This window comes from Myotis yumanensis, unplaced genomic scaffold, assembly GCF_028538775.1.
Source record: "Myotis yumanensis isolate MYYU_CA2020_CCGP unplaced genomic scaffold, mMyoYum1.0.hap1 SCAF_4, whole genome shotgun sequence".
In the NCBI taxonomy this organism is placed as follows: Eukaryota; Metazoa; Chordata; class Mammalia; order Chiroptera; family Vespertilionidae; genus Myotis; species Myotis yumanensis.
In genome coordinates, this window is record NW_027223755.1 from 93,579,420 (window position 1) to 93,650,341 (window position 70,922).

A 70,922-nucleotide genomic window follows, 5' to 3' on the forward strand; every position below is an offset into this window, starting at 1 on the left:
CCGAGGACTAGTCCCTGTGGTGGACGTACTGCGTTGGTGCCATCTTGGGGACAAAGACAGAAGGAAAACGAGTAACCTTGACCCAACTGGCCCGCCTGACTGCGTTCACTGGCACAGACGACAGCAAATGTCCTCCCACAGGCAGAGTCAGGTCTGGGAAGGCAGATTCGACTGTTATGGAAAAACACACAAATGTCACTTCTTGCACCTCCAAATGCGGACTGAGACACTCACATTCACGTTGTTGATTTTGTGGGTTTTGATTGGGACAATATGCCCGCCCCCCCAGGCCTGAAAGGGAGCAAGGGCCCCGGGAAAGCCCTGTCCCCTGGGCTTTATGACAACAGTGCCGAGTCATAGAGGCCCTGCCCGTCCCTGGGCGATACTGGTTCTCCTGGCTGTGGCCCTGGCTCTCCTGGGCAGAGTTTTGCCCTTGTGGGCTGATGGGAAATGATGGAGTTTTTTGGAACCAGTCAGAACGCCAGTTACTGTGGCCCCCGGAAAACCTGTAGCTTCACGGATCCTCTGGATGTGCAGGCCCCAGTGGTACAGGAATGCTACCAGCCCTACTACCTGCCCGGGTACCGCTACCTCAACACGTGGAGGCCCAGCCTCTTCCACAAGATCTCCAGCACCCAGATCTGCCCGGAGGAGGGAGCCACATGCCAGAGCGTTCAGAAGCCGCCCACCATCCTGCCCTCCCTGCGCTCAGGGCTCTTCTGTCGCTACAGCTCCCACGACTGGGACAAGTCCCACGAGATGCAGATGCGAGGGGCGGAGGCTTCTCGGCTGTGGGCCGGCCGGCTGACCGGTGACTCCATGCGGCTCATGCAGGACAAGGACCAGCTGACGAACCAGATGCAGGAGGGGACCTGCCGGAACCTGGGCCAGAGGCTGTCGGACATCGGTTTCTGGAAGTCGGAGCTGACCTACGAGCTGGAGAGGCTTCTTAATGAGAACCGAGGCTTGGACGCAGTCAGGAAGCGGCTGGAGTGTGCAGCGGAAGAGGTGAACTGCCCATTGCAGGTGAGTGTGGGGCGGGGAGAGGGGTGGTGGTCCCTGCGATGCAGCCCCATCACTGCCCTTGAGCGATCACGTGACAGGCACCTTGCAGGTTGGTTTGTGCTGCAACATCATCTGTAATCTGTATATAACATAAAAAGTATAATCTTAGCCCAGCAGGGGTGGCTGAGTGGTTGAGCGTTGACCTGTGAACCAGGAGGCCACGGTTCAATTCCCAGTCAGGGCACGACCCCCAGTGTGGGGCATGCAAGAGGCAGCCAATCAGTGATTCTCTCCCATCATTGATGTCTCTCTCTCTCTCTCTCTCTCTCTCCCTCTCCCTTCCTCTCTGAAACCAATAAAAATATATTTTTAAAATATATAATCTTCGCCAATTTAGGACAATCTCAGTCAAATCAGGGTTCCTCACACTGAATAGAATGTCATCTTCTCCTTGAGGTTATATCAAAATTAAAGAGTTTCATCAAGATATTACAAGCATATGGGGGCCTGCGTGTGTGTGATGGACACACTTAAAATAATCGCTTTGTTGTCCTCCAAAGCTCTTAACACCTTCTTACAAACTCTGTAATATTCACTCTTATTCATTTACTGTGTCTCTCCCCTAGAATATAGGTGCCGTGAGGGCAGGGAATTTTGTCTGCTTTGTCACCAGTGTGTTCAAGACATACTCAGCTGCCACGTGCCCGTGCGTCTATGCTTGACTAGACCAGTGGCTGGAATGTCTTCCCAGCCGGGCTCAGTGTTGGCACATAGTAGGCACTCAATGAGTATCTGCTGAATAAATATCTGCATGTGGGCACTCACGACGCTTCCCTGTCTCCCGTCATATCCTAGATCGGTAAGGATGGCTTTGGGCTGCGTGTGAACAAATAGGTGGTCACAGTGACCCGGCCAAAGAGGAGTTTCTTTGTCTGTCAGTGAGAATTCTAGAGGGAAACACATCAGGCATCCATCCACTTGGTGCCAGAAGGCAGCCAGGCTCTGATCTTTCTGCTCAGCCACCCTTAGCATGTGCTGCTGTCCTACCGCTTGCAAGGTTTCCTGTCTCACCTTGCAAACTCCCGCCTGCAAGGAGCGCTGTGATGCTCTCCTTCGAGGCAGGGAGGTGGGGGTAGGGCAGTGTGCCCACTGGGTCTGTCCCTTTTTATGGGGAAGAGCAGTTTTCCCAAAGGCCCCTCATGTGTGGCGCATTGGCCCCATTCATCGCTGCTGCTTCTCATGATCCAGGTCATGGTTTGTCACCTCTGAGAAGTCCTCCCTGATCACCCTGATACCCTAACTCCCCACCCACCCATCACCCTGTTTTCATCACAGCTCTTATCACTGTCAGAAATGATTGAATTTATGTGTTTTACGTGTGTGTGTTCTCTTCCTTCTGTGAGAACTCCATTAAGCGGGGGCCACCTGTTTGGCTTACTGAGGCATCCCTGGTACCATGACTGAGGGGGACACAGAGGAGGGGCCCAGGAAATTCTCGTGGAATCAATGAACCCCTCGCCTTCCCGAGTTCCCAGATGCTTTGGCATCCCCACGCCAAGATGTCGAGCTCCCCGCTGCCTGCTCCCCCGCTGCTCTTTGTGACATCACAGGCTAGGGGCCCCTCCCTGTTCTTTCTCAGTGTCATTGCAGGGGCTCCCTGAGCTGCCACTTGTCCCGTCTTCCATTCCGCTCTGCTCACGTCCCCACGACAGTTGTAGGTCCATTGCTGTGTGGCAGGCTTGCCTGGGTCTTGGCCCTGGTCACTTTGCAAAGCCTCCCCCCTTTTAGCGATCGCCACATCCAGCTGGCCACCGGGCAATGATGGGGTGAGGGGCACTGCTGCCCGCGCAGCCAAAAACTTTTCTCAAAAATGTTACTACTGATAGCACGCTGTTGACTGGAGGCCTCACTGATAACATAAACAGTCAATTAACACATAGATTGTATGTTATATGTATAATGTACTGTATTGTTACAATAAAGTAAGCTAGAGAAAAGAGATGTTACTAAGAAAATCATAAGGGCGAGAAAACACATTTACAGTATTTACTGAAAAAAAATCCTCATATAAGTGGACCCGTGTTGTTCAAGGGTCAGCTGTGTATTCACAGTCATATTCACCTGCACAGCAAACCTGTGAGATATGCACCAATATTGTACCCGCTGCAGTCATGATAGCTCACCGCTGTGGTGAGGAGGCAGAAACCCACCCAGAAGCACAATGATGAGGCTCCATGAAGCATCCAGGTTTCCCTGGGGATAAATCAGATCATGGCCAGGATAGACCGGAGTTCCTCTGCGCAGGATCTCCATACGACTGGGAGAACACCTCATTTCCTCTGCTTCCTACAGGTGGCCCTGGAGTGTCTGTACCATCGAGAGAAAAGGATCGGGATCGATTTGGTCCATGATAATGTGGAGAAAAACCTTATCCAGGTGAGGTGCCTCCTGGTGAGCCCAGCAACCCCCCTAAGGGAGGAGGGAGGGCCAGCAGGTCAGAGAGCTTTCTGAGCAGAAGCCACCTGTCAGCCCATGCAAAGTCAGGGCTCAGAGAGCCAGGGTGGGGGCCGAGGTTGCAGTGTAGAGACAGGGAGAAAGATCCTTTGACCCTCAGTCTTCTCACCTCTAAAATGGGCATCGTCATCAGTACACCAGTAAAAAATAATTTAAAAAGCTAGCGGTTATTGAGCACCTACTATATGTTATTACACACTGTACCACTTCGTATGCCTTATGTAATTTCATGATCAAACAATCTATAGTTGAGTAGTTGGCACCGAGTAGGTGCTAGGTTTCCTTTTAACCTGGAAGTATATGAGAAGAGAAGAAAGTAGGTGAGGAGCGTTGAAGCTCCACAATCAACCCTTATCTGTCTGGCCCGGAGATCACGTGGGGTGAGATAGGACCTGGGCCCCACCCTGTGTTTCAGCTTGTGGGGTCGAGGGTGGGCAATGAGAGGGGAGGGGTGGTCACTGGCCCAGGAGCCAGGCTGCTGTGTGTTTCTAAGGGGCGCGTTTTCATTAAAGGAGGTCGATTTGCTGAAATGCTGCCAAGAACAGATGAGAAAACTAGCTCAACGAATTGAAATCCAGCTGCGGTAAGGGCTGCTTTCTCTCCCTCTTGGAGCTTGTTTGGGCCCCTCAGGTTGTGGGGGGCAAGCCAGATGGACCCTGGCTCTTGGTGGTTCTTTGGGTCAGTGGTGGACTGGTTTTTAACAACCAGCTCCCTAGGAAAGAAAACAAAAATCCTGATTTGGAGCATTTGTCCATGTCCGTGTATAAAGCTGCCCCGATAGCTGATTCCATTCTACCAATAGGGTGTTACTGAGATGTGCACGTTGATGTCCATGAGTCAGCACATCGCTGGTGGTTCCTGTTTGCAATGGGGCCACAGCACAAGGAACTGCCCTCACAGTGGCCCCCTAACCTGTGGCTCCCCCCTGTGAGCCCTGAACCTGGGGCGATGACAGAGTGGGTGGCATTCGCATCAAGGCGAGGAGCCAGGACATCTCCAGAGGGGAGCTGGTGGACGCCTGAGCCACGTGTCTTCAAAAGGAATCAGCTTTTAGTTCTTGGAAGATTGTGTAACTGGTATCATGACAAGCCAGGAGGCTCCCCCATAATTAAAGGGAGGAGTGAGTTTTACGGGGCTTGGGGCCCACAGCTAAGCTCTTGGCACCCAGCTCTTCCGAACTCAGCCGTTCCTCCTGGCCCTTGACCGGGGCACCTGCCTTTAAGTCACGCAGGGCACACTGCTCTGCTAGCTTCTCCTCTCCATTTCCTCAGACCAGGGTGGCAAGGGGCAGGATGGCAACCTTTCCAGGGCACCCCTTCCTGCTGTGGGGGGCACATGGGCAGCCTGATGGGATGCTAAGGGGCCAGGCAGCTTGCAGATAGGCTCCGGGGGGTTGGTGCCCTGGCTTGCTATACCCCAGGAACAGCAGTAACCCTCCCCCCTGAACCCCCCCTTACAGCAGCCCCTCAACTCCACCATAGTTAGAACTGGGTGGCAGGGATTGGAGAGAATCACCTAGGACAAAAAGCACCCCAGGCAGTGTTGAAAAGCTACCCCCAGAACATGAGGGCATGGTCAGGGGCAGATTCAGGGAGCTGCCAGAGGAGGGGTGGTTGGAAATGAGGTGCAGACACATCAGTGGGTGAAGGGCCCGTTGAATGGCTGAGGCGGGGTTAAGATTCTGTCTTTTACACCTCGTCCTGATTTCTGGCGATTCTGCCTGCCACGTGGACCACTGGTTGCCTAATGTTGTCTATAAATTAATTCACTTTTTTTAAAACCTTAAATCCTTGGATTTAAACAGGAAAGATGGGGCAGGCAAACATCTCTATCATATTTGTACTAGAGGCCCAATGCACAAAATTTGTGCAAGGGGCTCGGCCCTCACAGCTGTGGCAGCTTGCCTCGACCCTCGCAGCCCCGGCTTTGTCCGGAAGGTCATCCAGACGGACATCTGGAAGGATGTCCGGAAAGTCATTTGGCTGTCTGGCCTAATTAGCATATTATGCTTTTATTATTGTAGATTGCTCTTATTTTGACAATTATGTATTTCTGGCAAGAGAGATGATTTTCCATTTGTTGTTGACATAAGGCTGTGACAGAACTCAGTGTTGGGGTGATGGGAGAGCTGAAGTTTGGGGAACGGGACAGTTTGAACCAGCAGAGAGAATAAAAGCCCAGAGTGGTCCCTAAAAGAGAAATTCCGAGACTAGAGGGGGGCTGCTTTGCAACCCCAGGCAATTGAAGGGTGAGGTGGGAGAATTGGGGGAACCAGAGAGACAGACCAAGACAGTACCATCCACTGGGAGACACAGAGGGGCCCTGACGTCAGAGGGAGAGAGACAGAACAAGAATGACATGAAGCGAAGGACAGAGATGTGTATGTGTGTGGGGGAGACAGTGGGACAGAGAGACACAGATGTGCCAGACAAAGAGAGAAATCAGGAGGGGCGTTAGAGACAGAGAACAGATGGAGAGGGACATAGAGAAAGAGGAAGAGAGCGAAGATGCTGGAGGGACACAGGCGAAGCAGCTGAGGCAGAGGAGGTGGGAGGGAAAGAGCAGGTGTAGGGGACATTCCCTTGGCAGGACCAGAGGTCGGGCCACCTGGATCGAGGCTATTGGACCTCGAGGAGCGGCTGTTCGTCAGAGGCTGCCTGGCATCTTGCAGGGAGGCAACCCGTGTTGCCGGGCAGCCTGATTCACCCAGAACTGGCCAGAGCTTCAATACCGTGTTTGCTGGCCGCCTGTGGGAGGCTCTGCCGCTGACCCCCTCAGGTGCCAACCTGGCACGGGCAGGCCTGGGCTGGCTGCTAACTTGTGGTTTTGTGGGTGAGGCCCGAGGCCCCCACATGGGCAGGATCGTGTCCTCGGCTCACCAGCTTTCCAACAAAGCAGAAAGCTCTTCCTGATGGGCCGGAGCCAAGTTCCGGCTTTTCCTGGTGGACCAACAGCCGGGTGAGCCTCGACATGGGCTGGGCTCTTTGTCACGGGCCCACGAAGGGAGACAGGGGCTGTCCTATCCTTCCCTGGGCATCACCAGTGGAGGCCAGGAGTCTGGACCAGCTGGCCAAGGATTCTGAGGCGCCAGGTGCCCCTCCAATACTCTGGCAGGTTCTTTTCTACATTCTGGTCTTCACATGTCAGTTCATTAGACAAGATGGGGCTCTATTTCTCCACGGCGCTGCCCATTCCGAAGGCTCCAGGGTGGTTCCTTCTGCCCAACATCGCCCATGAGTATCCTGATAGGTGGGGGCCCACTATCAGGATTTCATTTTCTGGCTCCTGGCCTGTTTGAAACCCTCACCAGCTCCCAGTGTCGGTAGCAGAAAAAGAAAGTGGCAAAAAGATAGACAGGGACAGACTGGGGAGAGGGGGTGGGAGAGGGAGAGAGGCCTTAAGACACAGAGAAAGCAAGAAAGATGAGGGAAAGAGAAGAAGATGTCAGAAAGAGATAGAGAGATAGAGAGACAGAGGAAGAGAGAAAAAGGGAGAGAATGAGAGGATGCAGAAGGGGAAAGAGAGAGACCAATGTAAGATGTGCACCCGTCACTTTAGCTGGCGTCTGGACCTCAACTTGCTTAGTCAGAGTTGGTCCCTTATTATCTTCCAGTTCTTCAAGGTGAAAGCCCCCGTCGACGCTTAGGTGTCTTTGACTGACTAATCTACTCTCTTCAATCAAGAGAGAAACAGAAAAAGGTCCAGGCCTAGTTTCTTCTAGAGACGATGGATTCTGCTGGGATTCTGTTAGTGCTTGCATCATGTTTATGTTTGAGGTGACCTATGGAAAAATGTATTGGTTTTCCTTTAAAGACTGTGATAGGGGTTTTCCTTTTACAATACATTTATTTATATTCGAAAAGTTATTTCATAAAAAGACAAGTAGCAAGTAAGTAATAGTATGTACACTTTGGGAATATGACAAGAATCATGAAAGTGGTTCTCCTATGTTCAGAGTTTGGCAAATAGTGGCCTTTATGTCTAAACTTCTTAGCCAAGATACCAGCCCTGGAGGCTCAAGTCCTAGGCCCTCCCTACTGTCCTCTCCTTACCTCTGCCCAGTCCCTGACTCTGCCCAGTCCCTGATCAGCCAGTCCCTGACCAGCCAGTCCCTGGCTCCACCCAGTCCTGGACTCTGCCCAGCCCCTGGTTCTGACAACCTTATTGAGCTGCTTCTAGGTCCCTAAACACCTGCCGGTCTCTAGCTCCTCTGCTTTTGCACATGAGGTGTCCTCGGCTTGGAATTCTCACCCTCCACCCAACTTTGTCTGGAATGTCTGCTCCTGTTATTATGAAATCCCAGCCCAGACACCTCCCTGGGAAGCCTTCCCTCGTTACCCCCGCACCCTGAGCTGATGGCGTCCTCCTGAGTGTCCTTTACAAACCTGCACTGTTGCCCTTATTATTCTGTAGTTTTACTGTATTTATTTACACAAACCTCTGAGCAACGTGAAGGTAAGCGACTGGGTCTTGTTCATGTCTTCTCCCTCTGTGCCGGGCATAGGATGAGACACATGGTTTAAAGCGATTCCGGGCTTTGTCCAAAGTATGAATTCGTATCTTCTCAATCAGGTTAGCAAACTACAGCTGTAGGGACAAATCTGGCCCACCACTTGTTTTTGTAAATAAAGTTTTATTGGAACACAGCCATACCCATAACTTACATATTATCTATGACTGCCTTCTGCATAGCTGAGTCATTGCTACAGAGACCATATGACTGACAAAGCCTAAATATTTAGTATTTGACCCTTTACAGTAAATGTTTGCTTACCCCTGTTCTAATGAGAGCAGTCTTGCTTGGACTAGGGGGAGGTTGAGGTGTTGGGGGGAAGTCCTGAGTATGTGGTGGGGACATTGAAGTGGAAAGAGGGCTGAGAAGCTGCTGGGTGGACAGAGCACCCTCCTGGGAGTCCAAAGACTTGGCTTTCAGCAGTGGCTCAGCACCGACCTCCCATGAGACCTCGGGCGAGGGACTTCAGATAAGGGATAAATCCTTGACCCCCCCTCCCCTCCCCCCCAGGGATAACCGAGACGCTCAGCATGCTGTGGAGAGGGACCTTGAGGACAAAAGCTCAGCCCAGTTTATTGACGAGAAGTGTTTTAACCTGAGGAACACATCCGACTGCATCAGCTTCTTCCATGGCATGGAGAAGGTAGATGGCACGTAAGTACTGGGCTCTGGGTCCCCATCTGGCCCTGTCCAATGGGAGAGGGGGGCTCTGAGTCTGCTTCCGCCAAGCGGCCTTAAAGGGGCATCGATCCTGCGCCAGTCAAGTGAGAGGCAGAGTGGTTCAATAGGGACCCTCAGGTGGCAACCCACAGCATCCAATTCTGGCTAAAAAACGTAAGACAAGATGAAATTTACTGGAGAGCCACAGACTCAAGGGGAAGGCTGGAGGGGAAGGCTCTGGCAGCTTGAACGAGCCAGGAAGTGAGAGCTAATCAGAGCACCACCATCCTGCCATTCTTGCCCCACTTTGCCCAAGATTCAAATTCCAGCAAGACAGAGCAAGCGATCGGCTTAGTGAGGGTCACCGGCCACTGCTGCTGGGCCAGGACATGCTGGGCACCTCGATTGGCAATGCCACCAAACGAACCCCACAGCAGCATGGCTGGAACCAGAGGGAGAGGAATTCAAGCTCAGCTGGGAGCCAATTGCTGTCCACCAGCGCTGGTAGTGGTTACAAGTGGACCCCTGCTGCCCGGCCTCAAATCCAGCCTCAACCCTGGCACGTGGGGTGAATTACTTCATCCTCTGGGCCTGTTTCCTCATGTGTAGCCCTGGAATGATAATAGGGCCCACTGCCCAGAGTTGCTATGAGTATAACACGGTGGGCGTGTGAAGTGCTGAGCACAGAGCCTCGTGTATGACAACAGCCAACATTTATTAAGTGCTTGCTGTATGACCTCATTGTCTCAGCCCCGCAGCTATGAGGTAGGTGCCTTCTGTATGCTGGGCACTGTTGTGGGCGTGTCACAGCATCCCGGAATCATGTAGAGCTAAAGCATGCTTTCCCACTCGGTAGCTTGAAGGCTGGAGAGGAAGACACACACACACACAGAGAGAGAGAGAGAGAGAGAGAGAGAGAGAGAGAGAGAGAGACTGGGTACAGGAGGCAGGGGTGGTATCCAGCTTGGACCCTTTAAAAAAATCTCTTGCCTATAGAGTTGTACTTGTCATATAGTAGGTGTGCAATGAATATTTGTTGAATGAATAAAGGAATGAAAGTGGGAAGAGAGGGAAAGAAGGATGAAAGAAAGGAGAGAGAAGGAAAGAAGGAAGAGAAGGCGTTTGTTGCAAGTCTCCTGAACCACTTTCTGTTTGTTTGTTTTTAAAAAAAAAAAAAAAAAGATATTATTTATATTTTACAGAAAGGAAGGGACAGGGATAGAGAGATAGAAACATCAATGAAAGAGAAACATTGATCAGCTGCCTCCTGCACACCCCCGACTGGGGATGTGCCCGCAACCAAGGTACATGCCCTTGACCGGAATCGAACCTGGGGCCCTTCAGTCCGCAGGCCGACACTCTATCCACTGAGCCAAACCTGTTAGGGCTCCTGAACCACTTTCTGGATCATAAAATATATGTGTTGAGAGGACTCTTTGGCGTTTCCAGCGATGGCAGTCCCTGGGGGCCTTGCTTTTCCAGACAAGGTGGACTCCCCTGTGGCACTGGCAAGGTGGGCAGGACTCAGGGGGCGTGGTGCCCTCATCCACAGCTGCCCATCAGGACAGGGAGGGGGAGGACTGCCTTTCCCACATGATGCCTCCCTAAAACCCAGGCAGCCAGGCCGCTGGGCTGGTGGAGACTCCGACTTCCGTGCCCAGGAGGGCTGCTATTTAAAGTCCCTCAGCCAGCACCTCCACTGCTGTTTGTGGGGACTCATCGCTCTCAGGTGTGCTAGCTCAGGGCTTTTATTTGAGTTTCTTTTTTAAAAAAATCTTTGTTGCTGAGAGTATTACAGATGTCCCCATTCCCCCACCCCGTTACCCCCCTCCACCTGGTTCCCCGCCCCCACCCTAGTCTTTCACCCCCTATTGTCTGTGTCCATGGGCAATGCCTATACGAAAAAGAGTTCTTTGGTTAAAAGCAGGGCCGTTTCTGGGCAGCTTAAAGGTTGTTTGGAGACTCTGAATTACAGTTGTCTCTGTTCACCTAAGTTCTCTTTGCCATGGGTTAACTGATGATGGAGGTGGTGGTGGTGGTGATGATGGTGATAGTGGGTGTCTTTTCTCTGATGTTTACTATGTCCCAGACCCCCTGCTGAGAGCTTTGTACAGTGTCCCATGAATCATAAATATCTTATCGAGTGTTTACTATAGTCAGGTGCTGTGATGGGGGCTTCACATTTAGTCACTCAACAACCACAGGGTTAGGCACTGACAATGAGGAAGCTGAGGCTCAGAGAGGTGACGCTCCCGGCCGAAGCTCACACAGTGAGGGGCCGAGCTGCGATCTGAGCCCGCATCGGGTGGACACTGACCCTGTGCTTGTTATCCCGGCGCCTTCCTGCCTCCCCAGCAAGGCCTGCCGTCTCTGTCTTTAGTCTTCAGAGGACACAGGCTACAGGAAGCACGTCCCGCCTCCCACTGAGGCTCTCCCCCTGCCAGGAGACAGGCTGCCCTGGCACATCTCCCCGGGGAGACTGCGATTAGCGGGTCATTTTCTCTGGAGCCCAGCCGCCTGCTCCAGAGGAGGGCGAGGGCGAGGGCTCCCAGGTGGCTGCTCCTGACACTGCCGGTGCCCCATGCAGCGGCGGGTGAACCTGCTACTCTTTTCTGCTGTGCTTGGTGCCGCCTCCTCCCTCATCTGATGGCGAGGAGCTGTGTGGCCTTGGAAAGGACACTGCACTTCTCTGAGCCTCAGGTCTTCGTTGGAGGACAGCCCTGCAGGCCCGGTGCCGCTCCCACCTCCAGAAGCCCGAGACCCCTGTCTATTGCTGGACGTTAACGCCTGCGAAAGCCAGGATAGAACCACCACCTATGATACATGCTTGAAATTTTCTACCCACCATGCAATCCAAGCGTGCTTTAAAATGTCTGGAACGAGACTTCTATTTCAGAAAATGCACTCTCTTTTTCCTACTGCCCGAGAATAGAAATGGACTTTATTTAAGAACTGGACAGACCTCCTGGCTAGAAAAGGCCTTGAAAAGATATCCCGTCTGGTTTACGCAGGAACTGAAGCCAGCTCGAAGGCCCCCCAGAGGACAACACTCTCACTCGTCGGTGGCTTGTTGTGGGGTTTCTGTATCTACAGGAAGGGCTTTCTGTTGCCTAGACTGAATCCCTGATGAGTCACCGCCTCTGAAAAGCCTTCCCTGCCTGCCCTTTCCAAGGCAGCCTGTGTCTCCATTCAGCCCCTACCCACCTTCATTCCGTGGCTGTAGAGGCAGCTGCCCTCTGCAGACTGGCTCTTTGCCATCTGGTTTCCGGTTGAGTTCAGCCAATAGGAGGGACAGCAGCAGGAGGCGGAGGGAGGAAGGAGGAGAAGGGTGTGGGGACTTATCTTCCCTTGCCCCCGCTCTCCCTCCCTCCCTCCCAGTGATCCTCCAAGCCTCCTCCTCTCCTGCCTGTCCCTCTCCTCTTGCCCTTCAGAGCCAAGTGGTAACAACTTTGTGCAATAGCTAATCCATGAGCCCCTCGACACCCTCTGGGCATAAATTCCATTTCTTTCTTTCTATGACCCTGACACATGATGGCCCCGCTCCATCTGTCTCTCTTCATCACCCTGCTCCCGAATGCCTTCATAGCCCAAACACCCTGTGTGAGCATCTTTATTTATCGTCTGTCTCCCTCCACTGGGAATGTACCGCCACGAGGTCACGGATGTTGCTGTTCTTGTGTCTGGCTCTATCCCGAGTGTCTAGATTCAAGGCTTGCCATGTAGTCATTGTTCAAAGAACATTCGTTGGGCAAGTAAGTCAGTGCAAGTAGCATGGCCGCATGCACTTCCCCGAATGGAAGGGACCCCGCAGCCAGCACGGTGCCCCGTCTCTGGTCTCTGTTGGTGGAGGAGGAAGTGTTATGGAAATGAGCCTTTCTGGGACTCTCTCCTCTCCCATAACTCACCCGGGAAAGCAGCTGCTCTCTCTACACTGCAGTGGCCTCACCTGTAAAATGAGGGGGTTGGATGAGCCCCGGGGTTCTCAACTGGGGACCATTGTGCAATGTCTAGAGACATTTTTTATTGGTCACACGGGAGGGGCATTGCTGGGCCTTGCTGGCATCTGGTCGGCAGAGGCCAGGGCTGCAGCTAAACATCCTACAGCACATGGGACAGTCTCCCACCACAGAGTCTGACCCCGACGGCAGGTCAAGAGCGCCGAGGCTCAGCGACCCTGGATTCGGAGGTCCCCCAGGCCTGCCACACCCCTGGTCCTCACCTGTGCTGAATTCCCTTGTGCCTCTTGCAGGATCTCCGTGCCCGAGACCTGGGCCAAGTTCAGTAATGACAACATCCGACACTCGCAGAACATGCGGGCCAACTCCATCCGGCTGCAGGAGGAGGCCAAGAACCTCTTTGACACCCTGTCGGATCAGATGTGGAAACAGTTCACCAACACCAACCTGGCTTTCAACGCCCGCATCGCCGAGGTGACCGACGTGAAGAATAAGCTGCAGATGCAGCTCGCTAAGGTCAGTAAGCCAGAGGCGCCTCAGGACCGGTGTCCACTCTGCCACCCCCTCACCTTCCTCCCGTGGTCCCCGCAGCATCTGGCCATGCTGTCCGCCCACCCCTGCCACAGACATGCTCCCACCTGTCACACAGCCTGTGAGTGTGCCCAGCCCAGAGGGGGGCAGCGGCCGGGAGCTTCCTAGGAGGATTCGAACATCCAGGGGTAAATCTCCCTTGCTCCCTGCATGTTGGAGCTGGGCTGTCCCCACAGCACCCAAAGGCTGCTGATGGCCCAGAGGGCCAAGGATGGTGAGGATATCAGCACCCCAGGAACCAGGTCTGAGCAGACCTACCCCCCTCACATCAGCATCTTTGAAAATGTGACCTTTTGACCTTCAAGGGCTTCAACAGCATCAGGACCCCGTGTGGAGGGGTGAGGTGCTTTTGGAATTTGAGGAGTAGGCAGGACTGTCAAGTTCTGTCACTATCTCCTGCCACTCCCATACTCACATGCCCTTTCGCTGCTCCCTTGTTCCAATGTGTCATGCTGTTGCACACCTCCGGGGAAGCCTTCTCCGTGTGGGATTTATCCTCCCTGCCCCCTATAAATGTAGACAGCCTGTTGGAGCCAGAGCAGCTCCCCTGGTCCCCCACTGCTTAGCATACTGTCTGGCACACAGCAGACACTCCTTAAATCTTTGTGCGACGAATGAAAGGAATTACAATGATAACTTTTGAACTGATGTTTTTAAGAGAATGATGCAAGAACAAGTGAATGCTTTTAATTTCAAGTATCTTCTTTCTGTCTTTCTCTTTTTTGTAGGGAAAATCGTTTTTATATTGTGGTCAAATATACATAAAAAATTGCTATTGTCGCCCTAGCCAGTGTTGCTTAGTGATTAGAGCATCGGCCTGCACACTGAAGGGTTGTGGGTTAGATTCCCAGTCAAGGCCATGTACCTGGGTTGCAGGTTCAATCCCTGGCCCTGGTCAGGGTGTGTGCAGGAAGTAACTGATGGGTATTTTCTCTCTCTCTCTCTCTCTCTCTCTGTCTCTCTCCCTCTCTCTTTCTCTCCCTCTTCTTCCCCCTCTTTCTTTCTCTCTTAAAAATCATTAAGAAACATATCCTCAGGTGAGGTTTAAAAAAACAGGAAGAATTCCTACTTGGCATTATATTAATGAATGGATCTCTGTGGAGCTTGTAGAACAGAACTTGGCACATGGTAAACACTCAATAAAAAGGTAACAAGTATAAATACTATTATCCATGGAAAGAAAAAGGATCTCTGGGTGGAGGTGGGGAGCAAAACCTTTTCCCTTTCCAAATTTCTCCGGGGAAGTTTTGAATGATTACTAACAGCCTCATCACTGACGATCAGAGAGTTTTTGCAACCACATGGATTTTTATTAATAGGCATTATATAACCACCAGCTGCTTTGCAAATAAGCCAGCACCCATTTGAGATCTACCAAACCCCAACACGACACTACTGACAACACTGCCTGACCAAGAACTTGTCTTTGGCTTTGTAAAGATGGTAAAAGAAGGAGTTGATGTAATGAAGATAAAGTTATAGCAACCATTTCACCTTTCCCCAGCTTGTTTCAGCCGGAGGGTTTGAAATGCTCCCTTTAAAACTTTAACTATTAATTGTTGAGCTTGGTCTGATCCCCTTGGCAAGAGGCATTTCTGGAAATTCTAGGCCCTCATCCTCACCTGTGCTGGAAAGCAATTAAATCAGCCCAAGTGGTCATGGGAACCACTTGAAAGGCCAGGTCTATGCAGCTTCCCATGTGGACATTGGACCACCCCCTCCCCCCAGTGGTTTGGGGATGTGTACCCAGCCTGAGCTGTTCATCATGATCCTGGGCTTCCAGACCCCAGGCCACCCCCCAAACCTTACAACTTGTCCTGGCCCCTCGTCCTTGTACTTTGTCCTTGCACTTGGGGGTATGTGTTGGTCATGTTGCCCACGGCTAGGAAAGGGGCTGGTGGCTTCTCTGGGCTGAAGCAGTGGATGACCACAAGGCAGGAAACTGCCCTTGAGAACTGATCTGTCCTGAGAGCCAGGGTCCTGGGGGGTCTCCAGATAAACATAAGTCCCCACTTGCATCCACTTACCCTAAAAGGTTGAAAGTGCCTTTTAGGGGGAGGATTCTAGATGAGGGGAAATGATGCAAGGACTTATGGGGAGGAGGTATGGGGCAGGGACACTGCCATAGAACAGCGCTCATTCTAAAGGTCTAGGAGCTCGACCTGATGGGAAATGACAGCAGGTGTGTGACATGGACATAGTGTTAATATCATTGAATCACACAGTGAGAGAGCTGTTCCTTCTTCAATCCTTTTACATCCTTGTGATGATCTCAATGTTACCAGACAGGGACAGGCCCGGAGCGGGGCTGCCTCAGGCCAGCCTGTAGTGTGTGGGTTCTTGACTTGGTGTTGGAAAGATTTCACGACCTGAGTCCAGGTGGGTTTGAGAGTCTATTTATTAATGCCTGGGACAGTGAAACAAAGGAAGAAATTAGGGTGGAAGAAACAGCAGGGGTGGGTCTAGGCCCGAGGTCGGCAAACTGCTGCTCGAGAGCCACATGCGGCTCTTTGGCCCCTTGAGTGTGGCTCTTCCACAAAATACCACTTGCGGGCGCGCACGTACAGTGCGATTGAAACTTCGTGGCCCATGCGCAGAAGTCGGTATTTTGTGGAAGAGCCACACTCAAGGGGCCAAAGAGCTGCATGTGGCTTGCGAGCCACGGTTTGCCGACCGCCGGTCTAGGCAGTGCTCTGCGTTGACTCCCTAGAAATGTTGTAGGAAAGAAGTGAGCCAAGGCAAGTGAAGGTCACGGTGATAGAAGTGAGCAAGGCGGGGCTGCTTTAGCTCACTGGGAAGTTAGAGAAATGGGGGTCCTTGGAGACAGAATCAGGGGGTGAGCCTTGGTCAACTTGCTGCTGCCCACCACTCCCCTAGTTGCAAGTCTTGTGGGGACTGTTAGAGTTTAGGAAGAGATAAAAAGTTCATGTCTGGGGCGGGTCCTGGGCGTGCGAGACAAGCCTGTACTGAGTCTTGGTCCTGAGGGCTTTCTATCCCCTTTTTTCCTGCAGGTGAGAATCTTAGGGGAGGGTTTCAGTGGAACATTCATCAGCTTTCCGGGTGCATTTTTAATAGGCTGACGCATCAAAATGAGCGTGTAGGGGAATTTGAGATTATTCTTTGGTCTGTTTTATTTTTTATCTTGGGTCTGTCTGGCTTTAATGTTGTTGTTTGTTTGTTATTTATTCCCCAACTTCATCTGTCCTTGGGCTTAACTGGCACACATGGCACTGAGTGGGTCTTTGTTCGCTATTTTCCCAGGCCAGGGTGATTTAAGCTATGTATTCTCTGGTTAGGGCGGGGAGGTAGTAACCATTTGCTCCCAAGTGTCCTTGGTTGGGGAAGATAAGGTCTTGCAGTTCGCCAGCTGGCTGTAAAAGGCTCAAATTGCTTGGCCTTGTTTCATTTTCTTGCTGTAGTTTCCCCATTCCACTTGCCCAGAGATTTTCCTAGCTTCTCACTGTCTTGCCTCATCAAGAGGAAGGTCTCAGTTGGATGCTGCAATGCCTCCCTCATCCCTTTAACATGGGCTGATTTCCCTTTTACACAGAGTGAGGACCTCAGGCTAAGAAGGCTGGGCAGGCAGCAGTAGCCGGCCAGAGCGGAAACAGCCTTGTTTTACGTTCATCTTGTTTCATGCATTTTTATGGTGATTTTCACTTATGACAAATGATGCTGATTTTCCGCTGAGGATAGTGATATAAAATGTCACTTTTTAAAATATATTTTTATTGATTTCAGAGAGGAAGGGAGAGGGAGAGAAAGATAGAAACATCAGTGATGAGAGAGAATCATTGCTTGGCTGCTTCCTGCATGCCCCCTATTGGGGATCGAGCCAGGGCATGTGCCCTGACCACGAATCAAACCCATGACCTCCTGGTTCATAGGTCAACGCTCAACCACTGAGCCACCTTGGCCAGGCTAAAGTGTTATTTTTAAATAAGCATATTTAAGGCTTTTTGAAAAATGAATTGACTTGAAGATTGTTAATCGTGTTGTGAGGGGATATGGCAAACATGGTAAAGATGGTTGGTGGATGCCTGACATTTAGAAAACAGCAGTGTAGGCCTGTGTATCTCAAACATTACTGCGTGCGTAGTAATCACCAGTGTCACCTGGGGACTGAGTCACAATGCAGGCTCTGATTGAGCAGGGCTGGGGTCGGGCCTGAGAACCTGCATTTGAACGGGGTGGTAGGAAATAGCGGGAGTGTGGGTTGTAGAGTGCTTTGTCTTTGACAAACATCTGGGTAAGCAGCTGTCTCCTTCCCTTCTCTCCCTCCCTCTCCCTCCTCCTCCCTCTTTCTTCCTCCCTTCCAGGCTCAGAATACTCAGAGAACCAAATCCTTCTGAAAGGCAATCCTGGGTCCTTTAATTCTCATCAGATTTTCTCTCATTGCATTTTGCTTCTGAGCTTCTGAGCCAAGTCCCATCACTCCTCCTGCACGGGGCCAGCCCCGCTTGCCCCATCACACAGACGGGGCCCAATGTGTGCAGATGCAAACGCCCCTCTGTGGTTCCTGCCACCCTCTGCAATGTGTGCCCTTGAGTCACATTGCATTTTCCCACCTTGGTGGTTATTGTGGTTGTTAATGTTAATAGTCTCAAATTCCCCTACACGCTCATTTTGATGCATCAGCCTATTAAAAACGCACCTGGAAAAATGAGGTTATGAGCTGGAGGATCAGGACAAGCCAGGAGCACCGCCTGGATGAGGTTGTCAGCATATCAGATAAGCTGAATTTCTCTGCCTCCTCTCCACAGCTCATCCCCCACCCCCTTGCAGGCTCTCTCAGAGGCAGCCGACAGGAGGAGCCCGCTCTCACCCTCAGACTTTCACCCTCCCGCCTGCCCGCTCTACTTGGAGCCCTCTCATCTCAGTTGGTGGCTCCGACTTCCAGATGCTTCTAGGCCCTTCCAGGGCTTTGACTTCCAGGTGCTCCATCCCAAACCTTGGTCCACTTAGATGCCTGTGTCCCACCCCACATCCACTCCATCAGCAAATGCGATTGGTTCTACGTTCCCGTGTCATCCCTCCTCACTCCCTCCCCTGCTCCCCGCTGGCCTGGGTCTCCACCACCTCTTGCCTGGATTGTTGCTACGGTCTCCTAACTGCTCTGTTTGCTTTTGATGTTGCCAGTGATTAGCTGGCAGCCAGTTCCCAGGGCATTCGGTCCTCGAATAGGCCAACTAGATTCACAGAGGAAGAAAATTCAAATCTTTAGATTCTTCAAAAAACCTCGAGAGTTTAGCCGCAGAGTGAGGGCAGCAGGCTCTCTCTGGGCCATGCCTGCCCGTGTCTGTGGGTCTCTGTCTTCACTGCGGCCAGGCCTGCTTGCACCACTGCTGCCATGAGAACTTCAGCACCGCCCACCTTTGCAACCGCAGTGCCTCATGCAATGCATGGAGCACAGTGAATTCCAAGGAAATGGTGCTGGAGCAGTTTTAATCAGAGGATCAACACCAGTAGTCCACATATTATTTGGCTCCTCACATTTTTCTCTTAACAGCTTTATTTTTCCTTGACCCATAATTAGATGCATGTCTTTCAAGTGTACAATTTGAGTTTTGACATTTTTGTCATGAGGTCATCACCTCAATCAAGGTAATGAACAAATGAAAGATTTCCTTGTGCCCCTTTGTCATCTCTCCCTCCTGTCCTGCCCATTCCCCCCCCCCCCCCCCCCCCCGCCCACATTCCCACACAGCCCCTAATCTACTGTCACTATAGGTTGGTATTTTCTAGAATTTTCTACAAAGGGAAAAATATTCTATGCACTCTTTTATTTTTTAACTGGGGGCCCAGTGCACGAATTTGTGCACCTTGAAAGGAACTGTGGGCTGTAAGGCTGCAGTGGATACAGAGGCGGGTCTCAGCTCATCCTCCATGCCCCTGCCCAGTCCCTCCCACCACGGCCCCCAGTCCTCTGTCTGCCAGCAGCCCCACTCCCACTGCCGCCGCTCCCACGCACTGATGGCGCCAGCCCCTCTCACACCCGCTGACGGCACGGAGCGATTGGAGCAGGTGCCAGCAGCGGGTGCGAGAGGTGGCTGCTGGCCCCAATCGCCACTCAGGAGCAGGGTGAGGTGGAGAAGCCCTGAGGGGCGATTGGGGCCAGCAGCTGACGGCGCTGAGTGATCGGGGCCAGCACTGGGCGCAGGCAGCAGGTGCGAGCAAGGCCAACACCAGCAGCAGGTATGAGCACGAGGGGACGGGGGGGGGGGGGGGGGGGGGGGGAGGACTGCTTCGTGCAGAAGCAAAGAATTTTCAGTAACCACCAGAGGCTCACCCCAGTGATAGTGACTGGTGCCCCACCTTGGTCTGGCACCCCTGCTCACCTGCTCCACCATCCCGCCGCCGCAGCCGACACCTGCCATGTCCGCGCTCTGCCACCTGCTGCTGATGCCCACCATGTTCCGCGTGTGCCCCCTGGTGGTCAGTGCACATCATAGCGACCGGTTGTACGGTTTGGTTGTTCCGCCATTCGATCTATTTGCATATTAGCCTTTTATTATATAGGATTTGGCATCTTTCACTCAGCATAATTGAGATTCCTAGTTTATTCCTTCTTATTACTGAGGAGTATTATATGGATATTGTATTGTACGGATACACCCTAGTATGTATGGTGCCCATATGCCATCATTTGTTTATCCATTCACCTGCTGATGGACAGTAGAGTTGTTGTGAGTTTGGGGCTGCTATGAACATTTGTGTACAGATTTCCAGAATCTCTACAAAAATTATTAGCTAATTGGTGGAAAGCAGGTGGTAGCTCTAGTAAATTGTTTTAAAAATTTATTTTAGTGTATAGGATGATGCTCCAACCAGCGGAGCCACACCAGCCAGGGCTCTAGCAACTCCAAGCCTCCTGTTCTGTAGGCAGGAGGTGAGTGGCCACTGAGTCTCTTTGGCACTGTCTGCTCTGTGCATCAGAGGAAATGCAAGAAAGCAGGTGTATAACAGCGGCCATGAAAAGAATTTAACAGAACACAGAGGGGCTGTGAGTTTTCACCTTGCAAGGCTTTGCTCTTAACGCTAAAGTTGTTTTAGGGTTTTGACTTCTAATGGTTATTAACACCAGCAGAACCACCCCTTCCCTGGGAGGCCAATGCCAGGGCAGGAAGGCATGGTGTTGAGGGGTGAGGGCCAGCGATCAGAGGGCTCCAGTGCCCGCACCAGCCTCTCTTTTTGTCGCGGGAGGTCTGGAACCCATTGTGGAGTGGGAAATGCTTTTGTGCTTTGCAAGCAGCCGGATCCCTTCCAGTGCCGGTGCCGCAGCCAAGCTACTGACTGGCTCGCTTCTAAAACTGGCTCAGCCCAGGGGAAGCGGGGCCCCTGTGCCCCGTGGGCAGTCTGGTGAGGAAGGGCAAGGGCCAGGCCTTAAACACCATTGTGTCTTGGTGAGAAAATTCTCTTCAGAAGTTTTCCTTCTGAGAATGTCCAGGAGCAAAACGGGTTGATCCAATTTGTCGGTTACCTCTCTCTTTCATGTGTGATCTCCCTTTCTAACAGCAAGGCATCCCGCCTCAGGCAGGCACTGAAACTTTGAAAGACAACAGAACCTAGTTAGAAGTTACTTCTTTTTTTTTCATTTTCTCTATTGTTACGGGACTCTGTTAATGGCAAGGGATACTAGCTTCCCTCTTGCATATAAACATTCCATTTCTAATACACATGTCAAAGGCTGAAACAGGAGATGATTTGAAGAAGAATATTAACTAAGTGTATGGATTGTATGTGGGTTGGCAAGCTAACTCTCAGGAAGAGCCGCGGGGCCCCGTGTGGTAGGTCTCTCAGCCTGGTGCTCACCTGAGTGCCAAGAGGAATCAAAGGCCCTGCGGTGTCACATGGGCTCAGGTCTCATCACTGTACCCGGGTGGCATGTGCGTGGGGGGACACTCAGCATGAGAGGGCCCACGAGAGCCGAGGGGGGTGAACCACCAGTGTTTGCCCACAAAGACACTGTGCCCAGTGGGAGGGGAGCTGCTGGACTCAGGGAAACAGAGCCAAGGTCCAGAGCTGGGGAGGTAGCCAACAAATGCAGGAAGTTGCAGGGACCAGGCAGGACGGGGAGGAGCAAGGGTCAGCATGGCACAGGTCGGGTGGTGGGGGAATACAAATGAGGCTGCATTGAGCGCATTTTGGGGTACATACACCACTGATACTCAAGGGAGCCATGCCTTCCCTCTTTCCACTGCGCTCTGCAGTTGCTATTAGCCCATCATATGCTTTGACTGGACGCCTTGGGCCGGGCAGTCATTGGGATTGGTTACTGCTGTGACAAGAATATACGTTGCAGCATGGACGAGGCAGAGGGTTACATGGGCATCTCTTGGGTATAGGTATGTCCCCACACTCTCCTAGCTTCTTGCAAGTTGTGACTTGTCCACCTTTGGAGCCGCAGCTGCTTGCCTGCTCGGGACCTGCAGCCCACCCTTGCCCACACTCCTAGCTTCCGCATGTGCTTGCCCCATGCTGGTCCAGATTCCCCTTCCATCTCGACATTCTTCCTGCCCCGTGCATGAGCCCCACGGTGCAGTGCAGACAGCTGGGTTCAATTCTGGCTCTAGTACTTCCTGGGTCAGTGACCAAGGTCGGGTTGCCCCACCTCCGTGCCTCAGTTTCCCCCTCTTTCAAATGGGAGTAATAATGATAGGCAAGTATTTGTTGTCAGAATAAGGACAGCAGCCGTGGTCCCTTTGTAAGTGCTCAATGAATATTAGCTCTAAAGAGAGGGGCGGGGGGAAGCCAGGACTGATTTTTGACCTGCTGAATGGGAGGGACAAGCGAAGTGACTGAAAGGACACGGTACCTGGAATCAAAGGACCAGGGTTGAATTTTGGTACAGCTAAGGGGCCTTGGGAAAGATCTGAGTCTCAGTTTCTTAATTCCTGAGAATGGAATGCTCCTACGGGCTGTGAGGGTTGCACGAGGAGGTAAATCAGTGCAGTCTTCGCCACTAGAACATAAGGCAGAGGGCCGAGCTGGGCTGCACACTGGCGTACCCAGATGCCGGGTCCCATCTCTAGGGATTCTGATTTCATTGGTCGGGGTGTGGTCTGGGCATCCAGCCTTTGAACTCTTCCAAGCCAAGAGTGAGAGCCAGAGGTTCAGGGTTCAGACCAGTGGTTCTCAAGCTGTGTGGTCCTGGGACCAGCAGCTGCTGCCTAGTCATCTGGGAACTTGTTAGAAATGCAAATTCTTGGGCCCCGCCCCAGACCTGCTGAATCAGAATCTCTGGGGCCCAGCCATCTGAGTTGTAAGCCACCCTCCAGGTGTGTCTCCCAGCTGTGGGCATGCAGCAGACGCTGGCTAATTTCCCCCCTCCCTCCCTGAAGCAGATATTCACTTAGTACATCCTGAGTTAGTTGCTGGGGATACGTCACGAATAGGACCAGAGTCTCTGCCCTCAAGGGGCTTATGTTCTAGTGACAAAGACTGGTTTTAAAAAATAAGTAGACGCCCAATTAAACATTGTGATGTGTTACGGAGACCCTCCAAGGCCCAATAGTGAATTACAGGCGTTATCTCCTATCCAGCACGGAGCCCCCACCCGCTTCCACCCCCTCCAGGACTTTCAGGACACCTGATCCCAGACGGCCTCTAAGCAGCTGAGATTTTTATTGACGGGCAGCTGGCCACCTCTGGACAGAAACAGCTGCCAGCAGGGCTTACACATCTGCCCTCCAGAGTAGTGCTCCTCCAGCTGCATTTACTCCTCAGTGGCATCTGCCAGTGTCTGAGACATGTTGGTTGTCACACCTCCGCAGTGGGGCGGGGGGAGGGATGTGCTTCAGGGAGTAGGCACAGGCCAGGGATGCCGGGCACAAGGCACAGGACAGCCCCCAAAGAAGGTGTGGCCCAAAAAGTCAAGAGTGGGCCCGGCCGGCTGGCGTGGCTCAGTGGTTGAACGATGACCTATGAACCAGGAGGTCAAGATTTGACTCCAGGTCAGGGCACATGCCCAGGTTGCGGGCTCCATCCCCAGTGGGGAGTGTGCAGGAGGCAGCCAATCGATGATTCTCTCATCGTTGATATTTTTATCTCTCTCTCCCTCTCCCTTTTCTGAAATTAAAAAAAAAGAAAAAAAAAGAAAGTGTGCCAAGTTTGGGACACCCTGCTCCGGAGCCTCCCAGGTGAGGTCCCTCCGGAGCACCCCTCTCCTCCTTGCCGTCCTTGCCCCCGGGCTTGGTGGCACTCAAAAACCTCCCACCATTTGACCAGAAAAAGGATTCCAAGCTACCTTCTCACTTCCTGAGCTGGGGAAGCTGCGCGGAGCCAGGCATCTCCTTGGAAACTCCTTGGCTTCGTGCGATTTGGAAAACAATAAATTTGCAAGGTTGCACAAAGCATCCAGAAACTGAAAAGCCGGCTGGAACTGCTAAGTCCATTTTTCCCCTCCACATCCAAAATCATTTCCTGGCCTTGGATTTTCACCGCTGTCACAAGACGAGACGCAGGCAGCTCGTTTTACATGGCAAACAACCCAGCCAAACACACCTCCCCTTTCAAAGGCGCTTTTGGGTGAATTTCCATTCCAGCCAGGAATATCCGTGCACTTTTCTGCTGAGCCGAGCTTGGTTTCATCCTAGGCGGACCCGGCAATTGCCAGGCGTGGCCAGAGACCATTTCCAGAGCAGACCTCAGCCTTTCCCGACACTGGGGACTGGGGTTTGCCCTCAGCTGGTCCCCAACAAGGGCTGAGGGAGGATGGTCACGGTCTAGTTTGCCAACCTCTACAAGTGGAAAGAGAGAAAAAGCGAAAAATTACCCATAACCACAGAATACATATTAACCTTCTTATGTGCAGCCAGAGTTCCAAGTGCTTTTCTTGGTTAACTCATCTTTGCCTCCTGCAACCCTAGGAAGAGAGGGCCTTTATTAGCCCCATTTTACAGACGAGGAAACCAAGGACAAGGGATGTGCCTCATGCATCCCCTCACCTGGGCCCAGCTAGTAAGTGGCAAAGCCAGGATTGGAATCTAGGTGTCTTGCTTCAGAGTTCATGCTGTCAGTTAATGTGAACATCTCCCCCACTCCCACCAGCACAGTCTAGTGACAATAGATAGGTAACATCCAGATGGGTGGTTCCGGAATGGGACAGTTTTGCACCCCAGGGGACATTTGACAATGTCTAAATACGCTATCGCTGGGGTATTACTAGCATCTATTGCACAGAGTCGGGGAGGCTGCTAAACATCCTACAGTGTACAGGACGGCCCCACCACAGAGAATTATCAGTCCAAAATGTCAGTAGTCCCCAAACTGAGAAGCCCTGGTCTCCTGGCATTCAGGTTTGATTTAAACAAGGAAAGAAAGGAGAAAAGGCAAAAAACAGAAAGATAGATGGACATGAGGATAGGTGGATGGATGGATGAATGGAGAGCAAGTGCTGAGGCTGAGGAACCCAGATCTGTGTGTGCTGGCCATATAGCACGAGTACCTGAACCACTCCTCACCGTCACCCTCTGAGGTAGAGACTGCTATTGCCCCCATTACACAGATGGGGAAACTGAGGTTCGAAGAGGTCTGGAGCTTCCAAGCCTCTCTTCGAGGAGGGCCCTCCTGATTCAGGGGCTGGGCCGGCTGAAGTCTGTGAAGTCTGACCTCTCCTGACTGGGCACACTCCCTGGGTGACATGCGCACCGCTTTGCCTGCTGTGTACACTGTGACCTTGCTCCTCTGCTTGGAGAGGGTCCTTCCATCTCTCAGCTCTCACTGGCCTCCTGCTCCCGACTGCCCCTCTGTTCAATCTCCACGTGATAGCCAGAGGGATCGGCCTCCAACTACAAATCCAACCATGTTTCTCTGCCTTAAAACTTTAATGTGCACATGACCCGCGTTTTAAATCTTTTAAAATGCAGATTTCCTTGGTAGATCCGAGGGGGATAGGGCCCGAGAGTCTGCCTTTCCAACAAGGGCTCAGAGTCCCATGAGGTTGGTCCCTGGGCCACACTTTGCATAGTAAGGTGCAGCCTTGAGGGAGATGGGCTGCTTGAAGGGAATCCTACTTCCTCTGTGCTGGGCTACAGCTGGGGTCTCAAACTACTGACCCCAGGGCTAAATGGCCGCCTACCTGTGTTTATAAATAAAGTTTATTGGGACACAGACCATCCCCTCCCCCATATATTTATGTATTGTCTGTGGCTGCGTTTGTACTATAATGGCCAGGTTGAGTAGCGTGAGACCCTATGGCTCATAAAGCCGAAAATATTCTACCACCCAGGCCTTTACAGAAAATTGTGTACATTGTGTAGCACATCTTCACGATGCTCTGCAAGGCTGTGTATTGGGATCGCAGCCACCTGAAGGGAGTTCACACACACACACACACACACACCCCACAGTCGTACCTGCAGCTGATGGGTCTCGGGCTGGTCTCTGAGGATGAGGCTCGGGGGCGCGCGCGTGGGAGATTGGTGATGGCCTGGAGCAGGTATAGGGCATTTAATCACACCCAGGAGCACTTGCCACACCCACCAGAGAGGAAGCACAGGCCCTGAGCCCCCGTTTTCTGGAGAAGGAAATAGGGGCTCGGCAGCCCAGGACTCTGAGGGGGCCTGTGAGTGCCTCAGCTGGTTTGTGTTAGCGCTTGGATGGGAACCCTGGTCTCCTGACTTCCTGCCCAGGCTTCCACCTCCAAACACCCTGTGAGGAGGCCCCTTCGGCGGGGAAGCTGCCTGGTTAACAAAAAGAACTTCGGTTGGGGCAGAGGGTGGCCCACCAAAAGGAGAATCTTCCTCCATTGCACAGACGACCCCTACATCCAAGTAAGTTGATGGATTTTAAGCCCAAGCCCTGGACGGGAGGGCCGAGGGAGTTGAAGTTGCCTGTAGAGATAAATTCCGTCAAATGAACCTGAGTTTCCTATTGTCTTCCATAAATATAACAAACAAAAAAAAGAGACCAATGATCCCAAAGGAAAAATCGAACAGACTAAACATTACAGGGCGGGGTTGGGTTAGGATGCAGGACAGTCCCATGGCACGTGCCAGGCACTAGACCAAGCACTTTACACACCTTATCTTATTTAATCCTCACAGCAGCCCAGTGGGTGAGCTGTTATTATGATGATGCAGGTTTTACAGACAAGAGAATAAGTGCCCCACTTATTCTCAGCAGAAGGGGCTGCTGCTCGAGGGGGCTCAGTAGATGCTGAGTTCATGATGGCATGAGGCACAGAGAAGCTACGAGACCTGTTCGAGGTCACTCAGCAGAGAAGAGCAGGAGCCGGAATTTGAACCTAGAGCTGGGTGACTATAGAGGGGCTCAGTCAGCAGAAGTGACCGGCTCCTCCCCACTCCCCTCTGCAGGGCAGGCGGGAGGCTTAGAACCCACCCACCCCACCCCACCCCCACCTCCTCCCGTCTGGCAGCCTGGACTGGCAGGCAGCCTGCAGCAGGCAGAGCAGGGAGCGGAGGCCTGGGGAGAGACTTGAGGTGGGAACTCCACTCCCAACTGAGTTCCTGCTCGCTGAGGCTGCGGAGACTCCTCCCATGGGGTGACCCCCTGGGCCAATCTCCCAGCGGCCCTGCCCAGCTGCTGGGTGAGCCAGGCTGAGCCCTGCCCCAAGCAGCCTTTCCCTCTGGCTCTTTGGCTTTGTGCGAACAGAAAGTAGATCAAGGAGAGGGGGGCCTCTAGGGCTCAGGACAGCCATTCAGAACTCAGGGATTGGGCGGATGGGGGGGGGGGCGCGGGGGGACAGGAGGAGAGAGGGAGGAAGGATGGGAGGATTACTCTAACTGGTCAAGGAAAGGCAGGGAAAGGCATATGACTTTCTTGTGGCACTTTCCAGGGTGTGTTTGTGCACACACAGCATATACACACTTGCTTTCTGGAGAGCAGACTCCGCACCGCTGCTCTGTGTGTGGCCACAGGAGGGCCTGCCTCTCTCCGGCCATGTCCCGGCAGCAAAGGGGGTTATACACTCACTAAGGTGTCTTAGAGCGCCTTCTCTCAGGCCGGGCGCTGATCGCCTAATTCCCACTCTATGGATGGGAATGATGACTATGATCCCTACTTATTGTTTTGCCGGAAAGGCTCAGAGAGCTTCAGACACTTGCCGAAGGTCACCCAGCTTGGAGGTGATAGGACTGATAGTCTGATGCCAACATCTGTACTCTTGTTTTAACCAAACAGCCAGGGAGCAAGTCATCATTGAACACCTACTGACTAGTCAATAAAAATTGCCGTCCCCAGTGGCCCTGGTGAAGATACCCTCCAGTGTGTACCCAGGAGTGGATGTGCTGGGATATGGGATACCCTTTAGAATAGGGGCTCGTCTCCCAGGGAACATCATGGAATTTGAGGCCCAGGCTGACCCTGGAATTCAGAGTTCGGTGGGCCCGGCTGGCATGTGGAGCCTGTGTTGGCACCAAGCAAATCCTTTGCTTCCTCCTGAGCATGAAGGTCAAGGCTGCTCTGTCTCAGCCCCTGCCCCTGGTCAGCCACCTCTGTCTCTGCCTCCTGGCCCTTGGGGGTTGCATTCCTCAAATTCTAGAGGTGAGTCCCCACACCTGGGGCTTCTGGAGGTACACCCTGTCAGGACTGGGAGGTACACCCTGGCAGGACTGGGAGGTATACCCTGGCAGGACTGGGAGGTACACCCTGTCAGGACTGGGAGGTATACCCTGGCAGGACTGGGAGGTATACCCTGGCAGGACTGGGAGGTACACCCTGGCAGGACTGGGAGGTATATTCTGGCAGGACTGGGAGGTACACCCTGGCAGGACTGGGAGGTACACCCTGGCAGGACTGGGAGGTACACCCTGGCAGGACTGGGAGGTACACCCTGGCAGGACTGGGTCGGGTGGCAGGGGCTGCCCCTAGGACAGAGTGTATGTGGCCTTTTTCTCCCCTCTATGAAGAGGACCCTAGCTGTGAGTGACAGAGGATGGACAAGAGGTTATAGGGACATTTCTGGCAGAGTACACACCCACCAGGTCACTGATTGGTTCTAGAGCAGCCAATTCTGGAAAACCACAGGCAGACCTGCTCAAGGAATGCCAGCAGATGCCAGGGGGTGGTGGCATGGAGAAACACGCAACAATCGGTTCTAGTCTCCCCTCCCCAACCCCCGTCCCCAGACACACACACACACACACACACACATGCACACACACATGCACACACACATGCACACGCACACATGCACACCACCAGATGCTGCCCTAGAGGGACTTCACAGTGGTCCCCCCTCAATTCTCTCACCTGCTGCACCTAAGTACCGGAAGTACCTGGGAGACACTGTAATATGGGGTTTCCCAAAGTCAGTCATTCCTGGGCCACATTCCCAATTTTGCCATATCCATGTGCCACCTGGGCTGTTATTTACTTTATTTCTGTTTAAATTGAGTCACTTAAAAATGCATTCATTCAAAATGTGTTTATAAAGATACACTTAAAACATTAAAATTAAAATAAAAACATACACGAAAAAACCAAAATGTGTTTATATTACTTCTATCGATGGAAAACCAGCAGCACTTGCCCTAAGTAGAAAGATACATACAAGGAAAGCAGAGTAAATGTGTGGGAATGCAGCTGGAACCTGCTGTCTGCAGAAGCCTCTTTTAAAAAAATTTTTTTTTAAATTTCATTTCAGAGAGGAAGAGAGAGGGAGAGAGAGAGAAACATCCATGATGAGAATCATTGATCGGCTGCCTCCTGCATTCTCCCTACTGGAGACCGAGCCCCGAATCTGGGCATGTGCCTCAATTGGGAATCAGCTATGACCTCTTGGTTCATGGGTCGACACTTAACCACTGAGCAACACCGGCCAGGCAAGAAGCCTCTTGAATCCATAGCTCCCCTTTGTTAATCAAGAGACACGAGCATGTATTGGAGAGGCCATGCCCAGTACTGGCACCATGCTGGAGTTCCATGTGGGAGTGTGCAGCAGGTTTACAATGATAGATAAATTCAGATCTCCGGGAGCTCCCATTCATTGTGCTGCTGGGTCCCTGTTCCTCCGCTGTCCTCAAGTGGGAGCTCCTGGAGAACTGAAAATGAACATGTGTTGGATGCCTTGTATGTGGCCACATCCCCCTACAATGTCCTGCACACTAAAGGCGTCTGTAATGCTACAGAAAGCACCGTCAACATTGTGGTAAGGGCTTGATGGTGAATAACAGACATGTGTTGCATAAAGGTGCAAGTGAATGCATTTACACTAGAACGTAAACTCCACGTGCACAGGGTTTTCTGTCTGTTCTGTTCCCTGCTGTGTCCACTGCCTACAGTGCTTGGCACTTACTAGGTGCTCAGTAAGCATTTGTTGAGTCAATGAGAGAATCAATGAATCCATAAAGTAATGAATGAGTGGATGAAGACATGACTGAGCACATGAATGACTGTCAATCCCCCCGCCCCCCTGCCACTCCAGAGACAGGCCTTTTGTAAAGTTACAGACCCCGGTGAGGCTGGCCAAGCCTCGAGCTGGGAACCAGGGGGTGGAGGAGCAAACAAAAGAAACCAAGATAAGGGCAGCCTCGCTGGCTGTGGCATCTGAAGGTGCCCCTAGAAGCAGCCCTTACTGGCAGCTGCCTTCCATGGGCTGGGGCTGGGGCAGGGCTGACAGTATGACCAGCAGCTAAATTCCCAGTAATGCCCTCCTCCCACCACCTCAGCAACAGCCTCCTAGGGTCATCTAGATGGGAGAGTGAGGGACTGTTTTCCACACTGGCAATGTGGTACCAAGAAGCATTTTTCATCTATAAAAGTGTTAACATAAAAACCAAACAAAAAACATTCAAACCTGTAAAGAATTTCTGTGAGTTTATTTGAGCCAAACTGTTGACAAGTGCCAGGAAGCAGAATCTCAACGTATTGGGATAATGCTCCAGAGAGAGATGGGTGTTTTTTTTTACCTTGTTTTATACATTACAATCAAAAGAGGAGATGTACCAAGGATCTTTTCATATTTGCTTTTTTTTTTTTTTTTTACTGAAAAATTGGTCCTTAAAAAAAAGAGGAGATGTAAATGGGTTACATGAACTCCATTGGTGATAGATCAGGGAGGCGGGAGTAAGCAAAGTGGGGAAACGCCTGGGATTGGACACAACGTAAAATGATAGACACATGCTTCTTTTACTTAGGTGGGAGCAGGATAGTTAACAGTCAACAATTAACTCAATCACAAAGGGGATGTGTGGTCTCCGCAGAGCAGTGCCTGTGCTTTGAAAGGGTCTGGAAAAAGAAAAATTACTTTGACATTCCAACTATATGTTATCGTAGATGCAAAAAGACAATAGGGTCAGTTAAGGTAAAGATTGACTTTCGTCAGGAAAGATACTGGCCTAGGATGTGACAACCCACCATAATTGCTTTTAGTTAAAGGTTTAATTTCAGACCATCCTTTGCGGTTACTTTTGGTCTTGGAGTTTGCAAGACCACCATGCAGGCCTCCCCTGAGCTTGTCGGGTTAGCATGCGGCCCCCTTTTCGTCCACAGAAGGCTTGGTTTTCTTCTCCACCAGGCTGGGGCTTTCTGAGCTTTGCATACCTCCCACACGCTCCCCCTCCAAAGGGCGGGTTTCTGAAGAAATTCTCCAGGGCTTCTGGAGAGGTGCTCCCACTGGAGTGTTTACACGCCAGCTCATGTGCTGGACCAGAACATTTCTGTGGGGTAATGTTTAACCGGCGAGTAGTAGCATCGCGCTGGTCTGTGCAGCTCACTGAGGCCGGTGAGGGGCCAGCCCTCCTCCCCTGTGGTCTCTGAAGGAGGCACAGCCGGCCCCCTGCCTCCCATTGCTCTGCAGCCCGTGTCTCACCCAACAGGAGAGGGGCATCCGTTTGTCCTCCTGAAGCCGCGAAATGCTCTCTTCCTAGGCTTTTGTCCTAAGCTAATAGGAAAGTCTGGACTTGAATTCTTTGGAAAAAATTCTTTTAAGAAATTTCTTGGTGCCCATCGAATATGAGCCCAACCCAGCTAAAATAGCCATCCTGGTACCCATTGTGATTTGTGAATATTTCATCACTCACAAAAAAGGGGAAAACAACATGATTGTAAAGTCCTTGCAGGCGGAGACTGGGTCTGACACTTGTAGGCCCCATCCCATCAGGAGCTCTGATGCTTTCATGTGGAAGCAGTTTTCCCTGATGTCGAAATCTGAGATAGACAGGACCGTGTAAACTTCAGGCCGCACAGTTCCCAAACCTTAGCGTGCAGAGGGACCATTGGGAAGCTAGCTAAAAAAAATCGAGACTTCCAGATCCCACTGGGATCACTCATTCATTCATTCACTCAGTACCATCGAGCTCCTACTATGAATAGAGTTGCCAGATTTAGCAAGTTAAAATGCAGGACGCTCAGTTAAACTTGAATTTCAGATCATGCAGTAGTTGAGACATATACTAAGAAATGCTTCCTTGTCGATCTGAAATCCACATGTAACTGGGCATCTTGTCTTTTACCTCGCAGCCCTCACTCTGCACCAAGCACCGTTCCTGGTGCTCAGGACACAGCGTGGCTGACACAAAGCCCCTGCCTTCTTGGCGCTTACATGCCAGTGAGAGTGCCAGGCAAGCAAACAGCTGAGGGAAGGACGTTGGGGGCGCCGTGGCAGGAACCACTTCTAGGCTTGCCAGGAACAGAGCACATGTCACCTCGCTATAGGGTCTGGCCACGTCTCGGAGGGGGGTGTTGGCACCCCCTAAAAGAGTTCTCCCAGCAGAGGGGCATGAATTAAAACTGCTCACAGACCAGGGCTGCCGGTGATGGTGGGAGGAGAAGGGATGTTTCAGTCACAGCAGGTGACGTCTGTTTGGTACCCTCGGTTCTGGATGTGGTTCATGTTGGCCAAGTGCAAGGTCAGGTTCCTCCGGTAAGGGTCTGTGCTTCCTTCCTCATTCATCCTCTCAAGCTTTTATCTTTCATTATGGACTATTTTAAACACACAGAATACAGAGACATATAACAGAGCCCCATATACCCAACATGAATATTACCATTTTGCCAGTCTTTTCCTGTGATTGACCTTCTTCTGATTTTAGTTTTATTTTCTATTGAGGTATAACAGTCTTATAATAAAGTGTAAAAAAAGCTTGATGAATTTCAATGCTGCTTCCCCGTGCCCCCATGTTTACACTTGTGAAACCTCCACCTAGACCACTGGTTCTCAACCTTCCTAATGCCGCGACCCTTTAATACAGTTCCTCATGTTGTGGTGACCCCCAACCATAAAGTTATTTTCCTTGCTACTTCATAACTGTAATTCTGCTACTGTTAGGAATCGTAATGTAAATATCTGATATGCAGGATGTATTTTCATTGTTACAAATTGAACATCATTAAAGCATAGTGATTAATCACAAAACAATATGTAATTATATATGTGTTTTCCGATGGTCTTAGGTGACCCTGTGAAAGGGTCGTTCGACCCCCAAAGGGGTCGCAACCCACAGGTTGAGAACCGCTGACCTAGAGCAAGATATAGACCATTTCTGTCCCCAGCTGGCGCCCTCCTGGGCCTTCCTGGCATCTGTACTTTGGTCAATTGTAGTGCACATCGGTTATTACATTGAGGGAAACATTTCTATAGATAAATAGAAAACTTCGAGTCTTTCTCTCCCCCTTCTCCCTTTCCCTTTTCCTTTCTTTCTTTTTCTTTCCCTAGTTTATTTACTGACCTAGTTATTAGGAAGGTAAACTCTGGATTATAAAAAGATATAGAACAACCAAGATTAATTCAGATTAAAGTGGATTTAGAAATTAGCTACTATTTGGGGGTTATATGTTGTTGATCTTAAAAACCTCCCCCGCTCCAATTACTTTGCCTCCCTCCCACTGACCATTAATGGGCTGGCTCCAGTGGATATATATTTCTTGAAATATATTTTTATTGACTTCAGAGAGGAAGGGAGAAGGAGAGAGAGAAAGAGAGAGAGAGAAACATCAATGATGAGAGAGAATCATTGATCGGCTGCCTCTTGCACACCCCACACTGGGGATCAAGCCTACAACCTGGGCATGTGCCCTGACCAGGAATTGAACTGTGACCTCCTGGTTCCTAGGTCGATGCTCAAACACTGAGCCATACTGGCCAGACAACTCCAGTGGATATTGGAGATAGAAAACAAACCTGACCTTGGCCCCTGCCCCTCCCCAGCATTCACAGTGGCCTGGGTGGTGAGAGATGCTGAAGCTATTTCCCAAGACTGTGTTAGGAGGAGCGAGGTCCCCGCCCCTGCGGTTGGGGAAGGGGCCATTGAAACAGCTGAGTGGGTGCTGAGCTGGTTGGCCCCACACTCCCTCTGTGACATTACATGTTCCCCACAGACGCTGCAGGAGATCTTTCAGGCGGAGAGCACCATCACGCTGCTGGAGAGGTCCATCATGGCCAAGGAGTGCCCCCTGAAGGTGGCACAGACGCGGCTGGAGTGCAGGACCCGGCGCCCCAACGTGGAGCTGTGCAGGGACATCCCACAGTTCAAGTGAGCAGGGGAGGCTGAAAGGGGTGGGGGAGCTCCCAGGAAACCTGGGTCTGAGAAGGGCCCTCCACCAATCAGGACATCTAGTCTCACAAATCAACAGGGCCCTGGGTGGGGGGTGGTGTCTGAAATTCTGGGGGTCCCCTTGAAAACCGCCCACCCTGGGGAAGGCCAGACCCTCTGCGCTGCACTGAAGCTTCCCAACTGCCTAAGCCAGGGAGCCGGGTGGGGAATGTCTGGCCCGAGGGCCGTTTAAAGCCTGCGAAACCATGTGGCCTGGCCCTGCCAAGGCATCAGGGGGGAGTTCATTAAATGTTTGACCAAATATAACAGGCTAGTTTTAAAGTTGATAATCTTGTATGGCCCACGAAGGATGTTATAAATATTCAAATGGCCCTTAGCAGGAAAAAGGTCTCTCCTCCTCGCCTCCCCCCGCCCCCAGGCCTAAACCAAGGATGGGAAAAACCAAGCCTGGCTTCATATCCCACTGTGGCCTGGGAAGCCCCCACTTCCCTGAAAGCTAAGGAGAGGTACCCTCCCAGCAGAGATGTGGCCTTTGGCCCGTGGTTTCTCCACCCAGGCTCCCATACAAGAGGCCCCAGCTCACACCTCCCTCCTTCTCCCTTGCTATCTGTGTACCGTTCTCACCTGTGAACCATTGAACAGCTTCCTGCTCAGGGATGGAAGGGTTGCTTCTGTTGAGAAAGGGCCTCCTCACAGCAGGGGGTGAAAAGCGCTTCTGGGGCTGAAAACCCAGAGGCAGGGTTTGTGAGCTGGAGGAGGAGCTTGGGAGGTGATGCTGGCCAGGCGAGGGAGGACCATCACACACAGGCTTGTTTTCCCATGACGTGCTGTGGAGCTGGCGCAGGCCAGCTGGCTGCCCCGTTCCCCCATGCCGAGGCACTGTCTCAGTCTCTGTTGCTGTGTAACAAATTTTCCCACAATTCGAGGCTTGTCCTCCTCCGGGGCTGGAGGTGGAAAAGAGAGCTGAACGAGAGAGAGGGAGGGAACTACTGAGAGAAGACGCTGGCGGTCCCATGTGGTGATGCTTGCACGGCCCCAGCCACTGCCTGAGACACTCGGGAAACAGAAGCTGGGCATGTGTGTTGTGGGGGTGGGCGGCTTTGAACGTGACAGCCTGGCCAGCTGCTCCTCAGCCTGCTGCTGGCCTGGAAAGTTCCCACCCCTTGAAGTGGGTGCAGTGTGGCTTGGGTCCCACCCTGCTGGGCAGCAAGGGGCCCGGGTCCCAGGGGAGGGCTGGGGGAGTCTCTCCTGATCCTTCCTCCACGCGGTTCAAGCCTCTTAGTCCCTCAGGTTGGGCTCCTGCCCGTCCTGGGGCTCTGATAACCCATGTGTCCACCCAGGGGCTTACACAGAGCAGGCCTTTAGGGAGTGATGAGATGTCCCGGAGGACCTACTGCTCCTGGGCAACCTCCCTGCCCCTCATCCACCAGCTGGGCCACCGAGAGGCATAGAGAGGGAGCATGAATGGGAGCCCCAGGCAGTGTGTGTGTGTGTGTGTCTGTGTGTATCTGTATTTATGTGTGTAGTATGTATATGTATGTGTGTGCATGCGATGTACATGTGTGCGTGTATATGTGGTGTGTGTATGAATGTGTGTGCACAGTGTGTTGGGAGCTGAGCAGATGATGGGACTCGAGCTGTCTGCCTTCTCCAGCAGCTGAAGTGCCCAATCTGTGCATTGTCTTCCTTACCCACATTCCCTCTCGACACTGCTGGGCCTTCTTCCTCGGTTTCCTACAGGGGGCCCCTCCTCTCCTCAGCCTCTCTAATCACCCAGGCCCCTTCGGAGCGCAGTTCCCAGAATGAATGCCCATTTAAATTTAACCCTTTGCGGTCGTTTGTCTACTCTCAGCCACCAAAGCTTTTTTACCGTTCCGGTTGTATGTCTGCTCTCAGCCACCACAGCAAGGAACCGTACGAATCTTAACTCTATTCATTCATGTATCAGTTCATAATTTCTCTGAAAGCTCTTAAGTGTCTAAGCGACCTTGTCACGAACCAAAATACTGCCCCGACAAATCGGAGATATCGAAACTCCCTATAAACAAACGCGGTCGTTCCATACTCGCCATGCAAAACACCGTGGCGAGTCAGTCGCCTTTTGAGAGTGAAGAAATCGACAAGCTTCGGAGATACTTCGCAGAATTTCAAATAAAGCTTTACAAATTACGTTTAACTGTAATTAGGCATTCTCGCTTGTTAAGATATTTCAAAATAATACTCCAAAATGGCAAAAAGAAAGTTACCGAAAGAAGTGTACTGCGAATCTGAAAGTAACGGTGAAGAGTTTTATTTGGGCACCTTGAATACTGACTCTGACGTAGAAAGTGATAACGTTTGTAGTGATTCTGCTAGTAGTGACGTAGTTCCAAAAAAGAATTAATAAATCTTGTTTATCCTTCATAATCTTGCATGTTACGTATCACTGCTCTTTCAATGGAAATTAATTCCGACCAGTACGACACCCATGTCCAAATTTAATACGACCGCAAAGGGTTAAATGTAAATGAATTAAAATGAAGTAAAACTTAAAATCCAGTTCCTCATTCAAGCGAAGCACATTTCAAGTGGTCAGTGGTCAGTGGCTTCAGGCTGCTGTATCGGGTAGCACAGAACAGGACATTCCGTCTCCCGCCACCTCTTTAATTCTGGTCACAGAGCAGCTCTCGCCCTGGTACCTGCTCAAGGCCTCCCAGCGCGTCCTCCAGGCCACAGCACAGCTGCATTGCCCTTCCCCCTGCAGGTGGGCCTTTCGCAGTCACTCCCTATGCGCTTCCCTCCCGCCCTTGGTCACCACTAATTTCCCTTCTGTCTCTATGGATTTGCCTATTCTGGACATTTCATATAAGTGGAGTCATACAACATATAAGCTTTTCTGACTGGTTTCTTTCACTGAGCACAATGTCTTCAAGGTCCCTCCGTGTCATCACATGTATCCTGCTTCATTCCTTTTTTAAAAAATATATTTTATTGATTTTTTACAGAGAGGAAGGGAGAGGGATAGAGAGTTAGAAACATCGATGAGAGAGAAACATCAATCAGCTGCCTCCTGCACACTCCCTACTGGGGATGTGCCAGCAACCAAGGTACATGCCCTTGACCGGAATCGAACCTGGGACTCTTCAGTCCACAGGCCGAAGCTTTAGCCACTGAGCCAAACTGGTCAGGGCAGCTTCATTCCTTTTTTTATGGCTGAATAAGACTGTATGGACAGACCACTTTGGTTTATCCACTCAGCTGTTGATGGATATCTGGGCTGTTTCCACCTTTTGACTCCCGTGATTGGTGCTGCTATGAGCATTCATGTACAAGTATTTGTTTGAGCATCTGTTTTCAGTTCTCATGGGGAGATACTCAGGAGCAGAATTGCTGGGTCATGATAAGTCTACATTTAACTTCCTGAACAGCAACCAGATTGCTTTCCTAAACATCCTGACGGTTTCTCCCTCTCCGCTTATCACCCTGGGAGCTCTGTCCTGCCTTTACTTCCCTGCCTCTTCCACCCCTGTCTTCCCTGAGCCTCCCCAGTCTGGCTTTCCACAGTCTCCCAGGACCTGGCACAGTTCCTGGCACATAGTAGGTGCACCCGTGTTGAACAACTGAGTTGAACGGTGCCTTCTCTGCTCTCGCCTCAGGCTCGTGAACGAGGTGTTCACCATCGACGACACGCTGCAGACCCTCAAGCTGAGGCTGCGGGAGACGCAGGACACGCTGCAGCTGCTGGTGCTGACCAAGTGCCGGCTGGAGCACGAGCTGGCCATCAAGGCCAACACCCTCTGCATCGACAAGGAGAAGTGCATGTGCATGCGCAGGACTTTCCCCAGCACCCCGCGCCTGGTGGGCTACACGTGAGCTGGCGCCGCCCGCGGTGCCTGCTCCGTGTCGGTTCCTTACGCAACATAAACTTCGAAAAGGCAGACAAATGAAATAAAGGAAAGTGCTGTTTTCTCCCTTTCCTCCTATCATAGAAAAAAAAATATATATATATCCCCCAAATAAACGTGCCCAAACCAAGGATCCTGGCGCTCCTTCCTTGCTGCAGAACAGGCCTCGGGGCCGATCCAGAGAGGAGACGGGTTGTGACTCTCAGACAGAGCTGTGTGAGGCTGTCAGCCTCCCCAGGAACAGAGGAGGCCTTGTTTTATAAAACTGGATTGTCCAATTAGGAGCACCGTGTAGACAGGCTGGCGTGCCCAGAGATTGGACACGAGCGGAGAGTCTGCAGTCAAAGCCGTGGGCCTTGACCAAGCTTCCAACCTGAGCATCCTGGTCCATCCAGTGAGGTCAGTTCCTGGAGGAGGTGACTCAGCTGGGTGAGGCGGTGCCAAGAAGTGGGATTTGGGTCAGAAGTCCTAGGGCTGAAACTCAGCTTTGCCAGGTGGGGTGTTTTAGAGATTGAGATGGGAGATGGAGGAGGCAGGTAAGGGTTCAAAGAAAGCTCTCTGAAGAAGTGACATCACTTCAAAGGGTTAAATGTAGAATTACCATATGACCCGGAAATTCTACTCCTGGGTATATAAGCAACAGCACTGAAAACAAGCAAGAATGAGCACATGAATGTTCATAGCAGCACTAGTCATAATAGTCAAAAGGTGGAATCAACCCAAATGCTCATGAATGGGTAAGTGGGGAAAGAAGATGTGTGGTCTAGCCTCACAATGGAATACTATTCAGCCTTAATAAAGGAATGAATGACAGGAATATACACTTGAAACCCATATAATCTTATTAACCAATGTCACCCCCCCCCAAAAAAAATAAGAAAAAGAAAACCACACACACACACACACACACACACACGAAGAAAAAAAAGAATGAAGCTCTGATCCAGTACAACACAGATGAGCCTTGAAGACATGGTGTTAAGTGGAAGAAGCAAAGGTCACACATTGTATGGTCCCAGTTACAGTGTATGAAACGTCCGCAATAGGCAAATCCATACAAACAGCGGATCGATGGTTGCCAGGAGAGCGGCATGGGAAGTAACAGCCTAGTGCAGTGATGGCGAACCTTTTGAGCTCGGCGTGTCAGCATTTTGAAAAACCCTAACTTAACTCTGGTGCCATGTCACATATAGAAATTCTTTGATATTTGCAACCATAGTAAAACAAAGACATATTTTTTATATTTATTTTATATATTTAAATGCCATTGAACAAAGAAAAATCAACCAAAAAAATGAGTTCGCGTGTCACCTCTGACACGCGTGTCATAGGTTCGCCATCACTGGCCTAGTGGGTACAGGCTTTGTTTTGGAGTGGTGAAAAGGAGGAGAAAGTTGAAGGAAGATAGAGGTGGTGGTACAACATTGTGAACGTGCTGAATGCCATCGAATTGTTCACTTTAAGTTGTTTATTTTATAGTATGTGAAATTCGCCTCAATTCAACAAGAGAAGAAAAGTCCTGTTGCAGCTGAGTCTTGAGTGATGAGGAGGAGGTGGCAGAAGAGGGTGGGATTTCTGGAGCGAGGAGTAGCCTGGATAGAGGCCGGCAGCTGGATGGAGGAGCTTTCGGAGAGGCCCGTGAACCATCTAGAAGGTTCATGAGGCCAGATCATGAGTGACAAATCATTTTTACTTTTTCCTGAGGTCAGTGTTGGCCAGACTTTGTGATTCACATCAGTGCTTTCCAGTGTTAACATGCATGTGACAATCACCTGGAGACCTTGCTAACATGCAGATTCTGAGTCCTGTGGTCTGAGGTGGCGCCCGAGACTGAATCGAGCTCCAGATGATGCTGACAGCCCAGGGGCCACACTCTGAGCAGCAAATAACACCTCCTCGATTTTTGCCATAACCGAGAACTGCCTTTACTATTACTCACTCGATCTTTTAGATCGGTGTGCTTTAACAAGTCCGTTTATTTTAAAGGCAACTTTATAATGTGGCTGTGACAGGAAACCTGCCCTGCCCAATGCCGAACAAAACAAAATATTGTTAACGGTGTCTGGTTAGGAAATATTGTCTGTCCAAGGTAACACTGTCTGAAATCTTTGCTTTTGTTCAGCCAGCAAGTCTTAAAGTTAAAGGCCACTTAGCATTCCGTGGAGCCTCTCCTTGAAGCAAGTTTGCTTGAAAGAGGAGAGAAAAGCCAGTTTTTCTACAACTGAGTAGAGATCCCTAAAGTGGGGATGTGAAATGACCAGATTGGTGTTTTAGAAATAATCGCCTCACGAGGAGGAGAAGGAAGCTGGAGGGAGGTGGGGAGACCAAGCTGTTAGCATTTCAGGCACAAGCTGCAGGGGCCTGCATTAGGACAGGTGCGCAGGAATATCCATGAGGTGGGAGCCAGAATCCTTTTGAGTGTGGTGGTCAGGGGCAAGTGGGAGACCAGGTCGGGCAAAGAAGCCAGGCTTGGGCAGCGGTGCTTGGGGTGCTGCACCCCAGAGGAGGGGAGTGAGTGGGTGGCAGAAGCAGAGAGAAGTTGGTTAACTTCTCTTTCCCACGTGGACTTTGAATCACTGCCCTGAGGAATGTGCTGGTGTAAGTGGCTGAAAGGCAAGTGGAAATGGGGTCTTAGAGCTCAGTGCCTGGGGACGTGGGAGAGATCTAAAGCCTCGGGAACAGAGGGGCTGATGCGGGGAAATCCTCAAGAGTGAAAGAGAGATTCCCAGTGGAATGTGATGCTGGGGCGGGCGGGTCTAAGGAGGGAACAGGGAGAGCACAGTGAGAGGCGAACAGCCCAGAAGAAGCAATGGCAAGGGGATCGGAGGAAGAGTTGCAAAAATGGGGATGTTCAGATGGAGAATAATGAAAGCCTTTTGGGCCCTAACTGGTTTGGCTCAGTGGAAAGAGTGTCATCCTGTGGACTGAAGGGTCCTGGGTTCGATTCCGGTCAAGGATATGTACCTTGGTTGCAGGCTCGATCCCAGGCCCTGTGGGAAGGCAACGAATCAATGCGTGTCTCTCACATCGATGTTTCTCCATCTCTACCTCTCACATTCACTCTCGCTAAAAATCAATAGCAAAATAGCCTCAGGTGAGAAGAGAGGGAGAGAGAGAGGGAGAGGGAGAGGGAGAGAGAGAGAGAGAGAGAGAAAGCCTTTTGGAAGCGGTCATTCTAAATAGACCAACGACCCAGATACCCATGGGTGTATACATCTTTGAAAAGCAAATTGGCAATATGCATCAAGAGCCTTAAAAGTCTCCACATTCTTCAGCTTATGAATGTCTTAAGACTGGTCATTAGAAAACTGTCCCAAATGCAGCCCCAGATGCACGCGGTGAAGATTTATCACAGGCAACCTTTGAAAGTTATTCAACACCAGGGAGCAGCTAAGGAAAATCTAGCACAACCGAGTCACGGAGTTTCAAGTAGCTGCAGAGATGATGCACGCCACATGCTCAATGCTGAAGGAACGGGCCTGTCTGTGAGGCTGAAAGTGCGCAGGAAGAAAGATTGTACTGGAATGTTAACAGTGTCCATGTGAGCAACCGCTGGGCTCTGGTTGTTGATACTGTGAGTTATCTACGGTAAACATGTGTCCCTTTATGAATCAGGAGGAAATGCTTTTTTAAATAGACATTTTATTTGGCATTGGCTTTCGATTGATGGTGAAGTTGCAAAGATGACACAGTTCCCACTTACCCTTCACCCACCTTCCATGTTTGCTGTGGTGCCTATGTCCAAGCTAAGAAATGAACATGAGTGCCTTTCAAACTCCAGGATTTGTTTTTCTGTTCCAAGATCTGATGCAGGGTACCATGTTGCATTGAGTTATTAGTCTCCTCTGTCGGTGACTGGTTCTCCACTTTTTCTTGTTTTTCATGACCTTGACAGTTTTGAAGAGTCCTTGTATTGGTAGGAATTAACCAGAGGCCCCTGAATTTGGGTTTGTCTGATGTTTTTCTCATGAGCAGTCTGGGTTTACAGGTTTTTTTTGGAAGACCATAGATGTGGTGTCCTTGTCACCCCTCATACCAGGGCATTCATAATACCCCCTTGGTGTCCTGGTGATGTGACCTGGATCACCGGGTTAAGGTGTCTGCCAGGTGTCTCTACTGTGAAGGTACTGCCCTTCCTTCCCATTCTCTATCCTTTGGAAATGAGTCGTTAAGCTCAGCCCACACTCAAAGGCAGAGGGGATTAAGCTTCCCCTCTTGGAGGGGGAGTATTTACATATATTATTTGTCATTCTTCTCTAATAAAAGTATGTCCCTTAACCTTGACTTATTCTGTCATTTATGTGTATCTATATGCACGCATGGACATTTGGTTTACACTTTGGGTTATAATCTACTAGTAAAACTGATTCAGAAAGGGTGGGGCAAAAGTAGGTTTACAGTTGTGAGTGGGTGGAACACAGAGTTTATTCTTGTATTATTATTTATTTATTTATTAATTATTGTATTATTTTCCATACAAACAACGGTAAACCTACTTTTGCCCCACCCTGTATATACTATTTATTCCGTTGTTCAAATTGTTCCAGTGCTGGCCATTGGGAATCTTTCAGGCTGGTTCCTGTGTCCCTTGGACACCGCCCCCCCCCCCGCCCCCTCCCCCCCCCCCCCCCCCGCCCTGATCCTTCTGTGTGTGTTGTTGAGCACTTCCTTACTTTCTGGTACTATAAGGTGCTCCAGGCTCATCTGGAATTTTTTTTTTCTGCTCCAGCCTAGAGTCAGCCATTTCTCCAAAGGGCCCTGGTTTCTTTTATTGGAGCACAGTATTTAGAAATCAAGGTCTGGGTGCTAGGTGTGCTCATTGTTAAGAATTTTTTTTTTTCAATTTTTCTTATTGTGGTAAAATCCACATCACATAAACCTTACCATCTTAACCATGTTTAAGTATGGAGTTCAGTGGTATTAAATGCATCCATAACGTGCAGCCGTCACCACCATCCATCTTCATGACTCTTCATCTTGTGGAACTGAAAGTCTATACCCTTAAACCAATAACTCCCCAATCTCTCTTCCCTCCAACCCCTGACAACCACCATCTACTTTCTGTATTTAAGAGTTTGACTACTCTAAGTACCTCACATTCACAGAATCACACAGTGTTTGCCTTTTTGTGACTGGCTTATTTCACTTAGTACAATGTCCTCAAGGTTCATCTATGTTGTAGCATATGTCAGAATCTCCTTCTTTTTAAAGGCGGAATAATATTTCACTGTATGGATAGACCACATTTTGCTTATCCATTCATCTGTCGATGGACACTCTGGTTGCTGCCACGTCATTTTAGCTCTTGTGAATAATGCCGCTCTGAACGTGGATGTACAAATATCTCGTTGAGACCCTGCTTTCAGTTCTTTGAAGGAATATGCCCAGAAGAGGATTGCTGGATCACATGGTAATTCTATTTTAATTTTTTTGAGGAGCCACCATGCTATTCCCACTAACAAGGGTTCCAATTTCTTCACATCCTGGCCAACACTTGTCATTTTCTGTGTGTGTTTTTTATTTGTTTTGTCTTTGATAGTAGCCATTTTAATGGGTCTGCGGTGGTACCCCACTGTAGTTTTGAGTTGCATTCTTCTATGATTGGTGATGTTAGGTGTGCTCATTGTTAAAGTTTTTTTTTAATAAAAGAAGAAAGGCCACTGGGTTTGGTGCCCAGGAGGCTTTGTATGCGCTGTAAGAAGTGGTTTTGGCTGAGTGATGGGGCAGAAGACGAAGTGGAGAAAGTGGGCATGCCCTGAGATTTCAGTCACCTCTGTACCCTCAGTCCTGGCACACAGTGGGTGTCCCATCAGTACTTTATTAAGCGCATAGTAAATGGCTAAACAAATATATATGATGCATGTATATCTATCTTGGACCAGTGGATTATGTCTGAGTTTTAGGAGAAAAGGGGTGTGGTTGCCTTCGGATGTGGGAAGGTAAGCCTCTAACCCAGCTGCTGTTTACAAGTTAGGAACCAGTGAGGTGGGGTCCCATCATGGCTCCCAGGAGCTGGCACGCTGACCACAGCCTCCCACAGTGTCTCCCCCTCTGCAGCCAGGCAGGAAATCCGAGAGACAACCTGGCTCCCTGCCAGGCCTTAGAACAAATTGGGAGAACTTGGAGGACCTCCCAGTTGACTTGCTTTCCCTGTTGGTTCAGGAAGGATGCTGTCCAGCTGGCTTCAGGGAACACAGCCTTCCCTAAGCAGGGGTGTGTGTCTGTGTGTGTGTGTGTGTGTGTGTGTGTGTGTGTGTGTACATACATATGTACACACACATGTGCTCATGCGCTCATGCTTCTAGCCTTTTTTACCTCCTTGGCCTAACCCAGCATTTTAGCAGTTTTCAGAAAACCAAATTTGGCTAGAAAGCCAGCAGGCTTTGGAAACAAAATGAGAAACCATAGAAAGGAGATGGAGTTAAAGATGCAGGGACTGACAAGGCTGATGGGCATAGACCTGACTCTCAATTTGTAAGAAGTCTTTAAAAATGTATTGAATTCATTGCCAACATTTATTATTAAATTCTGTGTCAAATATTTTTTTGGATTCTCTTAAACATGGGATTATCTGGTTACCCTGCACCCACAATCCCCTGTGTAGCTGATATACTGAGCTTGCAACATCACAATCCCCTGTGTAGCTGATATACTGAGCTTGCAGCATTCATTTTGCTATAGTCCCCACCTCTCCCTATTGCCACACACTCGCATATGTTACCTGCTGACCCTTAAGGCAGCTGATTTTGTCCCTCTGCCTTGTTGAGGCTTCCTGTAAATCCCTTGGGTTTAGCCTAGAAAACTGAGGCCCAGGGAGTAGAAAAGAGAAGGGACTTCAAGTGGGGTCACACAACTACATAGGAGGCAGATTTGGAGTAGGCATCAAGCCACTGGGACCCTGTTCCGTTGATTTCCTGTGATACCATGCTTCTGCCTATGTGAATTGCTCAGAATTTATTATGGTGCCAGGCACCAAAAGTGACTCTCTGCAGTCCACTTCCTAACTGGGGTGCATTAAAAGAAGGGGCATGGGCCGGATTGCGGCCTCGATCCCCAGTAGGGAGCGTGCAGGAGGCAGCCAATCAATGATTCTCATCATTGATGTTTCAATCTCTCTCTCTCTTTTCCTCGCTCTGAAATCAATAAATATATAGATATAGATATAGATATAGATATAGATATAGATATAGAAGAAGAAGGGGCATGGGGGCTAAGACATAAAGGCTGGAACTGTTAGAGGCCAGGATGCTTATTAATTAGAACACTATTGTATCCTCTTTCCCAATTCCATTTCACTAATCCAGCAAAACCCAGTCTAGGAAAAGTACAGGAAAACCGCAGCAGCAATGCTCTAGGAATGCAAAAGTCCTGGTGATATTTCATTTTCTGGTTAACAAAGGTGAAGCTTTTTCTGGTTTTAACCTTTAGAATCACAGGATGTGTCTTAAGGGCATGGATGGATGAATCGATGGAGCCAGTGAGGGCCTCAGGAGGTGACACTCTCTACCCCTCACCTTTCAGAAGAGAAAGCCCCATCCAGAGAGGCACAATGACTTGCTCACAGTCACACAGGAAGTCCGAGGTGGAGCCAGTACTCCGTCCTCTTCGGAACTCCCAGGCCTGCTGCGGTATACCCTGCTGAAGGGTTTCTCCCGGGTAGGGGAGCTGAGGAGTCAGGGGGAGTCTGTCTTTGCTGAGGATGACCTTGAAGACCTGGAAGTTGTATTATCTGGTCTGAGAATAAAGGTGGCTGTGAATTAGGACACACAGGAGGACTGTTTTTGGAAGCTGCCTTACTCAAAATGAAGTTGTTTTCATTCATTCATTCATTCATTCATTCACATCTTCATTCGAGATAATCACCAAGCACCTGCACATGCCGACACCTGTGCTGTGCACTGACTGCAGCCCCAGCAGGGAATGCACGAGGTCAAGTTCTGCCTTCATGGAACTCCCAGCCAAGGTTGTCTGTGAGACATTCCAGGGGAAAACAATTCTGTTTCACTGTGGAGTCAAATGAGATTTTTAAAAATGGGCTTCAAATGTATGCACTCATCTCTTGACAAAGGGAACTTGCAGGGCCTTCTTTGACTCGTCACCTGGGTTAGAAGAGGCACCTGGGTCTGCAATTCCCTGAAGCTGACCGTAGCCTGTTCCAGGGGGACCCATTTCCCTTTTGTTGTTCCTAAGCAGCATCTCTGGGGCCTGCTGGCACTCAGGCCTCAGCCCCAGGTCTGCTCATTGAACCCACACCACGTCCCTCAGCACCGAAACCCCCAGAGACTTCCCACTGCAGTCTTCCAGCCTTGGTGAAGAGTTAGTGACATATTGCAAACCACACATACTTAAAAGGAGAACAGTATGTCCACCCAAGAAACCATAGCCACAGTCAAGATAGTGAATGAATCCATCACCCCCAAAAGTGTCTTCGCTCCCCCTTTGTCATTCCTCCCCCCAGGCTATCACTGATTTGCTTTATGTCGCTATAGGCTTCTTTGTGGTTTCTAGAATTTTATATACACGGAATCATCCACCATCTTCTGTTTTTGTTGCACTTTTTGCAGTCGGCGTAATTGTTCTGAGATTCGTCCACGTTGTTGCATGGGACAATAGTTGAGGTGTTTCTTTTTATTGTTAATTTGTCCACTGTCTTTTCCATTGTGATTTGAGTAAAACTCGGGCCTCTGACTGCGTTCCATAAGCCTCCGTGATCTGCTCCCTGCCACCCTTCCCAACCTCAGCTCCTACTCATCTCCCTGCTCACTAGGTGCCAGCCATACTCGCTTTTCTTCCACTCCTCAACAATCCTAGCTTATGTCCAGGGCCTCTGCACTTGCTGTCCCCACTTTCTAGAATACTCTTCCTGTATGTGGCTCTACCATGTCATTCAGATCTCCGCTCAAATATCACCTCCTCAGTAAAGCCTGACCTGCCCACTCTACCTCACCTCCCACCTCCATGACTCTCTCACTATCTTGTCTTACATACTTCATAGAACCTGGAATCCACAGAGGCAGGAGAAATGAATGAGTGAGTGAAACCATAAACAACCCAGAGCAATTCAGTTCTGTCATGATGCTTAGGTGTAGACTACAAAAGCTGGTAGAAATTCAATGTGACAAAGAGAGAATTATCCATCAACTACAGAGCTTGAAGAAACCTCTGTACATCTAATAAGATGGTCAGCCTTGAGCCAAGTGGTACATTTTATTTATTTTTTAAAATATATTTTATTGATTTTTTTACAGAGAGGAAGGAAGAGGGATAGAGAGTTAGAAACATCGATAAGAGAGAAACATCAATTCAGCTGCCTCCTGCACACTCCCTACTGGGGATGTGCCTGCAACCAAGGTACATGCCCTTGACCGGAATCGAACCTGGGACCCTTGAGTCCTCAGGCCGACGCTCTATCCACTGAGCCAAACCGGTTAGGGCCAAGTGGTGCATTTTAAATTCTACTTTGAGAAGCAGTCACTAAAAACTAGAACCATCCGAGACTTGAACCCAGTCCCAGAGCTCTCTCTACTCCCCCTGGTTGCCGTCTTATATTCAAAAGGCCTGGCCATATTTCATGGAAAAGGTTCCAGAAATGAGCCCCTTGAGCCCCCAGCAGTCCTGTCCCTGCACCCTTGCCCCCACCTCCACCTCTGCACTCTCCCCTCAGTTGTAGGGTTGATGGTGCCCACCGCATGGCCCACACAGGTCTCCATCAGCATGAAAAGACTCACTTCCCACACTGGGAGCTGGAGCCAACCACTTGGGAACAGGGACCCCAGAATTGAGTCTATTCAGATGCTTCCCAGGCTCTAACAGCAGGTGTGGGGCGGCGGTCTCCTCTCTCCTAGGAACCTCTTCTGAGGGTGTCTCACCCAATCCCCTCCTTTAATCCCATGCATCCTCTACTGACCCCCAGATCTCTGTCTCCTAACCTCAGACTCCTGTATCCCCTGCCTAACAACATCGCCAGGTTCACCTGCCCAGAACCAGTGCTTCCCTAAGGAAACACCCCCACCAACTCGTTCCAACCTTGCAGTCATCTCTGATCTCTCTCCTCTCACCCCCGACATTGAATCCATCAGCAAGTGCTGGTGGCTCTACCTGCATAATCTCTTCTGAACTTGACTGCTGCTCACCTTCTCCATTACCACCCAAGGCAAGTCCCATCATCTCTCACCTGGACGACAGGTACGGTTGGGAATGAAGATGACTGTAGCCCCGAGGGCGTTTACAGGTGCCACAAAGAGAGAAAGGACCCAAACACTGGACACAACTAACATTCAGTGAGGCAGATGGAGGTTGGCGATCTTTCAGAAAAGAAGATCAGCTCTGAGGTCACACAGACCTGAATTGGGAGGTTTCTGCACTTCGGTGAGCCTCAGTCCCTCATCTGTACCATGGTCTCCCTTCATGAGGGTCCCTAGGGAAGCTCAGCACTGTCAGAAGAGGGTCCTTGAGCCCATGTGAGCAACAAGACACAAGTAGAAAAATGCAGAATACAACCCAAACAATATTTAAACTATTATTTAAATTTTTATATGCCTGGCGGGTGTCGCTCAGTGGTTGAGCATCGACCCATGAACCAATAGGTCCCCAGTTGGATTCCTAGGTCTAGGCATATGACCAGGTTTTGGGCTTGATCCCCAGCAGGGGGTGTGCAGGAGGCAGCCAATCCATGTTTCTCTCTCATTGATGTTTCTCTCTCTCCCACTCCCTCTCTCTTTAAAATCTATAAAAACATATTTTTAAAAAATATTTATAGACATGTTCAACCAATACATTACTGAATTGATACTGGCCTTCTTACAGATTTTTCTTGACAAATTCTGAAAACAGGACTCTTTTGCATGGGGAAGAGGGCCTCTTAGTCGGTGTTTTAAGAGGGTGATGATATAAGCAGAGCTTTCAAATTCGACCTGGGTTCTACATTTCTACTCCTACCAGCTGTGTTGGTCACAGGAGAGCCACCAACCCATTCTGAGCCTCAGTTTTCTTTACAGGGCGATTGTTAAGACTTGCATGACCCTTCGCATAAAAGGTATCCAGCAGTATTTTTAAAATAACACCTCACATTTATTGAATAGTTGCTGTGTGCCAGGCAGTTTTCAAAAAGCACCATCTCCTTTAATGATCACTCAGGCCTGGTCCACGGGTTCTATTTATCATGCCACTTATTGAAGCGGCAGTGGAGGCCCAGAGAGGTTAAATAACTTGCCTGTTGTCACAGAGTCAATACATGGCTGAGGCAGGACTGAAGCCCAGCCATGTGACCTCAGGCTCTGAACGCTGGCCACAGCCTCCCAAATAAAGGACAAGGTATTGTTTAAGGTGCATCTAGAGTCCAAAGAGGAGTCTGGCCAGGCCACTGGCCAAGGCCAGCCCCGCAGGGTGGTCTAGAGAAACAGAGGAGCCCACATCCTGACTCTCAAGCAGCTGACCTGGGGAACAGGCTCTCCCTTCTCTGCTCACAAACAGCTTTAATAATCATGATAACTGGACTTAACACCTTGAGCGCTGTGAGGCGCCAAGTGCTTCAGCCTCTATCCTGGATGCTTTGGAGTAGCTGCTGCACCCGTCCCCACTTGACAGATGAGGAAACGAGGGCACAGACAGGCTAGGCCACTTGCCCACAGCGGCGCAGCTATGATGAGCTGGCACTGGCCCCCAGGTGGCTCCCCACTGGTGCTGCCACCCCCCGACACCCACACACACCAGCCAGCGTCAGACCGCAAGGCGCTTGGAGGGAGGCGGCTGCATTTTTTGCCTTGCCCAGAAATGTCAGTGCGTCACCATCACACAAAGTCCCGGCTGTTTGCTCCGATGGTTCCTGGGGTGCTCTTGACAAGTGTCCCCTCACGCAGGCTGAGGGGGAGGGGCAGGAATGGGAAGCAGGTTCAAAGCACACAATTAAAATTCCTAAAGAACTATGTGGAGTCCTTCTCTTCCTCCCCTAAAAACACACAGAACATTCTTGGTCTGTATATCAGGCTGGGGGCTGGGCTTTAAGCCTCTCGCTGCACCTTCTTTGGTCCCATGTGACCGCAGAAGGGCTCCCAGCTGGAATTCTCTGTGTCCCTGAAGCAGCCGGTCCTTCCCTCCTCCCCACCCAACTATGCTGCTTGGGATTCCTGGCGCTCCTCTGGGGGCAGGCACGGGTGTGGGCACCCATGGGCAGCGGAGCCCAGGGTACCCTGAGTGGGGGCCTGCCAGGGGCTGCTGGCCTGGCCCCTCCCCTGCTACATGCCTGTGGGTTTGGGCCCAGCAGTATATGCGTGTGTGTGTGTGTGTGTGTGTGTGCTGGGAGGAGGGATCCACAGCTGCCCACAGGGCAGCCCCAGGCGGTTGGTGGTCTCAGAAGATCAGGGAGACCCATGAGCTGAGGGTGTGAGTCAGAGAACTGGCTTTCCCAAGGGATGTGTGGCCTCCTGTCTTGATAAAGGGTCCTCCTGATGGGAAGCTGAGAAGCAGGCGCGTGGACCCTCTCTTCCTAGCAGGGAAGAACTATAAGGAGCTGCTCCTTCTCAGGTTCCCCTCACTTTTCAGGGTCTGGGGCAGTAAGGGATGGGGTATGACTGCTTACCAGGCTCGAGGAAAAGGTTTTGGGACTGAGTAAAGGTGATGGTTACACAACATGATGAATGTACTAAACACCACTGACTTGTACCGTTTCAATGATTAATTAGAAAATGTCACATGTGAATTCACTTCACTTTTTAAAAAAAGGAGAAAGAGAATCAGCTGTGGCTGGTGCCGCCCAATCCATTCCCTCCTTCCTCCGGCCTGTTCTCCTACCCAAGTAAACATCGGTGTGGCTCCGACACATTGCCACTAGATATTAGAGAACATACTGACCACAACATTAGAAAATATCTTGAAAATTTATGTAATATATTGAAACACACACACACACACACACACACACACGCGTAAGGAGGCCCTTGGGCTTAGCGACCTGTGAGTACAGGCCACACAATCGCAGGGGCCACACAGCAGGAGCCTGGGGGCCTCATTCCTTTTTGCTTCTCACGTGCCTTAACTAGTCCCAGTTCTGCTTCCAGTCACCTGCTCAGGTGCTCCGGGGCTTCTGTCTCCTGTCACCTTCCCCTTCAGGTGAGAGGGATGACTTTAGCCCTCTTTGTGGGTCAGCATGAGGGTTAAAAGCACCCACTGCGAGGGGTCAGAAGCTCCTTGTGCTCCCAGGAGTTTGGCCAGTTATTTGGGATAATGTCCATGAAGGACAGACTGCAGAGACCAGCGACAGCAGCCGTGTGATTGCCCAGTATCTGTTATCGACCCCCACCACGAAGCACAGAGCTCCAGCAGCGGGTGAGGGTGCGGGGTTTGACCCTTCAGAGGCCTTGGCAACTCAGGACTCGCTGATCCACACAGAATTAGCAAAAAGGCAGAGTGAACTTGGTGATGGAGGTCCTCACTGCTGCCCCCGAACAAGAAGAGGGGAGAGAGTCTGAGGTCCCCAGGAGGGAACTGAAGGGAGCGAACCACCTTGAAACAGAAGGATGCAGAAAAAGCTGGTGGGATATGGCCCTCTCCCCCACCCCCTCCTCATCCTCGTTCCTCATAAACCCAGTGGACTTGGCTTTTCCAGAAATGGTTCCAGGAGTAGTTTTCTTCAGTTCATGTCCCTGGACTCCAGGAACTGGGCGGGAGCTTTACATTTATTCAAAAAAGAGCTAAAATGTTGGGGGTGGGAGGGTCGGGAGGTGGGGGAGGCTGAAGGCACCCCTGGGTTATGGGGGCGGTGGTCCTGACTACTGTGAAGGTGGGGAGATCACAGATCAAGAATGATGCGGTGGCCCCGCCCCTCTTGCCCCGCCCCCACGGTTGTATGCAAATGAGGTGCCATCTGTAGCTTCACCCCCATGAGCCACACCCTGCCCCCCTCCCCACGGCCTGAGTGCTGTGGGGCACCTGGCTAGCTCAGTGCCAACCCACCTTCCCCTACTGACTCATCCTACCCACCAGCCTCTGCGGGACTGCGGAGGGGCTGAGGACCCACCTGCTCTCCATCTGTCAGCCAGACTGCTGTGCAGCCGGCTGGTGGTGGTGGGAGCGCGGGCTCAGTCAGTAGAGAGATGAGGAGAGCCCCCCAAGGGGCTGAATGTCTGCTTCTCTGCATTCCCCTTGCCCTGTCTGTTAGCATCTTGGCAGGTGACTCCAGAGGGCAGAGGAGGTGGGTGGAATGTGTGTTTGTGTGTGGGGAGGGGGCGGGGTTCTGGCACTGTTGTCTGAGTAGCAAGGGAAACAGGGGTGGGTTTTGGCAATGGGACTAGAAAACAAGATTCTCTCTGGAGCTGCCCACCTGCAGCTGAGCCTGAGGGGATGCAGAGGTGGGCACAGCCAGTGGGAGCAGACACCAAGTCCAGAGCCTCCTGTCTGCCGGGGTGGGCCTCCAGGCTACCTGGGCTCCTGCTCCTGCCCTGCCAAGGCCTCACAGAAGGAGGCAGTTGGGAAAGAAGCCTGATTCTGCCACAATCTGGCCGGGGGCCTGGTAGGCTCAGTGTGTGTTTCTTCGAATGAAAAATCTTTTCAAAGCACCAATCATGTCAACCCCTCTCACATATAAACCCTTCCAGGGCTCCCCAGGGCTCTTAGGGTACCCCCAGCCCCAACTTTAACTCTGACCCACCTCTCCAGCTCTCCCTTCCTCCTGAGCTCCAGCCACACTGGGCTTCCACCTTCCCACCCCAGGGCCTTTGCATGTGCTGATCCCCCTCCAGGAACATGAGCTCCTCCCTCTTCACCCAGTTAACAGCCTTGTGCTTTAGCTCCCAGCTCTCAGTTTCCCAGGAGAGCCTTACGGATCTCTCTGGCTGGTCCTCTCAGCTTCCTTTCCTTCCCAGTAAGTAGCTCTTTTTATACATTCCTGTTCCTTGGGGATATGTTTCCAAACTCTCTTTATCATAAGAAAGATGAGCCCTGGCCTGTGTGGCTCAGTTGGTCGGAGCACCATCCTGTTATCGAAAAGGTCTCAGGTTCGATTCCCAGCCAGGGCACATCCCCAGGTTGTGGGTTTGATCCCCAGTCGGGTGCTTGCAGGAGGCAACCGATCAATGTTTCTCTCTCACATCAATGTTTCTCTCTCTTTCTCTCCCTTCTTCTCTCTCTAACAACAACAACAAAGGAATTATGTGAAGCACTTTTTCAAATTGCAGATTCCTGAGCTCTTTTCCAACCCTGGAATCAGGAACTCCCTGAGAGAAGGCTGGGCACTGTTTCAGGAGCCCCTCGGGTGTCTCTCCATCTCTGCAGTGGCGGCTGATACATGACTGTACTCAGCCCCCCAATTCCTCTGAGTGCCAGGAGGCGGGCCCATCTTTTTCTGTTCCCTTCAAACCTACCACCAGCGTAGTGTTTGGCACATAATGGGGTTTAAGAAATATTTGTTGAACAAATAGATGACTATAGAATAAACAGGATTAGTTCCAGTGACTAACTTTAATTCTGCTCTGAGTGTATTTATCACCCTGACTACACAAGGCCAGCAGAATCCAAGATGATTGACGTGTCCCCGGAAACTACCCGAGAGTGAACAGGATATTAATAAACCCAAGCTGGGATCTGACAGAGAAGTGAGTTGGAGACGAGGACCCTGCCTGTGCTGTGAGCCCAGAGCAGAGGACCGGAGAGTCCTGGAGACCATCCTGAGGTCGCTAAGACCACCCCCTTCTCTGGAAGGCACCTGCCCCCTTCCCTCCCTCTCTCCCCCAGCCCCCAGGTGGAGCAAGGAACTGTTTACACCTGTGGGGAACCGAGGACCCAGCGAGAGTGCAAGGCAGCAACAACAGGAATAATAACAATAGTAATTAAGAAAGTCGCTTTTGGCATTCCGATAATGCTAGCCCCATTCTGAGATTGCACAAGTTAGCTCATGCAACCTACCAGCTCTGTGGGCAGAGAGAGTACCTTGATTTCCTGCCCTGCACCCCCTTCCTCTCCCTCCTCTCCCCCTCAACTCCCGCCAAGTGTTGAGCAATGAATTGGCACAGCTCTAGCCCTCCTTCCAGCCCGCTGTGTCCTGGATTTCAAACAGCCCCATCTTCCCGCCAATCTTTCCAGAGGAGGCCTCTCTGTCTGATGCAAGAGTGTAGAGGTGAGGGGAGGAGGGAATGGGGCGCCGCCCCACCCCAGCTCTCCTCCCTGCTGGCTTCCCACCCTGCTGCCGGCACCCACAAGGCCGCAGCTTGCACTTCAGGATTTTTAACTTGGCCTGATGCCTCTTGGTTCATTTCTGAGGCGGCAGAGAATGGAAAGAGAGGGTAGGAGGAGCCAGAGGCTTTCCCCATGCCCTGCCCAAGCTGGGATGGACAGTATCTTTGAGATCAAAACCCAGCTGGCCCACACCCAGGCCTGGGGGGTGTCCCTCCCCTTTGATGAGGGAGGGGAGGGATGAAGATGCAAAATAGGGGTGGGAGAGCGGTAGCCGGAGTTGGGGGTGGGTTGCCCTGCATCACTGACCCCAGAGGTTACTATCAGGCCCCGCCCCCCAGGAGACAGATGGGACGTGTTCCAGGGCTGGGTGGGCTGCGCTGACACTAAAGGCTTGTTTGCCTGCTGCCCACTCTCACTAGGAATCGCCTGTGTGGCTGGGCACCGCAGGGCTGCCACTCACGCCAGAGCCTCTGCCAGTTGGCTTCCCGCTTCCCCCCTTCCCTGCCTGCATCCCAGTGTCCCCGGGGCAGCTCTGAGAGCGCCCCACAGGGCAAGGGCTTCCGGGTGAGCAGGAGCCCCTGGCTTTGCCAGGCCAAAGAAGCACAGAGCTCTGAAGTCTCTCCAGACTTTGGGAGGCCAACAGGGTGACGCAAGGGTGGGGAGTGCGTGGACAGGCTGGGACTCGCTCCTGCCTGGGGCGCCCTGGAGCAGGCTCCCCTGAAACCAGCAACTCTGAGCCTGCTCTTCGAGGCTCCCAGAAAGTCTTAGCTCTACCCTTCCCCCTTCCAAACCACGCCCCCAGCTCCAGCAGATCCAGAAAGGAAGCCCCCTGGAAATTCTGGATCCAGGATTTCAAAAGGAAGTAGGCAGCACAGCATTTCTTTGGTGAGGCGTGCATCTGTGCTGGGGTTCCATGGGTCCAGAGAGGTGAGGTGTGTTCACACCCGCGTCGGGGTGTTCTGACCCAGGTGGCGTAGAGCGGGCTGGGCGGGGGAGGGGAGCGTGGGCTGGCATCCTGGTTCTGAGTTTGCCCTCGTGGTCTTAGATCTTAAGCAGAGCTGGCTTTGTGGGCATGTGGCCTGTGCAGTCACCGCGGGACCCCAGCTCAGAATGGCCTTGCATTTGATTTAATGGTCGGCCAGCGCCATCTTGAAATTCTTAACGTTGAACAAGGGGCCCTTGATAATTATGTAGATTATGTAGCTGATCCTGGCCTTAAAACTCAAGGGAAAAGTGGTGGCTCTCAAGTTTCTATTTGGGGGACGCTTCAAAGTAAAAAGCTGGTTGGAAGTGAGAGCTGCACAACTTGTCCTGAAGCTACACTTGAATAATAATAATAATAAACAATAATTAATAATAACAAAACAGCATAATCTTAGGGCATTTACTATGTGCTGGTCACTATTCTTTATGTGAATTAGCTCACTTAAATCCTCACAATCCCTCTGTATGTTCAGAACTATTATATCCCCATTTTCACAGACGAGAACACTGAGGCTCAATGCGGTTATACAAGTGACCAGATTGTTCCTGGGCAGTTTGGCCCCACAGCCCTTCAAGACCTTTTGCTAGAGCTCCCCTTCATTAACATTTAAAACAGGTTTCTTGTAGGCAACATAGTTAGGTCTTTTTGTTTTTTGTTGTTATTGTTTATCCACTCTTGATAGTCTCTGTTTTCTAATTGATGGATTAACACCATTCACATTCAATATAATTATATAATTGAATTAATATCTACCCTGTTTGTGACTGTTTTGTAGTCAGTACACTTGTTCTTCCTTTTTACAGATCGTCCCCTCTCTGCCTTCTCTGTTTTTAATCGTTGTATATGATTCTATTTTTATTCTCTCTTAGCCTATCAATGATACTTCTAAAAATTTTTTAGTGGTTGACCTATAGGTTTTGAAATGTACACTTACAGCTAATTAAAATCCACTTTCAAATGGCTTCACAGAACCCTCCCTTCCAATATGGCTGCAATTCACTTCTCGTGAACACCTTATTGCTGTCCTCTGTCATTATTGCGTTATTCATTTCCTGAATCCTCACAAAGACCTTACGAGGTGGGGCTGTCCTCACCTCATTTTACAGGGGCGTCTATAAAGGCACAGCTGTTTAACAAGCTGCCTAGGTCGCAGCCAGCAAGCGGCAGAGCTGAGCTTTGAACCTAGACAGCCTCACAGCATGGCAGGCAGCCTGCTTCTGTTTAGTTGATCTATTCCATGTCATCCAATGGAGCAAAGTTTCAAAAAAAAAAGACTTTTATTCTTATTTTATAGGGTGTTTTCATTTACTGTTGTTCTGGTCAATGTATTATTATGGGGGGGTGTTTGGGAGGGCCAATGGAGATGGGAGTCGGCAAAAGAATTTGGGTTCTAGTCTCATCTGTGGACTCCTCCTCAAATCACGCCCTGCCCCCCCCCCCCCCGCCCCCCGACAGACTTAGAGTGAGAGGGAGCAGCTGGCAGTGCCTGCCCTGTGGCCTGAAGAACTCAGGGCTGGGCATCCTCTGTCATAAAACAGGCGTCTGCTCCCAAGGTCAACACCTGGCCTCTGTTGCAAAACCTCTCTGCAGAAGAACCTGAGCTCTGGCATCTCAGGCTGTTCCCTGGTGGCCCCGGGGTAGCCCCTTGGTCCTTTGAGGGAGGACAGGAGAGGCATTCTGGGGACTTTCCCTGCAGGAGCCCGACTTCCTGAGCCAGCGGGGCAGCACCATTCTCTGGGGTGGACAGGAAGGAGCCACTTTCTGTTTGTAAACAGTGACCACGCCCTGCTGGCATCCTTCCTGCCTCCCGCCCTCCCTGAGCTCTGCCCTGCTGGCAGGGAGAGGAAACCTGGCCAAGGGTCCTGGGGCAGGAGTGGGCAGGACAGTTCTCTCCAAGCTTGCTGGGCCGATTTTCCAGGCCAGAGGGGATCCTCAGGAAAGAGCATCTGGAGTCAGATCTGAATTTCTGGGGTAGACACAACACTGGCGGATCTTTGAGGGGGAAGCCAGGCTAAAACAGAGGAAACCTGAGGACCCCCCCCATCCCCAAAATGCCTGTGCAGCTGGGGCTGTGGGGCACCCAGTGACAAGCCGGGAGGTACGCACTAGGGTAAGCACCTTTTTGTCTGACCAGCACATGTTCTTCCTTCTGTCTCCAGCATCTCAATTTCCCTTTGAGGAGCCACCCTTCCCCCTTTTCCTTTTTCAAGTGACCTCTCCCCTCTGGTAGATCAAGCCTGGCCAGTCCCCGTGGCCATGTTGGTTCACGGTGTCCACTAAGTCAGCGCTGGGGCTTTTGCTGGGACCGCTGAAGAGAAGACCTTACATCTGCTGAGCTTGTTGAGCTGGTCAGATGTAAGCTGAGAGCTGCTGGGGGCCGACTTGCCTACCAACAGAAGGAAAACTGAGCCTAAAGACGATTTTTTAAATTGCATTTCAAATTAGCGGGGAAAGAATGAATTATTTATTAAGTGGGACAATTGGCTACACAAGTAGGGGAAAATTAAGTCAGATCCCCTCCTCCTATCGCAAACAGAAATAGATTCCAGTTGGATGAAAGAAAAAGAAGATTTAAAAAGTGAATGTGGTGGAAGGAAATGCAGGATAATACTTTTTCATAAGTTTGGGAGTGGGCAAAATAAAATCTTCCTTGTCATGACACAAAATCCAGAAGCCACAAAGGAATCTATTCACAGATTGACCGCATGCAACAGAAACGTGGATAGCCAAAGACACTGCAGGAAAAGTTGAAAGGCCGATTATTGCAACTGACAGAGGTAAATACCCCTAATTACAAAGAGGTCGGACAATCAATAGGACAAAAGGGAAACCACTTAAACCCTAATTGGGCAAAAGACATGAACAAGCAAATGAGGGAAGAGTCAGCCGGACCATTGTTCACTCCCAGGAGCACCCATCAAAAGCAGCGCTTGAGGGGAGGATTAGAAATGAGGTCATGTATGAACTGTTGAAGGAATGGAGAATATTTAGCCCAGAAGGAAATAGATCAGAGCAGCAACTGTCCAATAAAATACAATGCCAGCCACACATGCAACTTTAACGTTTGTAATAGCCGCTTAGAGAAAAAGCAAAAAGAAACCGGTGAGATGAATTTTAATGACATCTTTTATCTAGCTAAAATAGTGTTGTTTCAACATGTAATCAACCTGAAAATTATTTCTTGGTTTGGGTCCTAGCTCTTGGAAATCTGGTGTGGAGCTTAGATGGAAGGCGCATCTCAGTTTAGCCCAGCCACGTCTCAGGGGCTGGAGAGTCAGACAATTGTTCGTGGCTATTTTGAGCAGCCTGACTGTGAAAGGCTAAGAGAATGGATTCCAAGCTGGGGCCAGGTCCGGGCTTTCCCGTTTCTCAATCGCTAAAGGGCTTTCCTATTTGCTAGCTGTGTGACCTTTTTAATGCTCCATGTCTGCACTTGAAAACTGGCACCAAAGGGCTGTGTAGGTTTTCCATGGAATCCACACATGCATCCAGCTCACTGGCTGGCACAGAGTTAAGAGCATTACAGTTGTTTATTTGTAGTTATAATAAGTACCAAATAGCCGATCAGCCTGTAAGCCAGCGGTTCTCAACCTTCTGGCCTTTTAAATACAGTTCCTCATGTTGTGACCCAACCATAAAATTATTTTCGTTGCTACTTCATAACTGTAATGTTGCTACTGTTATGAATAGTAATGTAAATATCTGATATGCAGGATGGTCTTAGGCGACCCCTGTGAAAGGGTCGTTCGACCCCCAAAGGGGTCGCGACCCACAGGTTGAGAACCGCTGCCAGCGGACCACAGAGACCAACATGTAAACACGGCAGGACATTAGATTTCATTCAGCATAAGAAACACAACTCCCCAACTGAGAGCTACTACAGCGGCCGCCAGCCCCGTGTGGCCACGGAGCACCAGAGTAGCTGGTCTGATTGAGAAATGCCGAGGTGAGAAGGCAGACTTGCAAGACTTAGCGCAGAAAACACGGAACGTAAAACATCTCGCTAAAATTTTTAATGTTGATGACATGCTGAAATGATCACATTTCAGATGGACTGGGTTAAAGAAAATATGAAAATCAATTTCGCTTGTTTCATTTTAAAGAACATGGATTCATCCGCATTATAGTTCTGTTGGGTGGCACTGACTGAGAACTCGGCAACAGTGGGATAGCATGCTTTGCTGAGTAGTGAGTTCCCCGTCCTGAGATGTTTCAAGCTGAGGATGGATGATCACAAAGCAGGGATGGCACATGATGACTGGGTTGGGGATGCGTGGGTTTCTTCAGTTTGGGTTTTCTTGCCATGCAGAGGCCTCTGGCTTTGCAGTGAAGTGTGTGGCTGGAAGGCAACTGACTGTAGGCAGCCTGGAGGTAGCCTAGAAAGCAGTGCTCACTCCCAGGCAGCAGGACTCAGCGCTTCTAAACAGGATTCTAGCATGATACACTATTGGCCAGCAAGGATGGGGGACGGGGCGGGGGGAAGGGGGTGACTGGCCAGAGGGCAGACCCGGCCCTGCATGCCTTCTGTGTCCTTGTCTCTTATTGTCTATGGGCAGCTTCATGAGTTCTCCATTCTCTCCTGCTCCCAGACAGTGTCTATCCCAGTGGTCGGCAAACTCATTAGTCAACAGAGCCAAATATCAACAGTACAACGATTGAAATTTCTTTTGAGAGCCAAATTTTTTAAACTTAAACTATATAGGTAGGTACATTGTTATTAATTAGGGTACTCCTAAGGCTTAGGAAGAGCCACACTCAAGGGGCCAAAGAGCCGCATGTGGCTCACGAGCCACAGTTTGCCAACCATGGGAGAGAAAGGCGTGCCCCCCCCGCCCTCCCCCCCCCCCCCCCCCCCATTGCTCTCTGCTCAGCCCAGACCGTGGGCAAAGCTTCCACAAGGGAAGTTCTTGTCTGCCTGGATGTGCGGAGAATCCCTTAGAGCAAGTAGTTTAGCAGATGTGAAGCCGGGGCAGCTGTTTCTTCCACCCAGACAGCTTCCTCCCCACAGCCTGTGTCTCATTGAGGAAGCAATCCCCTGTAACCGTGTGTGGGCTCGCCTGATGCAAGCCAGGCAACCAGGACCCGGCGTGAATTTTGCTTAATAATTGAAACCCATAGCCAGCAGGATGCCGTGGCTGAGGCTCCAAGTCTGTGTTCCAGCCTGGTCTTCTCCGTTACCATGAGACCTCAGGCAAGTCTCTTCCTCTCTCTGGGCCTCAGTTTCCTCATTCATCAAACAAGAGAGGGGGACGTCAAATGGTCTCTCCAGTTCTTAAATTCAGGGATCATTTGATTGATCAATGTCAGGTCCTCATAGCTCCTGTCTGTGGCATCCACATATACATATATTTTTGAGAGAGGAAGGGGGAGAGAGAGAGAAATACCAATGATGAGAGAGAATCATTGATTGGCTGCCTCTCGCACACCCCACATTGGGGATAGAGCCGGGAGCCCGGGCATGTGCCCTGACTGGGAATCGAACCGTGACCTTCTAGTTCATGGGTCGACGCTCAATCCCTGAGCCGCCGGCCAGACTCCTCTTATTTTTCATTGCTTTGTCCCAACTCGATGACGATGATGATGGTAATAGTAATATTCTGCAGAAGCATTTGTTGGTTTCTGTTTTACTTGCATTAAACTTATTCATTCAATCCTCCCAACCACCTTAGGCAACAGGAACCAGTATCGTGTCCGTTTTACAAAGGCAGAAACCCAGGAACTGTGAGGCCCTTGTGTCAGTCTGCTCAGGCTGCCATAATAACGTGCCACAGACGGGTCACTTCACGGAAATGGATTTCCCACAGGTCTGTAGGCTACAAGTCCAATAGCAAGGTGCCGGCAGTGTTGGCTCCTTCTGAGGCCTCTCGTTGGCTTGCAGATGGCTGTCTCCTCCCTGTGTCTTCCTTCGCATGGTTACCCCCTGCGTGTGACTGTCCTAATCTCTCCTCCCCTTCCTAGAGCCCTAGTCATATTGGATTAGGATCCACCCTAATGATCTCGTTTTCACTTAATTATCTCCTTAAGGACCCTGTCTCCAAATACAGTCACATTCTGAAGTACTGGGGGTAAGGACTTCAGCATAGGGATTTGGGGGGACACGATTCAGTTCATAACACTCCTCAAAGGCAGGGAGGGACTCCTCCCCTGTACCCCTCACAGACCTGGCCCACAACAGAGGTCCTCAGATGATCTTTGTTGAAAATCAAGACTGGGGACATGGGGAAGGGGGAAAAATAAGGGAATATGAGGGTGAGAAGTATTCCCGCAGGGTTCTCTAGATCCACCCTAACAGTACCCTGTGTGTGGGGGGTGGGGGGTGAGGGGAGCTCGGCCTTCTCTTTGCCCCCGTGTGTGGCTGATACCCTAGATCAGGGGTCCTCAAACTACTGCCGGCAGGCCACATGCAAATACAAATATTGTATTTGTTCCCGTTTTGTTGTTTTACTTCAAAATAAGATATGTGCAGTGTACATAGGAATTTGTTCATAGTGTTTTTTTTTTAATTATAGTCCGGCCCTCCAACGGTCTGAGGGACAGTAAACTGGCCCCCTGTTTAAAAAGTTTGAGGACCCCTGCCCTAGATGAGGGAAATGGCCCAGGGAACAGAAATTGCCTTTTCATCACAGAAGCGTGCTGACCCCATTGGGGAGGGTCAGGAGGAGGCACCGGAAAGAGGATGAGTCCTGGTCAGGTAAGAGGGGAAGGAAGAGCTTTCTGAGCAGAGGGAACAGCAGTGCAAGCCGGGAGAGAGAGTGTGTCCTGTGAAGGGGGCTCCAGCAGCATCAAGGTCAAAGCTGGGGACAAGGAGACAAGAGGGGCAGCCCAGGAAGGACTTGGTGCTGAGGAAGGTGGACCGAACCAGAGCTCCAGGGGTTCCTGAATGACGTCCGGAGGAAAGTGCAGGGATGATTTCCCCACGTTCACACAGTGGCTCCTTCCCACACCCCTCTCTCTAGTTCCCCAGTCCCTGCCATGCCTCCAACTCACTCACAGCCCTTTCTTCCCCTTCCCCTGGGGAGCCAGGGACCCCTCTCATCTGTGGTCCAGCTAGGACCCTGAACCATTCTGCCTCCCAACATTAGTCTCGAACAATCACTTTGCAAACTCAGCTTCTGGGCACAGTTTGGGAAAGTTGTCCTGGCCACGCTGAGAGCAGGATGCGATCTTCATCTTTACAAGGACTGCATGTGCCTCGCTGAGCTCCCACCCACTGGCTCAGGAGGCAGTGTCTCCGGCTGAGCCTCCGGAGGGAGGGGAGAACGCAGGGACCCAGAGTGGGCTAAATTGGGCACATCCTGTGACACAGCACCCTCCCCCCCAGGCTGCTTTGGCTAGTAACAATAATAACAATAATAAAAACAGAGCAAATATTTAGCAGGCCCTGACTCCATGCACACTTTACAAAATTAATTGTTAATCTTCACGGCTGCCCTATGAGGTAGAAATGATTTTTGTCTATTTTACAGATGAGGAAACTGAGGCACAAAGTGGCTAAGTCACCTGCCCAAGTTCATTGGTTCAACTGCTCAAATAAAGAAAGGGAGCTTTTTGCTGAGTCTAGACGAGGAAGGCTACCTATGGCTTGGAGATAGTTACGCTGTCCGTTTTGGGCCAAATGCTTCACAAAAATTAGAGGACGCAAGCTGGCTTCTCCAGGTTTTCCACACAAAGCTGAAACAGTTAGCAATGAGACGCCATATTTAAATGGAGAGATGTAGTATAGAAAAGTCTGGCTCCTGCTCCCTGTTGGAAAATTTGAGGTGTTGGCGCCCTGGGCCCACATTCCCAGCAGTTGTCCGGGGCAGATCTGCTGGCAGGGCACATCTCTCCTCCTGGCCACACTCCTGGGTCCTGCACTCGTGGTGGCTGCCTGCCCTGGGGGTGGAGGCACTGAGTTTGTCTCCTGCTGGATGATTGTAGCCATAGAAAGTAGTGTTAGAAAGTCCTTTAGAAATTGACTGTGAGCCCGGCTGGCATGGCTCAGTGGTTTAGTGTCGACCTATGAACCAGAAGGTCAGGGTTCGATTCCTGGTCAGGGCACCTGCCTGGATTTCGGGCTCAATCCCCAGTGTGGGGTGCGCAGGAGGCAGCCGATCAATGATTCTCTGTCATCATTGATGTTTCTATCTCTCTCTCCCTCTCCCTTCCTCTCTGAAATCAATAAAAATATATTTAAAAAAACAAACGAACAAAGAAGTTGACTTTGACACCTTTCCTTTACATACATGGAAACTGAATCCCAGAAAGGCAACTGCAGATTACACAAAATCTATGCATTTTCGTAGGTGAAATGTCATTGGGGGAAGTTGTTAAAGTACAGATTCCCTGGCCCTGGCCCCACATGTTCTGGTTCAGTAAGTCTTCCCTGAGGTCCAGAAACTATGTTAGAAGGGGCATGCTCCCTCCTGTCCCCAGGGAGTTCCCTCACTGGTGATCCTTGGATTATACATAGAGAAACGTCGCTTTAGACCCTGGGCACTCGGTACCTGGGCGGCACACTCAAAACAGCCTTAGACCAGAGTCCGAAGGCCCAGGTGTTATCCATGATTCTGAATGGCTACGCTAAATCCATATTCAGCTTACTCAGGGTTAGTGCCTTCCAACACCAAGATCGTACATGAGGCTTTCCTTCCCAGAGCATCCAGTCAAGGCTCACACAGCTGCGTGTTGGGGCCTTGAAGCTTGAAGGACTCATCAGTCCCCGCCCATCCTCACCCTCTCTACCTGCCCCACCTCCCACCTAGAGCCGAAGGTGCCAGGTCTGGGTGGAACCTGTTTCCCTGCTCGTTGTACAGGTTTGGATGAAACAGACTTTGAGGTGGATTGGGTTTTAGAGAAAGGAACCTGGGTCCTGCCTACTCCAACCCCTTACGACACAGAAGGCTGGTTGATGATCTCGTATAAAGGCTTTCACATAAGTGATCAGACTTACAGCCTGCTCCACTGGCAGCTGTGACCGTGTAGACAAGCATGGAAAGGGAATGGTCCCATTCATACTGCGTTTACAACGAGGAATCACACTGCAAGCTCTCTGAGAGGTGGGGCAGGACTCTCGGACCCGCCGTGCCCCTGAAGGTCCCAATCAGCCCTCGACATCAACATTCCCACACGTGGTCACCACTGTCGCCAGCAGAAAGCCTCTGTTGCTGAGGACTGCTCGCCTCGGGGCAGGACTTGGCCACAGCTGGGGAGTTACCATAGGCCACCTCTCTCTAACCCTTTTCTTGTTCTGGCTGTTCTCTACGCTCAGGCAAATCCCACTACAAACAAGTTACATTTCGTTCTGCTCTTCAGGGCTCCCCTACCCAACCTACCCAAGTCACGACTAATCCTAATCCTCACAAAAGCATCCTGAGAGCGGTACCACAAGCCCCATCTCATAGATGAGGAAACGGAGGCTCGGAGCTCAGGGCAGGCCTTGCCGAGGGTTCTCAGTGAGGTGTGTGTGTGTGTGTGTGTGTGTTTTAAGACTCATGCTCCTCCTCTGATTCCTAGCCTTGGTTAAACCACCCTCTGTGTCCCAGCCAGCCCTGCATAAGGTTCCCACGTCCATGGTCAAGGCATGGGGCCTGGGGGCACGTCTTAGACACCACTGCCTTGTCGTCCCAGCCTAATGTCTGCATTTAGTCTCCCAAGTTTCCATTCATGGGGAGCTACCCCAACACAGCTGGGCACTCCAGGATTGGTCAGTGAGAGAACTGGCATGAGCCCATGTTTGGGGCTGTGCCCATGATGCTGCTTCTCCCTATTTGCCTATTTTATTCACCAAAATAAGGCACCTCCACCCCTCCCCCACCCCCGCTCCCACCAACACTCCACTTTAAAGATGAGAAAACAGAGGTACAGAGAGGCTGAGTGACTTGTCCAAGGAAACACAGCTAGAAGTGGTGGCGGTTAGATTTAAATCCAGGCTGTCGAGCTATAGAGCTGAGACATATAGACAAGGAGGGTTTGGGAGGCAGGGATGGGAGTGGGGAGAGGTCATGGCAGGTGGAGAGACCTATGATCAAAGGCCCAGAAGGAGGGGTGGCTCCTGGGAGGAGGACCCATTGTTCCTCATAGCCTATTACAGCAGAGGGCAGGGAGAGAGGGCTGGGAGCCTGGGCAGAGGCTCAAGGGCCCATGGAACTCGCTGCATGACACCTACCTGGTTACTCAGTTCCAGTGCCCAGTATGCCGTGTGCCTGGGTTGGGGTACCCAACATAGCGGATCGTGAAGGAGGTTGGGGGCTCCATGGGTGGCCTGCTCCCATCGCTCAGCCCTGTGTCCCCTGGCAGACCCCAGCAGGCCTCTGGGAGCTGGAGGTTCTCTGGTCAGGTTGACATTGACGGGAAACAGGGACATTCCAAACCTGCAGGAATTGGAACAATGTGGCCACCGCGGGCTGAGGGCTGGGAGGTGATGGCGGGCAGGGTTCCAGCCAGGCCCAGCTGCAGACCAGGCCTGGCCTCAGCAAATACTCCAGGTGCCTACTGTGTGCAAGACGTGGAGGGAGAGGCATTCCTGAGCTCCCTGCCCAGAAACTGTGGCAGCCAGCCCATGGGGTGCGGGGTCAGCACCCTCTGGAAGGAGTGGGAGAGTTTCGATCTCACCTCTATTCTGCATCTCGGGCTCTTTGAGAGCTCAGGGCGGGGCAGGGTGGGGCCATCTGAGCTGCCATCTCCGTGAACACTGGGCAGGGACAGTATCAGCAGGGCTGCCACCCAGAGAACCATCCCCAGCCTGGGCCCGGAGCTGCGAGGTCCTGCAGCTCTGCTTTCATATCATTAGTACAAAAATTCCTCTTGTGCTGGAATCTGAGCCAGAAGATATGACAAACATTTTGAGAGAAGGAACTCCAAGCCAGAGGGGCGTGGGTGGTGACAAGCACAGAGTAGGGCAAAACCGCTCCCTCCCATGAAGAATGTTCCTCTGGATGGTGGGAGGCTCCAGGAGACGGATTCTGGGCTAGGGGAGTCCACCCCCACCCCCGCCCCACCGGCCTGGCTCTTGCTGTTTTCTCCCTATTCCCACCCCTGGCTCTGGTCTGGCCTATCTGCTGGGACACCTCAGGGTCTTACCCCCTGCCTCCGACAGCCAGCCTCTGAGCGGGTATCTGGGGCCTGGTAGCAGCCAGTACCCACCCTCCCATCAGGTGTATCACTCAAGGTGCAGTCCACAAACTGTGTGCCAGCTGCCACCAGCCCAGGAGAGCCGAGCAGAGTCTGGGAGTCAGGGTTTGGAAATCTCTGTAGCAGTTTGCCATTGCTGCGACATGCAGGCACAGGGTGGCTTCTATTGCATGTTATGGAAATATGGGTTCCTGATGAACAGGCAAACAAACAGGACCTTTACGCAAATGGTTTGGTGAGCACCGAGCTCTGCGAATTGCAGAGCAGGAAAAAGTTGCCCCCGGATGCTGTCAGGGTCGCTGGCCTCCTTCTCCTTCCCTGAGCTCAGATCCCTGGAAGCTTCCGGCGGGGGGCGGGGGGGCGGGGGGGACCCTCCAGAGCTTCCCAGGGTAGGGGGTGGGTGTGGCCTCGCTGAACTCTGGGGGATCCTGTTAGCTGAGCCCTGGGGCCTAGGTTGCCATACAGAGAGGACGTCCAGGACGGCACCCCCTCTTCACCAGTAGTCCCTCCCCTTCCCTCTGGAGCCTCTGGGATGCTCTCCCTGTGACTCTGTCATTCATTCCCCTGGGTTTGCCCAGTTGCTGCTTTAGGCACCAGATTGACATGGCCCCTGACCTCACGGAGCTTATGTTCTGAAGGCTGGGGGAGCTGCTGGCCCTGCAGGTGAACAAATGACTCAGTGATCTCAGGTGGGAATAGAACAGGAAGCTGTGATAAGGAGCAGATGGGTGTGCTTGGGAGTGCAGTATATAAATGGGGCCATATGCACAGCCCGTGTGCCTCATTTGGTTGAGCTCCCGTGTACAGGAGGTCACCAGTTAGATTCCCCGTCAGGGCACATGCCTGGGCTGCTGGCTCAATCCCTGTAGGGGGTATGCAAGAAACAGCCGATCGACTCTCATCAATGTTTCTCTCTCTCTCTCTCCTTCTCTTTGAAATCAATAAAAACATACTTAAAAATAAATAAATGGGGACAATATGCCACCCACAGGAAACGGTGGTGGCATATTGTCCGCATTTCTTTATTAAGCTATTTCAGATAGCCTGACAAGGCACAGGGGGTCTTTCCAGAAATCCTCGGGGGAAGAAAGAAAGAAGACAATGAGGAGAGAAAGGAGAAGAAACTGTACAGGGGACTCAGCCCTGCCCAAGTTCAAGGTCGGCCGGGCCTCTGCTTGCTCACACCCTGGAGGGGTCCAGCCACCACTGTGAGGAGACCAACAGGAAGGACAAAGATGTTCCCCTCTGACCAGATCCCACCTCCCAAATGCAAGCGGAGGCAGGCCCCCTTCAGGGGCTTCCATCCTAGTAGCCCCGAATCTCACCCAGGTGTGGGTGGGGGCTATGGAATGGTATTGGTCTGTGTGAAGCGTCCAAACCCTGCCCTTGCCATCCCCCTCTGCCTGCAGACCACAGCCTCCATGAACTTCTCTCCATGCCCCTGCCCATGTGAGTTCTGAGAAGCACTGAGAGGGGATGCTGGCCATGCGCCCTGCTCCCCTGTTTGCAGCGTCCCCTGGGCTGGTCTGTCTGCCTGGCCTCTTTGGTCACAGGCCTCCAACCTCACCTGAACTCTGGGGGATCCTGTTAGCTGAGCCCTGGGGCCTAGGATGCCATGCAGAGAGGATGTCCAGGAAGGCATCCCCTCTTCACCAGTAGCACCTTCCCCTCCCCCCGGAGCCTCTGGCATCTCTCCCTGTGAGATGTCCCTCTATTCCCTGGGCTTTGGGAAAAGCCTGGTTCTGTGGCTGAGGGTCAGGACTCCACAGCTCCTTCCTCAGCTAGAGCAAGTGTATTGGTTTTCTATGGCACAAAACTAACTCCCACAAACTTCACCACACAAAACAACATGCATCTATAGTCCCGGAGTCGGCGGGGCTGGGTTCTGTGCTCTGGGCTGAAATCCAGCTGTCGACTTATAACTGGGGGCTCTGGGGAGAATCTACTCCCGGGCTCACTTGGTTTGGTGTCAGAACACAGTTCCTTTTGGCTGGTGTTTGAGGTCCCCAGGCTGTTGCTGGCTGTCAGCGGGGCTGCTCTTTGTCCCTAGGCTGTTGCACTCCTTCTCAGGTGGCTCATCCATGTTCAAAGCCTGCAAGGGCGCAGAGTCCTCTGCGTCGCCCGCCAGAGCAAACGCCTGCCTTTAGTGGCCTGTGTGATTAGACTTGGCCCCCTGGACAATGCCCTTTAGAGGGACTCAAGGACAACTGAGAAATCCCTCTTGCTGTGTAAGGTGACAGAACCCAGGAGTGACAGCTCATACACTCATAGGCTCCCCCACACCTGAAGGGGGGGACCATACAAGGGTGAGGGTCGCCACGGGCATTCTTTCCATTTTGCCCCCCGCACAAACGACTGGTCTCAGATGGGGTCTTGCGTGTCCCCATCTGCGACCTCCCCATCAGGGCGCGTAGTGCCGGCCTGGGAACCGGGAGTCTTGCTGTTAAGCTCTGCTTTGCCACTGGCTGGCTGAGTGACCTTGGGCCAGTCATCTTTCTCTGGGCCACAGTCTCCCTACCATACACCAGGAGACTGGACTATCCGAGATTCTCCAGGTGCCTGCCTTTTGAAGTCACCTGGGGGATCTTTTAAAAATGATAGCTCCTGCACCCCATCCTCGGTGACCTTGGCTTTACTGGGTCCCAGACTGGGGCCCAGAGGTGGATTTATTTAAAAACCTGCCCAGGAGATTCAGACAATGACTCAGGGCTGAGAAACACAGAATTGGAAAATTCCTAAAGCCCACGTTCTCAGCCTGGCTGACATCAGGATCTCCTGGGGAGATTTTTTAAAAGGCCAGTTCCTGGCCCCACCCCAGAGCCCCCACTGAACTGGGTGGAGGTGAGGTCCTGGCAGCAGCATCCCTTTAAAGCTCACCAGGGGTTGCCTGTCCAGTTAGGTGATTGCCATTCCTGACATCCTGTCCTTGCCCATGACACCGCGTGGGAGGGGGACAAAAAATGCTGGATTGAAGGAGGCAGCAGGGACAGGGTCGCCCCCACCGCTGCTTTTCTCAAGAGCCCCCCTCTCAGGACTGAGGGCTGAAAGCCATTTCGTGGCCTGTGTCATTAGACGAGGCCAGTTTAGCACAGGGCTCCAAAAATGGCGCTAAGCCCACATTCTTGGAAGCTTCCCCGGGGCAAGGTGGAGGCTTTGCAAACTGACTCAAGCTTCCACAGCCCCGAGAAGGCCTCCTGGCTCCTCAGCCGCTGGGATCGGAGCCCTGGACACGGGTCCCGGTCCTATTTTCAGTGTGGGCACTGCTTCCTCCTGCGCCGTTTCCTTCCAAACAAGCGGCTTCCCCTGCGGGGAGGTTATCAGCGCGCAGGCCAGGGCAGGCAGGGCCGGATTTCTGCCCTGGGCACTCCCAGGCGGGGAGAAGGACCAGAGGATGGAGTCCTGGCGGGGCTGACTGACCTCAGGCTGGTCTTGGACCAGAGTTCGAGGTGGGGGTGCTGCAGGGCTAGCTGTCAGCCCAGGGTATCCGGAGGCAGGGAGTTCACCTCTTTCCCTCTTGGAAGAATGCAGCCTTGCAAACAAGGACCAGCCTGCTGGCCAGGGAGCCATGCTGTTCCACTGGGGTTCCATTGGGGGTGCCTACTCTGTAGGCACCTAAGTAATGGGCTCTCCATTCTCCCCATTTCTCAAGGACCTCACAACTGGCCTCTCCCTGGCCAGCTTTGTCCCCTTCCATTTGTTTTCCTCAGAGCAGCGGGCAACTTTCAGAGAGCATGAGCTAAATCCATCACTCCCCTGCTCAAACTGTTCACAGGCATCCTGGTGCCCTGAAGATCCAACTCAAAATCCTACCCCAGCCTGCGAGAGCCGCTTAATGTGGCCTCTGCCCGCCTCTCTGATGTTTCCTCTCCCTCTTGCTCATCCCAGTCACCACAGCTCCTCCTTTTCATCAAACACACTGAGCTCCTTTCTACCCCAGGGCCTTTGCACTGGCTATTTATTCCCCTACATGAAATACTCTTCCCTTGGCTGATAATTCTTCGATTCTATATGTCACCCTCCAGAGAGACCTTTCTAGATCACCCTGTTATTTCTTTTTAAAAGTGTCTTGCTTGTTGATTTGGGTTTTTTCTTTCTGGTCTACCTCCACCCCTAGAAGTAAACTCCTCAAGGGCAGGGGCCTTGTCTGGCCTGTTCTCTGTGAGTTTCTGGGCCCGAAAAGTGCTCAATAAGTGTTGGCTGAATAAATGAACAAAAGAAATGGACAAGTGTTTCAAAGCATGTGGCGTGTGCGAGGCGCTGTAGGGGGTTGGGAATGCGTACATCACCACCTCAAATGGAATACCCGCCAGGGATTGTTCTAAGTCAGAGGTGGGCAAACTTTTTGACTCGAGGGCCACAATGGGTTCTTAAACTGGACCGGAGGGCCGGAACAAAAGCATGGATGGAGTGTTTGTGTGAACTAATATAAATTCAAAGTAAACATCATTACATAAAAGGGTACGGTCTTTCTTTTTTTTTAGTTTTATTCATTTCAAATGGGCTGGATCCGGCCCGCAGGCCGTAGTTTGCCCATGGCTGTTCTAAGTGCTTTAAATAGATGAACTGTGAGCTAGGTAGTGGTGGTATTGTTCACATTTTATAGATGAGAAAACGCAGGCACAGAGAAGTTTAAGAGACCTGGCCAAGGTCACACAGATGGTCCAACTCAGGCAGAGTGGGCTCTCTATGCCAGCGGTCGCCAACAGGTGCTCCGTGCACCACTGGTGGTCCGTGAGGTCCGAAAGGTTGGCAACCGCTGATCTATGCTATGCCGTCTATGGGGAAGCATGAGGCCTGATGCAAACTGCTTAGCTGATTGGTTGCACACGGCAGAGGCAATCCATTTCATTGCATTCCCCTGTGGGTGTGATAAGGCTGCAGAGGACAGGGGCCGGGGGGGGGGGGGGGGGGGGGGGGGAGGTATTCCCTAACAAACCCTAAAAGAAGCAGCAGCATCCCACAGGGGTGTCAGTTAGGAGCCCCACTACTGCCTGCCACCCCAGACTCAGTTTCCCCAATTTCAAGGTGCCAAGGGGATGGGATGGTCTTGGTATCTCTCCTTATCTTAAGATTCACTTA

General features: G+C 51.2%; 1 protein-coding gene across 1 annotated transcript; it reads left to right on the forward strand.

Moving 5' to 3' along the window:
• Positions 1–450: 450 nt before the first annotated feature.
• TEKT5 (tektin 5) lies at positions 451–37,547 on the forward strand. The gene is made up of 7 exons (XM_070411560.1): positions 451–1,026; positions 3,358–3,441; positions 4,032–4,102; positions 8,543–8,686; positions 12,942–13,164; positions 33,520–33,674; positions 37,331–37,547. Exons 1-7 carry the CDS (start codon positions 451–453, stop codon positions 37,545–37,547), a joined length of 1,470 nt encoding a protein of 489 aa, XP_070267661.1.
• The last annotated feature ends 33,375 nt before the right edge of the window (positions 37,548–70,922 follow it).

Bases quoted from the DNA above. Each gene is read 5' to 3' on its own strand.
- TEKT5 (XM_070411560.1), top strand. From the start codon at position 451: ATGATGGAGTTTTTTGGAACCAGTCAGAACGCCAGTTACTGTGGCCCC. The intron at 13,165-33,519 runs GTCAGTAAGCCA...TGTTCCCCACAG, and splicing joins TGCAGATGCAGCTCGCTAAG to ACGCTGCAGGAGATCTTTCA. The intron at 33,675-37,330 runs GTGAGCAGGGGA...CTCTCGCCTCAG, and splicing joins AGGGACATCCCACAGTTCAA to GCTCGTGAACGAGGTGTTCA.